General features: G+C 36.2%; 1 pseudogene; it reads left to right on the top strand.

The window, feature by feature from the left end:
• Nucleotides 1-2,074: 2,074 nt before the first annotated feature.
• LOC149238623 (ubiquitin-conjugating enzyme E2 22-like) lies at nt 2,075-29,350 on the top strand (annotated as a pseudogene).
• The last annotated feature ends 42,739 nt before the right edge of the window (nt 29,351-72,089 follow it).

A 72,089-nucleotide genomic window follows, 5' to 3' on the forward strand; every position in this document is an offset into this window, starting at 1 on the left:
TATGTTCATGTAGACACAGATTCTTGCGTATGAGGTGTATTGTCCCTTTTTTGTAGTTTCTGCTATTTTAACAAAGCTTCCTATAGTGTTTCATATTCCTTCTAGTATTTATGGATCCCAGAAGTACATTGGAATTCCGAATAGTCTTACCCATACTGGTGCTGCTAAGAATTTTTCCTTATATGGGTTATAACATTCTTCCCAATATCTCATAAATAATCCCACATTATAATGGAAATATGGACCATTTTCAAATACTTTTTCTTTATCTTGTAAGATCGAGAAAATTACTGTAAAGAATCCTTGTGCTCCCAGCTTCAGTTCAATGTGGCCTCGGGGTTGCCAATTTTCCTGGATCCATCTGGTGAGGTCCTTTTCTGTTAGCCATACTCCGATGAATTTGCATATTAGTCCATGATCTTTCATGTAGCTTCTGTAGTGCTCCAGTTTATTCATTTGGATGACAAATCTTGGTTTCTCTATTGCACAAGGTAAACACCTTCCTCTGTTGTCAGCTTGCCATCGTGCTCCTAGGACAGGTCCCGATTTTCTTGTTTCTTCTGTCTGGGTGTTGTTGTTCTGTCCTTCCCCTGTTGCTACATCTCAATAGGAGGGGATCTCTCCCCTCCTCCCTTCCTCTGTCATTGTTGTTGGATCTCGGTACCAGTGTCTGTCGTCGACTGTATCTCTTGTTGTTTTTCTACACCGCCTAGCTCATGGCCGCGTGACCATTAGGGTTGTAGAGCTCCTAGTAAACTTCATATAATCATGTTAAGATTATGAATTAAAAATAGTTTTACATTTTTTTTCCGAGTTCTAGTGCAACAATAAATAACCTCTCCAATTTGTTTTAGTAATCTGTTTTATTTTTGGTTTTAGTTCCATTTGAGGAATCCACCTGATGCAGGAGCATCTAGACTTAGCCAGCAATGTGATTGTTTTTTCACATGTTGTGTCCAAATGAGTTAAATTTCACTGACCTGAGTGGTCAAAAGTCAGTTTTGGATAGAGGGTTGGATCTCTCAAAAATGATCTTTACTTCATTATTGTAATAATTAGAAAATTGTATTATTTTAGACTAAGTGATAAGCTATTAGCATAGGTGTGTAATAGAGCTTAAGAATAGAGATTTGATTGTTAGATTGATTAAAATATAGATCGAGTTGTTAGGGTAGTTAGAATAGGATTTGACTCATAAAAGAGAAGAAAATGTAATGGAAAAGGATTAGCTAAGATGATTGATAATTGAGTGAGAAGCGAGAGTTTGAGTGATAGATAGAGTTTTGAGATTGAGACAGAGGTCAAATAAATTGCTGTAATTGAGCCAAGAGGGCTAAGACTCTGTAACTCCTATTATATTGAATAAATTGATTCAGTGTGCAACTGTGTGTTAATATTGGTGCAGAATCTCGTTTACATTTGTGTATCTGCGTTCTGAAATTTAACCAGGTATTTCTTTTGTTTTCATGCTTTAATTGTAAATCTCAAAGTTTATGTGTTTATCATTAATCGCGGTCATTTAGCGTTAACAGGTAATCTTGGAATTAAGTGCTAAACATTGATTAAACACTTTATTAAAGTTTAATTTAATGCACATGGGTTGTATTGGAAAAGCGGGAAGCAGTATATCGTGTGCCTTTTAAGTGGTAAGTGGTAATATTCTGATTCCACATGATTAGCTTTAGCGTTCGACACATTGCAACCAGAGGAGAGAGAAAAACCATTCTTTCGGGTGCCTCCGAAGTGATAAAGACCATGCTTAAATCCATGCGAAATCACAAAACGACTGTTGGATCAGATGGACAAATCGACGATAGAAAATCAGTGGGCTAGTTAGTGATCTGGGTGAGTGATGACCATTAGATCTGGAGAGAGGAGATCAATGGTGTAGAGTGAAACGCCTATTTAAAAAGGGAAAGTCAACGTGTGACCGACGTATAGAATCTTCTTGAACACATTTGATTGGTTATCAATTCACCAATAGTCTATTTTCTAGACGATCACCTTATTTTGATCAACCTCCTGCATCATTTTTGGTATCAGAACACATAGATTGAGTTTGACTGCAGTAAACATGCCGCCGAGGAGGGGAGCTGGCATAGGTCGAGGAAGACCTAAAGAAAATGCAGTTCTGCTGGAGGAGATCTGGAGTCTGCATACAAGGATGGACATAGTGGAGACAGCTCAAAGGAGAGCACCTGATGAAGGAGTTTCCAGTGCTGCAGAAGAATCTTCTGAAGAAGTACAAGAGGAGGAAAACGAAACTACCAAAGTTATTAAGATGTTGGCTAAAGTAGGTGGAAAACCAAAGGTGAAAATTCCTGTGTATGAAGGGAGTCTCAATACAGAAGAGCTGATGGATTGGATCAGTTGATTGGACAAATATTTTGATTATGAGGAGGTTGATGAAAAAAAGAAGGTGAAATTTGCAGTTACCAGATTGAAGGGTCATGCAGCTATTTGGTGGTATGAACTACAAACATCTAGAACAAGAAAAGGAAAGTCCAAGATCAAGCAATGGGACAAAATGGTGAGTAAAATGAAAGCTAAATTTATGCCAAAAGATCATCAATTAAATCTTTTCAAATAGTTACAGAATTTAAGGCAAAAAGGAATGTTTGTTAAAGAATATATAGAAGAGTTTTATAGATTGAGTATTAGAGCAGGACATGCAGAGGATGACATGGAGAAGGTAGTCAGATCTATCAATGGCTTAAGATATGACATAAAATATGAGATCAGCTTGCTGAGTCTAAAGACCATTGAAGATGCCTATCAAGTAGGTTTGAAGGTAGAAGAGAAGATGTTGAGGAAACAAAATCAAAGGAATAGAGGGAAAAGTTCAGTAAGAGGTAGAGGAACTACCAGACCAAGGTTTCAGCAACATCAAAGTGAAGCAAGAATTTCAAGTAGTAGACTACCACAGAGGGGAGATTTTAATAGAGGAAGATTTGCACCCAAAGGAAGAGGTCAAGGAAGAGATATTCAGTGTTACATGTGGAGAATGGGGACATGGATCATGGGACTGTCCTCATAATAGAAAAACCAGTCAAAGGAATGTGAATGTGGCCCAGGCAAAGAAAGAAACACCTCAAATTACAGAAAAGGAAAAACCCCCTGAAGTAGGAGAATCCATGTTGTTGAAAAGGGTATTGCTTAAGGGAGAGAAAGAGACCGGAGAACTAACTCAGAGGAAGAGTTTATTCAGAACTACATACAAATCCAAAGGTAAATGTTGTAAAGTGATAATTGACAGTGGAAGCACTGATAACCTTTTTTCTACAGAGATGGTGGACAAGCTAGGATTAGTGAAGACAGTACACCCTACTCCTTACAAAATGTCATGGTTGCAAAAAGGACATCAGATTATTGTGACAAAAAAATGAAAGGTATAGATACAGATTGGTACTTATAAAGAAGTGATATTGTGTGATGTAATGCCAATGGATGTATGCCATGTATTGTTGGGAAGACCTTGGCAGTTTGATCGGAAAGTTATTCATGCTGGGAGGAAAAATACTTAAACTATGGAGAAGGATGGAGATAAACATACATTTTTGTCATTGAAGGATGAAGCTGACAAAGGAGCACTTGGAAACAATGTTATGCTGATGAGTGGAAAGTAGCTATTGCAAGAGGTTAGAAAAGGTGAAGAAATGCATTTTTTTGTCATGGGGAGACCTAAGGTAATTTTGACTTCCACAAACTTAGATGATTTACCTGAAGAAATCAAAACTCTGTTGAATGATTTTGCTGATATTATTGTGGATGAGTTGCCAAATGCATTGCCACCAATTAGGAGTATTAGTCATCATATTGATCTAATATGAGGAGCAAGTTTGCCAAACAAAGCAGCATACAGATTAACTCCTCAAGAGAATGTAGAAGTTGGAAAACAAGTGCAAGAACTGGTCGATAAGGGACTAATCAGAGAGAGTCTTAGTCCATGTGTTGTACCTGTTATCACTCAGATTTTCCTTAGAAGTTATTGAAAGAAGGAAAGGATCCAAGGTAACCACAAACCAATCTTTTAGACTCGGGTGCTAGCCCACCTAAGTCCAGAGAGGGCTCTCTCTTTATGATTTAGCTATGTTTGAAAGGATTTTAGGCTAGTATTAATGTTCAGTAAGGTTGTTTTGTTTGAGAGTGGTGGAGTTCTGAAACAAATGGGAAACCTAGGCTTTTAGGCCATTGGGCTATGGAGTCAATCAGGGATTATTCACTGGATCAAGTCAAATTGCTAAGATAGGATTTCAACAGGCAGAATAACATAATAAAAACAAACTATGGGGCTTGAATGGATGATATTTCTTCTCAAAACTATAGGGAAATTAAGAATCCCCAAGTTAGGATTAGAAAGAGGAATGGAAGATAGGTCAACTAGTAGAGGGAAATTAAGAATCCTATACTAGGGACTTATTTAGAGAAAACTACAGGGATAGAGGAGAAATTAAGAATTCCTTTCTCGAGATAGTTTAGAAGAAAACATATAAATGGTAGACTGTTGATAGCAGAGAGCAATAAAGTTAATTCTGATATACTTTGACTATTTTACCATTTAGATTTCAGATGCATGAAACATTGAAACATATAGAAAACACATAAAATCACAAGGATAGAATACTTATTTGTGATCACACTGCACGAGAATCTGATGAAATGTCCTCAACTTTCATTCCTTTTCCAGAAAAAAATCCAAGTTTGATTACAAGAGCTTTATTAGCTTGATAGCATAGATATACAAAAATGTAATAGAATCCACACCTCAATACTTCGAATGGAGAAGTATTTATACAAAAATTACATCAAAAATATCTCATAGATATATGAAATTTATTCTAGGAAATACAAAATATCCTTTACAAAAATATAGAGACAGATGAAAAATTGATTACTACTATCCCTTTATTTATGCATGAGTTGGAGGTTGAAACTCGGATTTGCCTCTTATTGTTGCTGTGGTGATTATGTGCTAGATTTTTGTTTACTTTTTGCTACTGATACTCTTTATCTCTTTCTAATACTCTTTACCTGTTTACCAACCTTTACCTTAGAAAATATTTCTATTTACCTCTGAATTACCATAGTAAATTATAGGATATCAAGCATATTGGTCCACCATTCTTCATTTGGTATCTTCATCCTGGTCAATTTCCTATATATTTCGTCAGCCTCAGTGTGCTTTGCAAAATTGGGTTGGGCTGTGAACAAGTGTTTTACTTCATGCTCAATATAGAAGAGATTTTCTAAACCATCATACAACACTTTTCCAATTGGTAGTGCTTTCACTGTGGAAGAGCTGGCTTGACTTTTGGCTTGTTGGTGCAGTTTATCAATGTAGTCTACCTGAGTCATCAACTTGTCATTTATGACCAGTGGGTTTGGAAGTCCTTTATTCCTTAGAATGTCAAATTTTTCCATGAAATCATCTATGTCCTCTTGAATTCTTTGACATCTTCTTTCCAGGTTAAGCATCAAGTTCTTTTTAGTAAGGACTTTCTTCACTTCAAGGATAGTACTAGTTCAATCCTCAATCTCCCATTGTTCCAGTTGTTCCCTGCTTTTTCTATTCAAAAATTTGATCAATTGAGTTGCCTCTTCAGGCTTGTCTCCCAATTCTTCCCTAGTCTTTTGTATGGCCTTAGTAGCTAGTTTAACTAACTCAATCTGTTCAAAAATGATCTGAATAGAAGACCAAATATCATTGATGGAATCAATGATATTGGTCCATAAAATCTCTCTGATATCTCTTAAGGGATTTTCAAATGTTAAGTCCTTCTCTAATGTTTTTATTCTATCAGTCATCCTTCTGTTCTTTCTTTCTTCTTCAGTGTAGTTAATCTGTGATATCTCATAATTATGCTCCAAGCTAGTAACCATTTCTTTTAATTTTTGTATCTCAGTTGCTTGGATTTTCATTTCCTCCATGGACTTGATTAAGTCCTCTGTTTGCTTTGTTGAAGTTGTTGTTGTTTCAGAAGTACCTGTTGTTGCTGTTACTAGCAGAGCTGTTGCTGGAGGAATGTTGGGTGCCAAAGATGTTGCAATGGTAGATGGCACTGTTGTAGAAACCATGGGTACTACAGTCTGAGGCATGGTGGCTGACTCACCTTGTTTAGATTGCAAAGCTTTTTCCAACTCTTGTTCTGTTTCTTTTAGCTGTTCATTTAACTTAAGGACCAAGTCCATAAGTTCCTCCTCATTCTGTTTCTCAATGACTTCTGCAGTTTGTGGATGTATGAGGGGAGGGAGCTTGAGTTGTTTTCTGAGTGTAGAAATGTCTTCATTTTTCTTTTTTATCAAACTCTCAGCTGCCTTAACATCTTTGGGATTATGAACCAACTCAATCACTAGGTCTTCTAATGACTTTATTCTTGTGTCCTTAGCCTGAGAAGAGGCTTTTTCTAACTATAATTGTGCTGTAGTATTGCTCAAAGAATTTTGCAACTGATGTGCAATGATGTATTTACTAGTTAAAGTGGAATAGACCATCTCACCTGTTTGCTTGTGGAGCTCAATTTGATCAATTGGGTGGATATCTTTAGCAAGAACTTCAAAATTTGTTTTCAAATAATCAGCCATGGACTTTGGCTATTGTATTGTTGGCTTCAAAAAACTCATCTGCATCTTTCCCTCTTTGATATCAAATGCTTACATCAACCTTGTTTGATTTGTAGGAGCCATTTTCAGATATTTGGCATAGGTTTGAGCTTTGAGTTGCTCATTCCTAGCCTTAATATCTTTATACTTTTCTTTTAAATCATGGCTTGGCTCTGAAGCTACCTTTAGTGATGAAACTTCTACACTTTTTTGTCTACTTAGTGCCAATGTTTGAGAGGTAGTGGGTGTCTCCCCTACTAATGTTGTCTGCACTACAACATTCCTAGCCTTAATATCTTTATACTTTTCTTTTAAATCATGGCTTGGCTCTGAAGCTGTCTTTAGTGATGACACTTCTACACTTTGTTGTCTGCTTAGTGCCTGTGTTTGAGAGGTAGCGGGTGTCTCCCCTACTAATGTTGTCTTTAGTGATGACACTTCTACACTTTGTTTTCTGCTTAGTGCCTGTGTTTGAGAGGTAGCAGGTGTCTCCCCTACTTCTTGTTTCTTCATGTTCCTGCTCAGACAAGGGATTCAATCTTTGTATCTTTACATACACTTGGTCTAATGGCACTGAAGAAGGGCTAGCCTCATTCCTACTTCTTTTTTGAATTATCTCCTCATTAAGAGGGGTCTGCAATACTGGAGGGTTGCCCATATTTGTATCAGTTTGGGTCAACTCCTTAGAAATGCTTTGTGATCCTGAATCTTTCCCTTGTCCTGAAGTCTCTGGTTGGCCTAATGTCTCTAGATGTCTTGATGTCTCTAGATGTCGTGATGTCTGTGCACTATTCTCCTATGTTGATCTCTGTGAAGATTCTTCAAGCACCTGTACAAAGGAATCCAGATCAAGTTGTCTCTCCAAATCTTTCATAACATTTTCTATTTCAACTTGCTCACTATCTTGTTCTATAAGTGTTCCCTCCACCCATTCATTTTGATTTGCATACTATTCTATTTCTGGAATTCTATGATGGATATAGGGGGACAACTTATGCTTTTGTCTCCTGTCACTGATGAAGCTGTGAGGATCATAAGGCCAAATGAAACTCTTTTTCAGTCTCATTCTTTCAAGGATTTCCTCTGTTTTTTTCCCTGCTTTTCTGTTGTTACAAACAAATGGTCCTAAGTGATCCTTTGTCCTCAACTTAGCTTTCTTCTTAGCTTTCATAAAGTGGATTTCATCAGAGTTTATCATTTGCCTGTAGTACTCCAAGGAAAATCATCTCATGGGGACATATTTGGGCAATTTGTAGGGACGAAATTCACACCCATAAACTCTGATATCGGTATGGTTCTGGTAGAAGTACGAGTCACCAACCTTGTATTGCTTGGATAATTGAAAAATTATTTTGATATCATCACTGATTCTAGGAGGGGGACTTCCTATCAACATGGTAGTTACAGAATGGAAAAATTGATCAATAATAGCTATATAAGGGGAAGAAACTGAATAGTGAAAAATTGAAGTCCAGAAGACAACAGACCTGGGATTCCCTCTGGTGTCAAGTTTTTGGACAGAGAAAGGGAATTTATCAGACTGGTAGTAAAGAAAAAGATGATACAAGACTGTGGAATATTTAAAGACTCTCTCATTCTCTAATCTCATGAATTGGTCATGTATCTTGTTTGCAATGAATGAGGCATAGTCAAATTTAGCCACAGGAGGTTGACCAGGGGTAAAAATAGTTATGAAGGCTAAGGTCAATTCATCTACATACTCACTGGTGGTAAAACCTATAATGCAAGCAGTCATGGTAACAATATCTTTTCCCAAATCAGTGAAAAAGCATGACATGTAGGGAGGGGGGCCTTTTGGCATGTGCTTCTCATCAATGAAAGTATGACAAACTTTGATAATTTCAAAACTAGACATATTGGTAGATTTCTCAAGTAATTCTGTAATGGAAAGGGGAGTGAAGTTCTGGTTAGGCTGTAATTGCAACATCTCATTAATAGACTCGGTTGTAATGGTGAAAAGGATTTCTTGGTTAGGGGACATTACAACTCTCAGATTGGGGTTGTAATTTGCATGGAATTGGTGGACAATATCTGGGAAAATGTGAACAAAAGGGAATTAGTACTTCGGTAGATTTGATTCCCAAAGACCTATGTTATCAGAGTGGTTCAGATAGTTGTCTCAGTACCTGCAGTAGAATTTCAAGGGGATATCATCAAAAGTAAGGTATTTGATTTGAAAATCTTTATCGGCCAAGGGGAGGTAGTCCAAATCCCTGTGGGGAGTAGTGATTGGAGCAACGTTTAGGGAAATAGGAGCTTCCATCCTTGGTTCTTGTGTTTTCAAAGGGGAAAGTTGGGGGTTTTCAAGGAATTTCAGGAAAAACAGGTGCTTGGGGAAGTCTGGGGACTAAGAAGATAGCTTAATTGTACTGAATAATTTGGATTTATATCAATTTAGTGGAAGTTCAGCACAAAACAGGGTTTCTGAGAGGGAAATGTAGTAAATACCTATTTTTGGTCGATTGTCTAGACAAATGACTATAGTGAAGACTTTTCAGGATGCGCACAGTAGTCCGTAGTGGTATGGAGTTCAATAACTGATGGAGGCAGTTGGAAGTCAGTTGCTGGACTGGACGTACTCTGTGTGTGCATGGAAGGCAAAAGTTGCTTTCTCAGGAAAAAAGGGAAAACAATGAAAATTTTTGTTTTTATGCACAAAGTCAATGATTTTTGGCGGGTGAATGAAAATGACAGTTGGCAGCAACTGATTGATGGGACACTTTGTCATTTAGTGGAGGCAGCAAACGGAAGCGGTAATGGTTTTCATCGCACTACCTTTGGGAGGTTAGTGGTTTTAGCGGAGGGTCGCGCGATGCCATAGATCGAGTGACACGTAGCACCGGTGAAAATTCAAAACCACTCATATCACGTGGTTAACATTCAGCTCAAAGGTCTATGCGATATGGGCAAGAGCCATTGGATGTGGGGAGGTTAATCGGACGGTAGTCGACATCGCGAAATGGCGGGGAGCTAATGGAGGGGCCCGATTGTAATTAAAATGAATTTAATTACATCTGGGGTGATATAATTGGCGGAGAGGCTTTTAACTAATCCAGGTGATTAATTAATCCCTTTTTAACATGACAAGGGTTTAGTTCTTAACTAATCGTGGTTTTATTAATTAATTCAGCTCAATTAACTTTATTATGGTTTTATCTTCAAACCTCGGGGGCAGGATATTTATTTACTTTTGGGGTTTTTATTAATAATATATACGGGAAAGGGTAATTTCTTCAGGAGTTGAATAATAGAATTAAAAGTTAATATGAAATATGGAAAATAAATTGTGCTAAGTAAATGTTTCTAAAAATACATTCATCATCCAACATTATGACTTAGGCTAAAATTTGTTAGGGGGGTTTTATAAGGAACCATTTGTTTTTCCTAAATAAAATAGTGATTTTACTTAGGAAAAGCATTTGAAGGAGATGAGTGATTTATGGGAGTGAATTTAGATGAAGGGGCTTTAGCACTTAGGCCTTGCAAGTTATTGGGCTGAGGGTACTATCCCTCCAGAAGTAAAAGAAATGCTCTGAGCCCCTTTAACTTTCAGGTTGTTGGTGCCTTTAGTACTTATGGGGAAATTAGTAAAATTTGGGGGAAAATGAGTGAGGAAGTTAATTAGTATGACTTTTGTCCATGCTATAAATGTCTTCATTGTCATCCATATCTTTAAGTGCTTTTGATGATGAAAGTATATGACTTGATATCTGGATAATCATTCATCATGCATAATTCAACAACTAATCATCTACTTACCCTACCTACTTATCCTACCATTTTTCTTCTTTTATTAAGGTGCACTTAAACTGGCAAACCCTTATCAAAATTTTATTTTCTTTTACAATGGAAATCTGTCTAAGTTTATCCTTATTACATCCAAGGGCTCATATTGAACTGTTGAGCTCCTTTTATTCACTCTACCTATCTAATGATCTGCCAAGATTAAACAATTTGGTCAAATTTTATTCTCTATTTCTAAGCATGAAATTCAAAACATGGAATAACCAAGATTAAACTATTTGGTTACCATTTATTGTGGCATAAGTAACAAGTTGCACACAATCTTTATTATACAAAAAGTAAAATAGTAGTGGCATTTGGACTTGCACACCTTTATGGTCTTTACTTCTTTTTCTTTGGGGTTCATTTTCTTTCATTTTTTGACTTTTTTCCTTCTTTTTTACCTTTGATTTTTCTTTTAGGGAATACCCTCTTTACATTTTTTATTTTTATTTTTATTTTTTACAAATAGGGAAAACATTTGCAACAAGAAACGATATGTACATATTTCAGAGCTAAACCAAGTCAATCATGATATATGACACCTATTGGTATAGGAACATAACAGTACCAACAGTACTCAGTCCAAAGAAAGGAGGTGAATGACATATGTGTACAGATTCCAAAGCCATAAACAAGATCACTATCAGGTATAGGTTTCCTTTACCACGCATGGATGATTTGATATATTGTTTGAGTGGGTCAAATTATTTTACTAAAATAGATCTGAAGAGTGGATATAATCAAATAAGAATTAGAGAAGGAGATGAATGGAAGACTGCATTTAAAACAAACAATGGGTTGTATGAGTGGTTATTGATTCCTTTTGGACTCACTAATGCACCTAGCACATTCATGAGATTGATGAATGAAGTCTTGAAGGAATATGAAAGCAAGTTTGTTGTTGTTTATTTTGATGATATTCTAGTTTTTAGTAGAAGTAAAGAAGAACACCTAGAGCATCTTAAGTTGGTTTTAATAACTCTGCAGAAAGAGAAACTACTGATAAATCCAAAGAAATGTAGTTTCATGAAAGAAGAACTAATTTACTTGGGATTTGTAGTTTCTAAAGAAGGGTTGAAAATGGATCCAGAGAAAGTCCAAGCAATTTGGAACTGGCCTATTCCAAGGAATATATTTGAGGTAAGAAGTTTTCATGGTCTTGAAAGTTTTTATAGGAAACTTATCAAAGGTTTTAGTCAGATTTGTGCACAAATTCTTGAAACAATCAAGAATACTAATCAGCCATTTAAGTGGACAGAAGCAGCAGACAGGAATTTTAAGTTGTTGAAGAGGAAAATCACAGAGAAACCAGTTTTAGCTTTACCTAATTTTGAAAAAGTATTTCAAGTTGAAACATATGCTAGTGGAGTTGCAATTGGTGCAATTTTGAGTCAGGAACTGAGACCAACAACATACTTTAGTGAGAAATTAAATGAAGCTAAGAAGAAGTATTCTTCTTATGATAAATAATTTTATGCTATTGTACAAGCCTTAAAAAAATGGAGACATTATTTGCTACCAAAGGAGTTTATATTGTATTCTGACAATCATGCATTACATTTCATAAACAACCAACCAAAATTGAACCAGAAACATGCCAAGTAGGTAGAGTTTTTGCAGAGCTTTACTTTTATGATAAAACACACAAGTGGTAAGTCGAACAAAGTTGTTGATACTTTAAGTAGGGTAAATTTCATTATGCAAGAATTAAAAGTTGGTGTTGTAGGATTTGAAGAAAAGGTTGATATGTATAAAGATGATCCAAATTTCAAAGATATTTATACAACAATACAAAATCCAGTTGCTCATAACAAAAGTCAGTGGTTAGATTATCTTATCCAAGGAGTTTTATTGTTTAAAGGCAACAAGTTGTGCATTCCCAAATGTTCTATGAGGGAAAACATAATAAAGGAGAAACACAGTGGAGGATTATTTGGTCACTTTGGACAAGACAAAACCTTTGCTCAAGTAAATGCTTTTTACTATTGGCCAAAGATGCAGACTAATGTTAAGAGATTTGTTGAGAAGTGCAGGATATGTCTGCATGCAAAAGGGAGAAGCTAGAATACAGGATTGTACCATCCATTGCCAATACCTGACCGACCATGGGATGCAGTTAGCATGGATTTTGTTTTCGGGATACCTAAAACTCTAAGGGGAAATGATTCCATTTATGTTGTGGTAGATAGATTTTCCAAGATGGCACATTTCATTGCATGTAATAAGACTAGTGATGCAACACATATTGCTAATCTATTTTTTTCAGAAATTATAAGATTACATGGATTGCCTATAAGTATTGTGTCTGATAGAGATACAAAGTTTGTAGGGAATTTCTGGAGAACTCTTTGGAAGAAAATAGGTGCTAACCTTAGTTTCAGTTTAGCATACCATCCTCAAAAAAATGGACAGACTGAAGTGGTAAACAGAAGCTTGGGGAACATGTTGAGAAGTTTAGTGTATCAAAATGCTAAGCAGTGGGATTTAGCACTAGCTCAGGCTGAGTTTTCTTATAATGACACTCCAAACCGAAGTATTGGAATGAGTCCACTTCAGATTGATTTTGGGATGAATCCAAGAGGTGTGTATGAGCTCAAAAATTTGGGTAAGCAGGAGACAAGAAGTGCAAACGCTGAAGAGTTTGCAGAGCAGATGCAGAGACTACAAGAAGATGTCAAAGGCAGATTGCAGGAAAGCAATGGAAAATACAAACGGAGAGCTGATATGAAAAGAAGAGAGAAATAATTCCAAGTGGGAGATTTAGTGATGGTGTATTTGAGAAAATAAAGATTTCTTGCTAAGACTTACAACAAACTAAAAATGAAAAAGATAGGACCATGTAGAATTGTAAGAAAGTTTTCAACTAATGCTTATGAAATTGAATTGGCAGAGGGAATTGGAATATCACCTATCTTCAATGTTTCAGATTTGTATCCATACAAAGAGACAGAGACAAAGCTACAGAAGGAAACTACAGAAGATGAAGTTCAAACTTTGAACTGGGAAGAACAAATGCCAAAGACAGTTAAGAAGGAGGTGGAAGTTGTTTTGGAGAAAAGAGTATCCAAAAGAACCAGAGAAAATGTTTGTTTTCAATATCTAATCAAATGGAAAGGACAACTAGTAGAGGATGCTAGTTGGTTGACAACAACAGAGTTGCAGAAGTATGGGGTAAACCCTGAAAGTCTGAGGGATGATTATTTTCTTCCCCGGGAGTCTAATGCAGGAGCATCTGGACTTTGTGGCTAAATGAGTTAAATTTCACTGACCTGAGTGGTCAAAAGTCAGTTTTGGTAGAGAGGGTTGGATCTCTTGAAAATGATCATTACTTCATTATTGTAATAATTAGAAAATTATATTATTTTAGACTAAGGGATAAGTTGTTAGCATAGGTGTGTAATAGAGCTTAAGAATAGATATTTGATTGTTAGATTGATTAAAATAGAGATCGAATTGTTAGGGCAGTTATAATAGGATTTGACTCATAAAAGAGAATAAAATGTAATGGAAAAGGATTAGCTAAGATGATTGAGAATTGCGTGACAAGCGAGAGTTTGAGTGATAGATAGGGTTTTGAGATTGAGACAGAGTTCAAATAAATTGTTGTAATTGAGCTGAGAGGGCCAAGACTCTGTAACATCTATTATATTGAATAAATTGATTAAGTGTGCAAATGTGTGTTAATCCTAGTGCAGAATCTCGTTTACATTTGTGTATCTACGTTTTGAAATTTAACCAGGTATTTCCTTTGTTTTCATGCTTTAATTGTACATCTCATCGTTTATGTGTTTATCGTTAATCGCAGTCATTTAGCGTTAACAGGTAATCTTGGAATTAAGCTCTAAACATTGATTAAGCACTTTATTAAAGTTTAATTTAATGCACATGGGTTGTATTGGAAAAGCGGGAAGTGGTATATCGCGTGCCTTTCAAGTGGTAAGTGGTAATATTCCGAGTCCATGCGATTAGCTTGAGCGTTCAACACGTCGCAACCGGAGGAGAGGGAAAAACCACTTTTTCGGGTGCCTCCGAAGTGATAAAGACTGTGCTTAAATCCATGCAAAATCACACGACGACCGTTGGATCGGACGGACAGATCAACGGTAGAAAATCAACGGGCTAGTTAGTGATCAGGGTGAGTGATGACCGTTAGATCTGGAGAGAGGAGATCAACGGTGTAAAGTGAAGTGCCTATTTAAAAAGGGAAAGTCAACGCGGGAATGACGTATAGAATCTGCTTGAACACATCTGATTGGTTATCAATTCACCAATATTCTATTTTCTAGATGACCACCTTAGTTTGATCAACCTCCTACATCACCACCGATAGTACATTTTGAATCAAGGTGTTGCATCCAAATAGTAATATTTCTTCATGTTTTTTGGAGTTTTGAATTGAAAGTTCATACCTTGCTTCCCAACTCTTTGTTTTATAATAAACCAATATGCTTGTCAAATTTTACTTTTCGTTTTCATTTATTTATGTGCAAAAACAGATGGAGTTGTTTTATAAAATTGCTACCAGTGAAGAGAATTCTATCACTGGCTTGGTCAAGTGTCGAGAAGGTTGTACATTTGCTGAAATCCATGATGAAATTGTGGATGATGAAATCATTGGATACCCTTTTGATTTTATCCAGGATGGAATAACTTTAAATCCAAAGCAAGAGAAAAAATGGAAAGTTTATACAACACTTTTAGGCATCAAGAGGAAACTAGGCACATTTTATGTGGAAACAAAGTGTTCAAATGTAGTGGAAACAATACCAATCTTTGAAAACATTGAAGTGAATGTCGAGGGACCTATGCATAAAAAACCAAGAGTTGAAAATATGTCTTTGTGAGTGGAACAAACCATAGTTGTTGATCCTAGTGTATTGGTATATTGGGAAGAAAAAGTTAAAAGTTTAATGAAAGAGTTTGTTAATGAGAAAATTACTCTCAAACTATATTCAGAAAAGGGAGAATCTAAAATAAATATCCATTGTGAAATGTGTGCCATTGATTATGGAACAAGTGATGTATCCTTGGTAGCACGAACAACATACAACTTCAAAAACCATCATAGGAAAATAGGGTCCCATCAACAACACCTTTCAATGCCAAGTGGTAGTGAAATTCCTTTATGTAACGAAGTACAATAGACAGTGATGGTTGGAGATCAAGTTCATATTGATCAAGAAATCAAACTTCTAAATGATTTCAACAAGACACAAGAGACTAATTTGTTCAAGGTGGTGGAAGAAACACTTGCAAATAATAAGGACATGAAAAAAGTGAGAGTGGAATGTACATGATGCGATAAATGGTTTTGTTAAGTGCCGAAAGTGGTAATATTGTCTGTTCTCTAAATGAACATGTGAAATCAAAGAAGCACACTACTACTATTACTACAAATGAGGGTTCACGTGAGGAGATTGGACTAAGGAGTGGCACGGCTGGGAGACCCAAGAAGCCTACCAATGATAAGTCCCAACAAAGTTTGACTAGGTTCTTGATCCCGTTATCACCATCAGTATTACATATGGGTTCTACAAGTGAAAATCCCTCTACTTTAGGTGTGTTAATTAACAGTTTAGACCAAACTTGAATATGAATTTGTGTATTATTTTATTTATCATACTTCAAATTTATTTGTTTTTTATTGTGTTGTCATCTTATTATAGCTCAATTATCTCCCTTGTTACTACAATGTTGGGGGTATTGGTATCCTTATATTGATATAAATGGAGAGAGATTTCAAACAAAGGTCCCAATGGATGATCAAAGGGGTGGAAAATTATCGGCCATAGAGAAGCATACCAAGATCATGCTATGTTATGAGGGTATTGAATGTCATATTGATGGTACATATAGGCATATTCATTTCCAGAGAGCTTCTGAAACAGGGATCCCATTTGATTCATTAACATGCAGATTTTGTAAGTTGGTTACAAAATGTGATGACTTCAGGATGAAACTATATCGTGAATCATTGTGCACCAATAAAAGAAGTGAATGAGACACTGGAAAAGCTAGAAGACTAGACTATTTAACTCAAAATGAACTTAAGAATGCTGCAAGGGTTACAAATGCTAACCATAGATCAACAATGCGAGCTCTTTGGTGGGAGAGGACAAAAGTTACTACATTCTCTATTAGAATGAGATCCCTAAAGGAAAAGTTATTTGAATTGACAAAAAGGAAGGATGTATTTAGGTTTTGCAAGGATATGTGTGAGGCACATAAGCAAGGAAACTTACAAGGTAAAGATACAGTTTGGGAATTTGTCAAGGATATCTTTCATAACTTGATGCATGCAAAACCAGGGAGAAGGTATAGTACATCCACAAAATCCATTTATGAGACGATCAAGTTATGGGGAGGTCCTAGAATACATAGCTTTATTAGCTTAAATCTGGATGGTCCTTCAATATCTACGACTTTAAGGCAAGTTAGAAAGTCATTAGCATATATCCCAGGGGAGCACGAGTAAATTTTTGAGGCATTTGGAAAAGTCTATGCTTCTTATAAAGCCAAGCATGGTATAGATGGCCCAATTCTTGTATTGCTTGTTGAAGATGAAACATTTGTGAAAAAATATGTTAGGTGGGTAGCAAAAATCGATATAGTGGTGGGGTTTTATGGTATGAAAGAAGAACATCAATTCCAATCACATTTATTGGTGAGAGTTGGTGAGGGAACTGTAGGATAGATTCTTTTAAGAACAATTTTATTGGCCATTATGCATGTGTTATTATTGCAAACCCTTTACATGAAAAGCTTCCTCATTTGGTTGTGGTTGTTCATCCAATATGCAATAGGTTCAATGCAAATTTTGTTTATCAACAATGGGAAAAGGTAGAATCTATGTGGAAGAAACACTTGGAAAATAATCTGGGACCTATTGTTGGTCAATTCTTGGATGGGGATAGCATAAGAAGGAAACTTATGTTGAAAGATTATTATTCAACTTTAGGTCTTTGATATCAAATTCATTGAAGGGTGGAGGCTAACCGAATTGTACAATGGTTGCAATGTAACAGGATTTCATGACCAATATTACATCCACAACGACAAAAAACTAGTGAATCCTTTGTTTAGCGGTCAACGAGAATTGGTTTTAGGAAATGAGTACATAAGTTTTGGTCATGTTAGAATGGTTTATCACACTTTTAAATTGGATTATCAAAAGCTTAAGGGTTAATATATAGAGAGGATGGATCGACAAAATTGGGGATCCGCACAATGCATTGCTTCAAGGCATATTCATAGGTGTTTGAAAGAGTTGATAAGTAAACCAAGTGGAAAGTTAGAGAGGACACTAGCTACAGAGACTTATCTAATGATTGTTGTTGACTACATTGACATATTTATGTCTCATAGTTTGACCCTTTGGGAAAGGGTGTGAAATGCTTCACGAGTTCATCATTTCTTCACATTATGGTTATGTTGGGTACATAAACAATCTCATACTAATGTCAACATAAATTTGATCAGCAGAGAGGCATATCAATATGTGAAAATTTCTTACCATTTTGCAATTTTGTTGATGAGATTGTTCCAACATCATTACTCTAACTTGCCATGTGTTTTGCACTTTACTGGATCAGATGTATGTAATAACTCCTTTAGTAAATTTAGTGGGATGGTTGGAGTGGAGAGGGACTATGATTTCACTAACTTGCTTCATGTTGATGGAACCCTTAATAGAGTTGTTGAAGAAGAATCAAATCCCCAAGGGATTCATTTTAATAAATATCATGAGAAGAAAGAAAGCATTTGGAATATATTGCACCAAGAAACAATATAAAACATTGACATATTGTCGCAATATGATTCAATATCCATAGACACTAAAATTGTAGAAGCCCTTAAGATTGGATTGAATGATGCACAAGACATTTTAACAACTCTTGGAATGCAACCAAAAAATTACACTCAATCTTCTTGGTGGGTTAAACCATGGACAAAGGATCAAAATTATCCAACATTCCAAAGTGTGGATGAAGTAGTTGATGATTCTCCAACGAGTTGTTCCAACTCTATATTCCAATCTTCATAATCATTGGTACACAATGAAAGTGAACTGCAAATAATGCAAAGTGAGTGGATACATGAGTTGGATGAAATTTTAGATTCCATTGATGAAAATGTAAGAAAAATGATAAAGATAGTGGTGGATCTTGATGGTAAGGATATGTTTAAAGCATGTTTGGTTAGTCAGTTGAATGGAAATCTGACATTATCCAAAGATAGGTTGACAAAAATGAGAAATGGGGTCTACTTTAGGCGAGATGGAAAGGCTCCAAAAAAGGGTGTTTCAATTGCCTTTGGAATTGGATCAGATTGTGGCGTGTTGTTTGAAAGAAACTCAATTACCCACACTAGATGTACTACAAGAAAAGGTGTTCCTCGAAGTACAAAAAAAGGTGTTTCTTGTGGAGCGTGGTACATTGGAAGGATTCAATGAATAAGGAAGAAGGATGGTAATAGGGTGTTTGATTACCATAATGGCATTGACCTTTTGGATAGATTAGAAGGCATTGAGCTTCAATTATGTTGGTATAGTAGAATAAAGGGGCATCGCTTGTATAAGTATGATTTGACATATCATTCTTTTGTACAACTTGAATATGTTATAGCAATCACAAACTTATCATACAATGCTAGGAATGATACATACAAATTAGAAGAAAGTGATTACAAAGTTTTTTCAGATTTTGTGAAGAATTTGAACAAGGTAGATTTTCAAAACATTCTACTTTATCTTTCCTTATGTATTTCCACATGTTGGATCATTTATAAATCATTTTGGTTGTATTTTTGTTGATTTGTTTGTATGAATCTGATTTTGATTTTGTACTTGTTTATTTTAGGTCTAGTGGATGGTTCAAATGCGAATGTTCGAGATAACTTAGCCTTTTTTTGCTACCTACTTTCTGGTGTGAGTTTCTTTCACTAGTCATTCATATTTTTGTAGTTGTGTTTAATTCAAACATTAATTTGGTATTTCCTCCATAAAAACAATAAAATTACATACCTATATAGCTATATGTACCCCTTACCTCAACACATATATAAAATTTGGAGATAAGGGTACCCCTTACCTCAACACTTATGTTGGATGCCATCTATTGTGGTTCCTCTAAAGTTGGTCCATTTAATCATGAAAAGAAAGAAGAGGTGGTTCCTTTTTCATGAATATGTTTTACGGATAAGTATGTGGTTCTTCTCACTGATGTTAATGTTTTCCTTGAATTTTTAGATTAATGGTTCACTTGCTAGAAAGGATATCAAGGATCTAATGGTACGAGCTTCAATCAGGATGGTTTTTGCTCACTCAAGTCAATAGATTTACACAGAACAACATCTAACACATGAAATGAATTTTATTTTGAATGTTTATGTGTTAGTTGGCTTTCCTGTTTTTTAAATTGGACATATAAATCAGAGTCTGTAGTTCAAATTTTCCATCAAAGTCTTTTTGGAAGTATTTATATTTTGGTCATATGCATGGGGTCTACAATTGTTAAATTGCACTTGGTTATTATTGACAATTGAGTCCTTAATCATCTTTTCGGCATTTCCTTTCAGTGCTTTCACTAAACGACATTAACATTAATTAGTATCTATAAAGGCTTTTGGACATGTGATGTAGTTTGTTTTTAAATTGTTTGCAACTTTATTGAGATATGTGCTTCTGGTAGATTGGAAGGGTGATGGCACTTTTATTTCTTATTTTTGCCTACATTGATATATATGTGTTTGATGGGCCTTGCAACATGTGTGTTTGATCCGAGGGGTATTTTACAGCGAATGGTATATGATTTTTTGCAACTTTTGGATTGACAAGAATTTGATAGGGTGAATGGTATGCAAATTTTGATTGATTTTATTTTTCCAAAGAAAGAATGCATAAGTTTCTATTTCATGGTTTGGAAACAGAAAATACATAGAAAAGTGCTTATAGCATGACATATCACCTCCAAAAAGGAAAAGAAGGCCACTTGGTGGCCACTTTTCACAAACTTTCATACAGAATATACCTGTGATCTCTCCTGAGAACACAACTAGAAGAAAAAAATATGCATTGATGAGCGAAGCAGGTTGTCAATGGGAGGTGATGCAAAGCTAGTTCCTAGTGTTATGTTTCTTATTGGTCTCTCCATTATCCCAAAATCTCCAATATGACTGGTAAGCTTTTAGAAATTTTTAATTCTTACATTAAATGATATGAACTACATAAGCACTTTGAAAGGGCACTTCTGAATCAATTTGAATATCACACTTTGAATATCATGTAGTTCGGACCCTTGTTACAGGGAACTTATAAATCAATTTGAAAGGGTCTTGGGTCATTATGAAATGATTTATTTTATGAGGTTAATTTGTATCTATCTTGCATTTCCTTTTGGCTCATTTAAGGCATAGACTAGCCCTTTCCCGAGGCCCTTCTTGACCTTTTTGAGAATCCCCCCCCCCCCTGTCTGAGGCATATTTGTATTACTTTCAAGCCTTTTCTGGGACCTATTTGGGACCTCTTCTTGGGAGACCTCTGTAGTATTTGAACTAAGTCTTTTTAGTGGCATTTCTATGGAAAAAAATTGGGACTCTTCTAAGTGAAGTTGGAGGACATTATTGTGTTATCTCTCTATGGTTTCTAGACTAATATGATGCTTATTTAAGCCTATGTTTTGGACTCTTCTGAAAGTAATATATATCTATTAAAAAGACCTCCAAGGGAGATTGTTTGTAGCCTTATCCTCACCCTTTGTAAGATTTATAATTTTTGCCAAATTTGAAGGGTTTGTTGAGCTATATCTAGATCTCTCTGGAGTTTCATCTAGGACTGATCAAGGGCTTATTCAAAGAAATAATAGAATCCTGTAAGGAAATGATGGCTATAATCAAATCATGTCTTTCTTCTGAAACCGTTACAAGAAGTCTCTTATTGGCAATCTCAAGAGAAGATCTCTCTTCACTACTGGTATTGGTGTATTTTCTTAAATTTCAATTTGATTTTATGTTTTTCAATAATTATTATTATATCAAAAAGTGTATTATGTACAGTTTTAATTACTTTCTATTGCCTTCCATGAATTGAATATTTTTGTTATCCACAATGTTTGACTATTTCAAGGTCATCTTGTAGTCATGTCCTAATATTTACGTATTTCTTAGCTATTTTTACACAGTAAATGTTGGTGCAATAGAGAGCATGGGACTTCCATCCCAGCAACATGTTATCTATAGGTGGATGTGGCAACAGAAGGTAGATGTGTATTACTAACCATATTTTGGTTAGTTATTTGGAGTATTACTAAGAATAACTTGCTATTGAATATAATAACTATACCTATTTTCTTTTGCCTTTATGGCACCTTGTTGACTCTCTATGCATTGTATCTATGGAAACTTCTTTTCTCTTGAAAATGGTAGGAAGAATCCATAATTATCCTTTTACAAGTGTTGGTGGGGAGGTGAACAAATTACAAGTATTTGTTGATAAATTTATCCCTTCGTTGAACAATTCCAAGGTATGTAAAAGTGTTGTTGGGACATTGTAATTTTATTTAAGGTTTTAAATTTAAATTTATTATTGGTTTGAACTTTGTACTAATAGACATATGTTCTTGGAAGGCTTCTTTAGATAAGTTTCTTCTTGGAGGTGATTTTATCACTGTTGACTTCCACAAAGAATTATGCACATTTATCATTTCAAAACAAATGGAGGAAGTGGTGTATCAAATCTTTTTGGTGAAAAAGGAAATGCAAGAAGATGTTTCAGCATTAGTTGAAGAGTGCACTGGAGAAGATAGTTTAATGCCCACCTTGAGTCAGATACCAGACCTCCTTTTTCTGGGATTTTCAACAAGTGATATTTTTGTGCTTACTACAAGACAATTTCCCTAATATTTTTGTGCTTCCACCATCACTTATATGTGACATTAACTATAGAATGAAATTGTTAATAGTTTATTCTACCATATAAACTGATTTTTTTCTCAGTAGTGTATATTCTTCTACCTATCTCCTTTGCTTATGTGTCAATCATATCCATCCATGATGAGTATTCCTGCTAACCCTGCACACTTCTCTTGTACAATGATTGGTGGCATTGGCAAAAGTGTTCACATAAATGCCATAAGTTGGCAATGCAAGTGAAAACTTAAAGGAGAATGTGGGGGCCTAATACAAAGGGTCTGGGTGCTTAATATACATGAAGTGAGGTTTTGAGCCCCGTGTTTCACTTCATCAAATTTGAGAAATTCATATCATCTACTGGTCAACCTTTTTATAATGACTCTGCAACCATTGACTAATAATGAGCTATAATTTAATTAAATAGGAATACCCAAGTCAACAGTCCACCCATGTTAAGTACTCATAATGCCTTACATTATCAAATCAAAATTGTCATTACGTCACCTTGACCTCTTTCTCTTTAGGTAAAATCTAGGGGAGAGAGACCGGTGTGTATGTTTATGCTAACCCAAAATATTTGTTTATCACAAATTTGAATCTTGGGTCTCACCAACACAGAGAGAATTTGAAACCTGATTTTCACTGCCATGAGATTAAAATAAAATACAAGAGATTCTTTACAAATACAATATTATTCAACGCATAGATAAATTTTTGCATGATTACATGAATGGTTTCTCGAAAAATGGTCCAACCAAAACATCATAGGCATGCATTATAATTTATATGAACTTTGCAATGTTAAAAGTGACATAGACCCAACTCAGTGGCACAAAGAACAAGTGAAACCAAATAATTTCCAGAGCATGTAGTTGTATAAGTGCATTATCTACATCATCACACATATAATGTAGAATTTTGTGTATCTTATTGATACGCTAGCAGAGGTCTTGATCGAGGTTAAAACTCAAGGGAAAAAGATGAAAGGATTTATCATCTCTAATCAATGTATAAAGCCATAATACAATGGCTATTGGCTCTAATCCTCATTCATGAATGCAAATATTTCATGCTCATATGTTCCAAAGACTCATATGCTCCACCCAAAACCATTCATATCAATCCCCCATTCCTTGGAGGATATAGTGGTATAACCATTGGAATTCAAGTCCAACTCCGCAACCAGTTTGACAATTTATTATTCTCATTGTAATGTGTTTTATTTTAATTCATATAAATTTGGTTGCCTCAGGAATTTGGCTATTTTCATGCGTAGATAGAGCATTAGAAAAGTCTGACCATTTTTATGCAAAGATAGAGTACTAGAAAAGGCTAAAGTTGTTGGCATAAGTTGAAGAACAAGCACTCCGTTCATTCACATGCTTCCTTTTCTTCCCAAAGAAACGATTGTCATTTTCTTATGCTTGTACTATTTCACTAGTAGCCTTCTCATTCAAAATGGTTGAAGAGTCCTTGGTCCTTAAAAAAGGAGAAGAAATACTTTACTTTCTTCTCTTGATAATTCTTGCAACCTCGTATCTTTTTTCATTTCTTCCTACAAAAACTACACTATTGTATACCATATGCATATCTTGACTGTTTTTTGTAGAAATATTCATTGAACTCGCATTCGAAGTGAGGGAACTATATCCAGACTAGTCTGCAACCTTGAATTATTCACCGAAAATTTCAGATTCCAGAAATAGACCTGATATTTTAGTCAAAGTAGGGAAAGTCAAATTAGAAAATGTAGATTTAAAAACATTCACTTTTCAGTCTTGAGGCCTTCTCAAAAAAATTTGAACAAGTAACTTCCAATCCAATTGACCCCAAGTTGTAACTTGCGAGAGTTTCCCCACTTTCTCTAGAACTAACTGCAAAAACTTTCTCTATGCTTTGATACGAAGTTGCAAGTGTCTATGGACATGCTTAAAAGAGAGGCACACAATCAACGTGACATTTTAAGTTCATGATTCTCTATAGCATAGCAGAGTCATGTGCAATGAATGAAAGCCAAGATGGGAATTATAGCCCTTAACTCTAGTGGTTTGCATGACCTTCTTTGTACCTCCATCTGCATCCACAAGGACTATATGGTCTACAATGTGTTGAGATACAAAAAATAATTTTAGCTAGATATTCCTTCTCTTATTGCATCGTTAGTATTAGAAATAAAAGATCATTTGGAGAGGCTAAAATGGTATAGGAACCATAAACCCGAGGCATGGTCTCTAACAGAAATAAACTAAAGCATAGTTGTGACTCCCCTCAATCCTGACAAAATTGAAAACCCTTTTTTATAAAAACACCTTAGAGACTTTGTCAAATCCAAACGGTGTTGTTTAAACTAATTTTCTTCTGTAACCTGGGCATTTCAAGGCCTTATCCTTGCATCTTTGGAATCTCTCCTCGCTAAAAGCCATTGGAAATGCAATTGGGAAATTTTACTACAGGTGCCCAGAAACAGAGGAATATGCCAAAACCACCTATGCACGCATCTGTGTGGAAATGGAATTCAGCGCCCGATTCCCAGCTAAAATAAACCTAACAAGTAAATACTATGTGTGGAACCAGAAACTTGATTATGAAAGTGTCCTCTTCAGATGTCGATCCTGCTTTGAGATAGGCCATCTAGCCAAAAATTGCCCAAAAGCCTCCTAGAAAAATTCTGCTAGGAAAAACCACCACAGATCTACATGGTGGGAAGGAGCACAAAAAGAACACTACACTGTCATCAAAGAAAAATACTCTATAGAAGATTCTGAATCACAAGAAATCGAGCAAGAAAGAAACAACTCTAAAGACAAGCAGGGAGAAAGCCCCACCCAACAAATCAACAGTTATGAGGATTTGAATACTGCACAAAATAAATCTTCATTTAACAGCAAAGCAGATCTCCTAGACCAAAGTTCCAAACTTCTTCTCTGACTATCTTCAAAAGGACAAACACAATAGATCGCGAAGCTAAGACACCAATCTCCCAAGAACCATAAGAGATGAAGGAGATGCAAGATAAAGGAAGTTGGAAGACCGTAGAGAAAAAAAAGAAAGCTACAACACCAATCTCGCCAAGAAAGACGAGGAGCCAGATAATTAAAAACTAAGAAAATTATAGGTCCGATAGACCAATTTGGTCTCAGTGGACGTTAACCACCATCATCATCATCATCATCATCATCATGTTTATCAAACTAGTTTTGTCAAATATAACAATATGTATCTCAAAATTGATTGATGACAATACCTAGGTAGATTTGACATGACACAATGCAAACATTATTGCTAAAAGGAAGGACACTTTACCAAAGAAAAAATATATGAAGACAATTTGCAGAAACCTTTTGGTGAAATTCCACCGTCGCTTATATGGAATTGGAAGTACATAATCCATTTGTTAATAGCTTTTTTCACCCTATAAAGTGACGTTTTCTTAGTTTGGAAATTCTTCTATCTCCTTTGTGCTTACATGTCAATAATATATGTTTGTGATGAATATTTATGTTAACCTTGAAAACTTCTATCATACCGTGATCGTTGACATTGACAACAGTGTTCCTATAAATGTCCTAATTTGCCAATGCATACTTAAAGGAGAATGTGGGTGCATAATAACCATTGAGTGAGTGTCTAATAAGCATGAAGTAAATTTTTAAACCCTTAGATTCACAGACTCAAACTTGAGAACTTTTTGTTATGATTAAATAGGAAACAACTTGCCCACGTTAAGTACTCACAATGATTTTCATTATCGAATCAATATTTTTGTTATCTTACTTTAGCCTTTTTATGTTTGGGTAAAGGCTAGGGAGCGAGACCTATGTGTATGCCCATGCTAAACCAGAATATTTGTTTAAGGGGAATTTGAATATTGAGTTTCACCAACACAAGATTAAAAAAAAATACAAGAGATTCTTTACAAAGGCAATGTTAGTTGGTGGATACATAAATTCTATCATGCTAACATGAATGTTTTTTTTGGAAGATATAGAAAACCAAACTTCTCAGGCATGTAGTGTAATTTATATCAATTTTTCAATGTTAAGAGTAGCCTTGACCCAACCTAGTCATACAAAGAACAATCGAACACAAGTAATTTCAAGAGAATATAGTTGTATATATTTGTGTTATTTACATCATCATACATCTATAGAATGGTTCCTATCCTGTTGGTATGCTAGAAAAGGACTTGATCAAGGTTGAAACTTAAGGGGAAAAGTATATAGCATCTCTCATCTCCCAGTAATGTACAAAGCCATAATGCAATTGTCATTGGGTTTGAATCTCATTCACGAATGAAATTACAACTTTCTCATATGTACCAAATTCTAAGCTATGTTGATATACAATGCTCATCTAATTCACCCAAACCCACTCACATCAAGCCCCCTTTCCATGGAGGATATAGTGGTATAACCATTGGAATTCAAGTTCAATTCCACTGCCATTTTGAGAATTTATTATTCTCGTTTGAGCATTTTTAAACTTGATTCGTATAAAATTTGCATGCATAGATAGAGCACTAGAAAAGCTTGATTATATTCATGTAGAGATAGAGCACTAGAGAAGGCTGATTATTTTTACGTAGAGATAGAGCACTAGAAAAGGTTGATTATTTGTATGGAGAGATAGAGCACTAGAAAATGCTAATGTCGTTTCCATGGGTTGAACAAAAAGCATGTCATTCATTCACAAGCTTCCTTTTTCTTCAGATAAAGGATTGCCATTTTCTTCTGTGTGTACTATGTCACTAGTAGACTTCTCATGCAAAATAATTGAAGAGTCCTTGGTCCCAAAGAAACAAGAAGAAATATTTTCTTCTCATGCTAATTCTTGCAGCATCATATCTTTTATTATTTCTTCTTTCTAAAACTACACCATTGCATCATATGCATACCTTGATTGTTTTCTACCACCAACCTACAAATTTTTTGTAGGGATCTTCTTTGAACTCTCATTCTTTGAATTATGTTACTATTGTACACATTTTGCACCCTGATACAATTGGTCAATATGGATAGGAATGAACATGTGGCCCCTTTATCTTGTCATGGCCAGTGGTCTTTATTCCTTAACTATGTTATCTGTTCTTTTTTCTTTCCACATTCCTTACTAAAGTTTTCATTCTCAAGTCTTCATGGTAAATGACAGTTGTGAAATTCCATCTTCCCTGTGAGATAGGGAGGTTCCATCTACCAAATTAGCAAGTGGATGTTTTAAGCCATTACTACAAGTTGAATTTTAGGTAATTGTATTAGTGGGACATGGTAAAAATCCTGACCCTGCTGATGGATGATGGGGCCTTTTAGCTTATTATAGATACTCAATTATCTCTAGTAGAGGTTTTACTACAACTAATTGGCATATTATGAATGTTTCCATCCCTTTTTCTCCTCATGCATAGATTTTTAGCATAAATTTGTTTATTTTTTAGTGCAAGGAAGTCCCTCTTCCTTTCAAAAGTAAAAACCTTACATCAGTAAATAGTTGGGGCCTTTCATCTCTTACTCGACCTTGATGTGCTTTCTATTACCATTTTCCTATACATAAATAGCTATTATTAATTGCTATATTGTGAATGTTTATGTTTTGTCTTTACCAATACATAGATTTTTGGCATATTTTGGTTTCTTCCGCACTGCAAGAAAATCCCTTTTCCTTTCATCTCCTCAATGCTAGAATTAAAGGTGCAGAGTTCTGATTAGTCTTCAATTTACACAAGGTAAAACCCCAACATCCTGGACAACGGTGAAAATTGCATGTATATTGTTATATTTCAAGTTGCTCACGATCAGTTAATATGGATTTTTTCAAGCATAAATTTTTGTGATGCTTTCCATTTTGAAGTGGATCTTCATACATAAATACATATACATCTTGTGTTATAGGCTGAAAACGAGAACCTCCCACCCGTGGTGATAAATGAAATTGCAAAGGAGCAGAAGAGTCTTGATGAATCACCACATGGAGGTATAAAAGTGGTGGTGAATGATGACAGCTCTTTCAATCACGGTTGTGAATATTGAAGGACCAGGTACATTCTAAAAGAATAATCCAGAACCATGTAACATATTTTGGATGTTCTATGCTTGAAAAAGGGATCATTGTTTCATATTACATTTACTTAAGCATCTGAATTCATTTTTTTTGCACGGTTATTACTAGATTTTTGGAACATGAGCTATATTTACATTTATTGATTTTTTTTTTTACAGCTATCACTCCATATGAATTTTGTGTTTTTCGAATGAAACTGGTTCTAACACGTGATTTTCCAAACTCTCCTCCCAGAGGTAATTGTTGATCCTTATAATCATGCTTCATCCAATTTACATTCTCTTAAATGGATATTATGTTTTCTTTAGATGTTGAGTTGCCTATAGGACATTCTTTTTGTTTTTCTACTTACTGCTTATCTAAATCATCAAGTATATAAGGGGGATGCATGACTTGTAAAAACTGAGAAATAAACTTTGGTGTATTTCAATAGTAATGATTGGCTTGGAATGCATGGTATTTTTTCACAAAAATCTTCCACCCTAATATTGCAAGAAATGGAGAGATATGCGTCAATACTCTGAAGAAGGATTGGAATCCAACCCTTGGACTGTGACACATTCTTCTTGTATGTGTTCATCCACTTAACAATTTAGCTTATTTATGGGTATGATGTGCTTATGTTACAAGAGGTACTGTGTGCTTATGTTACAAACAAAATATATTGATATGGGTTTATTTTTCAAGCTCTATACAAGCAATCATGCTTTGAAACCCAAATTGAAGAGTAAAGTGGCAATTTCAGAGTCTACTGCTTTAAATGAAGGGCCAAAAGATACCCTTGTGACCTCTCCTACCCACTTCTACCATGCACAACAAATAGGAGAATAATATTCAAGATCCAAGAATAAATGTCGCTTCAACAGAAGCTATAGGAGTTGGTGCATTAACAGTTCATAAGAAGAAGGATCTAGCTTTTACAAGAGTGCACATTGATAAGAAAAAACTCAATGCAAGGAAGAAAAGTCTTAAAATATCATAGAACTTTAGCCCTTCTTATTAGTTATTTGAGTCTTTTAACTGGTTATGTTACAAAGGTGAGCTAATTTATTCTATGAAATTAAAATGCATTGATGCTTTGAGGTCAGATTGAGTATAATGTATTTAGAACCTGAAAAGGTTTGGTCTCAGAATTTTTGGGAGCCAAAAATAGGGTACGTGAGATATAGTTAATAGAAACTACTGCAAGTTTATCGATTGGTATCTATATTTTTATTTTTGGCACCCCTTAAATAATTTTTTATTTTTGTGTTCTTTTATAAGATTTCTTCCATGTAAATCTAGTTTGGTATGTAATTTTGAATGATTGTATGCAGTTTTTGAAACAGTAGTTTTGTTGGTGCTAAGTTGTGAAAAGTAGAGTGAAATTCATTTATTATTGGAAATTGTATATCATTTTCTAAGGGTCCATACCACCAATAAGATTGGCTTGAAATATACTATGCGTTGGTTGTGCTAGTCTTTAAAAAAAATGTGGACTGTGTTTAAAAAAAAATGTGGATTGTGTTTGTATATGAGCCTGTATAATACACAAGTGTTTGTTAATTTTTTTAAAAATATGTTTTCAAATGTATACACATATATTTTATGGTCTCTGTTTTATGGATTCATTCTCAAGTATGTTACAGAAGATACCCATTGCATAAAATATGCATGTAATTTTTGTACTTCCGGACAATCATCCAAGAGAAACACTTCAAAGTTTCGTTTCACTACTAACAGAATCATTAGCCGCTTTTCAATTCCAAAAAATAATTTGGCTATGGATATATATTTTAACATATGTCATGGCTTTTGATTTTTATATCAGTTTTCATTCAAATATCTTCCAGTCATAAGTTTCTTTTATTCCAACTTCACAAAAAGGTTAAACCTTTTTCCATTAAATTAATACATTTATGACTAAGAGTCTCCAGTCTCTAACAATTTTATATTTCCATTGTTAATTTATTTATGATCATCACCTTTTCTCTACACTTTTGCATTTATGAAATACGACTCTCTCCTTAACTATCTCGATAACCTTCTTTAATATAGCTAATCAGCTATCTACCTACATTAGGAGTGGTTGGGATGCTGGTCATAGTTGGCTAGGCTACTTCACCACAGTTGTACAAATTTATACTTATTATTCCAACTAAGTTTTTAAACTTATAATATTTCTTCTTTGATTAAAAACTTTCATCCATTAAAATAAATCTGAATCTCCTATTGATAATAAGTTTTAACATAGCTTTTATATTATATCACTAAAATTTTGATTACCGGTGTTTATTTCATCACTTTCAATCACCAAAACCATGTTTGATGGAAAAAGAATGGAAACTTTTGGACAATGCTTAAACGGTATAATAATGCCTCAAGCCATTAGGGAGTGGACTATCTTTGGGAGATTAGTAGATAGACTTACTAATTTCCTTTTTTGTAGTTATCAAGATTATGGGAACCATATATAGATATCAAGACTTTTCACATTAGCCTGCTTGTCTTTAAAGACACTAGGGATATAAATATAAAAAATATAAAAAATGTTAATAAAAAATGGATACATACAATATCAAGTGAAAATAGGGGTTTCTTAAATTGGGAAAGTGTATTGGATTTATATTGGTAGGGGTTAAAGTGATTTTTAAAGGTATTTTCTAATATGTAGTCAAATTAAGGGTATTGTTTAGTATGCCACGAACGCATGTGTTATGTCAGAGGTTCATTGAGTGAAGCCACCGTGGCATAAACATACTATAATATTGAATTATAAAACATGGTACAATTTGCATGATGCATGGATTGATGCTTAAAGGTTTTACATATTTAAGTTCACAAATATGTAGCAATGAAAGTAAATTTGCATTTAGTTGGTACATTTTGCATAATCATTGTTATAATGTTAATACATGATTCTTAGGTTTTGTTTAAAATTGTAGATGTCTAAAACAATCATAACTTAAAATTGCATTATAAAATATGGTACATGTACATTTTGCATTCATGTATAGAAAGGCTAATATGGATGTCAGTTGATAGTTAACTTTTAATATAAAGTTGGTTGAATTCACAAACATACTATAAAATTGCATTATAAAACATGGTACAATTTTCATGATGCATGGTTTGATGCTTAAAGGTTTTACATATTTACGTTCATGAATATGTAGCAATGAAAGTAAATTTTCTTTTAGTTGGTACATTTGGCATTCAAGCATTCTTATTGATCCGGATTTAAACAGGAACGCAACAAATTACAGAGATAACCATATACACAAAGATGCAGCGGAAATAATACTTCATTTCATTAATGGAAAAATACTGAAATATGCTTACAATCAGAAATGGAAATAAATCAGCTAGGGCGATGGTAGCTTATCTCTGAGAAGAGATGTGATAGCTACATGCCTCTCAACTGTGTTACAATGAGGCTCGAAGGCCTATTTATTGTTGAGAAACAATGGAAAACCCTTCACATTCCAAAACCTAACCCTAGGAGACGAAACGCCAAAATGTGGGCCCCGTTTGGGGTAAATTGGTACATCAACTTCCTGGGGTCGTAACTTTGGCATATGATCTCCGTTTGACGCGTACAATAGCTTGTTAGAAAGATCTATCCGGGCACTATCATTGTTGGAACGGGCAACATCGATCCATTCCATGGACCCATGTTGCCCCCGGATTCCCCAAAAAACGTCGTTTAGGGCCTCAAAACGGTTCTGGAAGTTCAGGACCCGAAAAACTGCTAGAAATAGTAAGTTGTGCTACAATTAAGGAAACTGAAAATGCTGAGAAAGACAATGGTGGGGGTCCAGGTGGACTTGGCGGGTGGCCACCAATATCCACCTGGATCATTCCTCCCCCCTTAGGAAGCAATGGTCCCCATTGCGTTGAGCTCCTCCATGAGATGAGGAAACTTCTACTGAACTTGTTCCCTGGTGAGCCACTTGCCCTGCTGAAGGAGTTGGCCTGCTTTGACAACTCGATACAGTTGGATATTCTGTTGGCGAGTGTTCTTGATCTGTGTGTCCATGATCCGATCAGTTGCAGCTTGTTCCATGCAATCTGGATTTAATTCTGTGGGTTTGAGCTATTCTGCAATGTCGGATGTGTCTAGCAATGGTGGAAAGTATGGCCGAAGGCGGTCCACATTGAACACTGGGTGCAGGCCAAGGAATGGGGGAACGCTGAGCTCAAATGCATTGTCTCCCATAGCCTTAGTAATGGTGTAAGGACCATATCGGAGTGGTCTCAATTTCTGATAGGCTCCAGTAAGGCGTTCCTTTTGCAAATGCAACCATACTTTGTCGCCCACCTGAAACTTGTGTGGCACCCGATGTTGATCATGTCGCTGCTTGTACTTGGCATTTGATTTCTCAAGAATGTCATGGACCTGTTGGCGAATATGTTGGATGTGCTCAATGAAGCTGGTGGCCTTATCTGTTTCGAACTGGACATGAGCTGAATTCATGTGAGTAGCTGCAAGTGGCATGGCCACATCAATGGGGCATAGTGGTTGGAATCCCAAACCCACCTAAAAAGGGCTATGGCCAGTGGAGCTGTGAAGAGCTCGGCTGTAGCTGTGCTGAACATAGGGGAGGCTCTCGTCCCATGTGCGTGGATGCTTTGAGTTATACATGCGCAGAATGTGCACAATCATCCTATTGACAACCTCTGTCTGGCCATCAGTTTGAGGATGGAAGGCTGTGGACTTTGTGAGTTTGGTGTCCAGCATTGACCAGAGACTGGACCAAAATGTGCTGAGAAACCGACTGTCTCGATCTGAGATGATAGACTGTGGGATCCCAAAGTGCACCCACACTCATTCAAAGAAGAGTTTAGCAGTGGCTTCTGCTGTGATATTCTTCTTTCAGGCCATCATAATGGCCATCTTCGAGAACCTGTCGACGACCACAAAAACACAGTCATTTCCATGCTTAGTGGAAGGAAGGCCTGACATGTAATCCATGGAGATGGATTCCCACGGTCGACTAGGGGTAGGCAACGGGGTATAGAGGCCGTGCTTCTTAATGGCCGGTTTGGCAATGGCACAGGCAGTACATGATCGGATGTACTTCCCAACATCCTGTCGAAGATTCGGCCAATAGAAATAATTTTGCAGTACTGCCACTGTTTTCTCGACCCCGAAATTCCCAGCAGCCCGACTGTAGTGTGCTTCCCAAATCATCTTGGCACGCTCGCTTGAAGGAACAGAAAGGTGACCGAGGTGGCATAATAAGGCATCCTGGAGGTGAAAATCTGCAACATGCCGACCCACCAAGAGTGTCTGGTATGTGTGGCCGAATTTTGGGTCGCTTTTGTAGAGAAGTGGCCAATCAGAAGTCTCGTGCCCACAAGAGTTGAGCACGGTGGTTAGCGCCATGATCGATGGTCGACTGAGGCAATCTGCAACATTATTGGTGCTACCCTTTTTATACTTGATATTCAAGTGAAACTGTTGCAGGTATGTAGACCACTTCTGATGGCGATCATTCTGCAATTTCCCTTGGGTCTGTATGAACTGCAGAGGTCGATGGTCTGTGTGTATGACCGTTTCCTTCCCCAAAATGTAATGCTTCCATTGTCGGAAGGCCTGTACAATGGAATACATCTCTTTATCATAAGTGGGGTACTTCCGGACTGTGTCTGAAAGTGTTTCAATGTGATATGCCACTGGATGTCCATGTTGAGTAAGGACTGCCCCAATAGCATAGTCAGAGGCATCTGTCTCGACCTCAAATGGTTGTTGTAAATCTGGTAACGTGAGCACTGGTGCCGTGCAGAGGCGATCCTTCAACTCCCTGAATGCCTTCTGTTGAGATTCAGACCAAAAGAATTTTGCTTTCGCCCCGCCCTTGGTGACTTGACTCAAGGGCCAAGAAATATGAGAAAACCCCAACACAAACCTGCGGTAGAAGTTGGCAAGACCTAGAAAGCTGCGGAGCTCTGTTAGAGTGGTTGGAGAGGGCCAATCCCGAATGACTTGGGTCTTGGCTGGATCGACATGCACCCCCTGTTCATCAATGATGTATCCCAGATACTGAACCTGGGTCATGCCAAAAGTGCATTTCTCCAAATTGGCACATAGCTTGTGTTGCCGCAGTGTTTGGAGAACCTGTCGGATGTGGTGGAGGTGCTCTTCCCAACTCTGGCTGAAGATCAGAATGTCATCCAAGTATACTACTACAAAGGAGTTGGTGAATGGCCGCAAGATGTCATCCATTAGCCTCATAAAGGTTGCAGGAGCATTCGTCAATCCGAACGGCATAACCAACCATTCGAAGAGGCCCTCCTTGGATTTGAAGGTAGTCTTCCACACATCGGAGGGTTCGATTGGTACCTGGTGATATCCTGACTTCAGATCGATCTTGCTGAAATATTTTGCCCCCTTTAGTTGGTCTAGGAGGTCGTCAATCCGCAGGATCGGGTACCTATTATGGACAGTGATCTTGTTCAGCGCCCGATAGTCAATACAGAGTCTCCACGTCCCATCCTTCTTCTGTACCAACACGATCGGGCTCCCACAGGGCAATGAACTCGGACGGATGTGACCTTTCTGCAGGAGCTCCTGAATCTGCCTCTTGATTTCATCGTTCTCCAGAACGGAGCGCTGATAAATTGGTCCATTGGGTAGCGGCGCACCTGGGGTCAGATCGATGGAGTGCTTGACTTGACAGTGCAGAGGAACCCCTACCGGGGAGGTGAAGATGTCCTCGTACTCCTCCACAACCTTGTCCATCTGTAGTTGTCGTGCAGAGGGACCCCGTTTGGAGGCCGCGGCCATTGTCTTCTTCTTTCCTTGAGGGCGTATCATCAGGAAAACAAATTTCCTGGTTTTGGAAATGATCTTACTGCATTGTTTCGCAGTAATCAAAGAGATGGCGGCAGGTGGTGCTACCTCTGGTATCCTGAACAACTTATTTCCCAATGTAATAATAACAGCACGGGGCCTTGATTCATACACAGCATGTCGCTTCCACAAGTATGGTTGTCCTAGTAATACATCACAAACTTCAAGGGGTGCAATGTCACACAATACCTCATCCGTGAAGGGCTTGATGTTGTATGGAAGGCGACACTGCTGGCTCACGCGAAGATCTCGTCCTTGGTGAAGCCACCCAATGGTGTATGGTTGTGGATGTGCTGTGGTCGGTAAGCCCAACCGCTTCACGACCTCTGCCGAAATGAGGTTCTTTTGACTCCCGCTATCAACAATGAACTGTATCGGGGAGCCCTTTACCCACATCTGGGAGTGGAAGAGACGCTCCTCCTCCTCTGGATCTTCGGGTTCATTTTTCTGGATCTTTGCGGTAGCAACAGTGGCGTTGGGATCCGCATCAATGATCTGCTTCCCTTTTTCATACCCCTTATCGGGTTCTGACTCAGAGTCGGAACATGCATCTGATTCTGAAACCTTTAGCTCAGCCACCAGTGACTGCTTGGCCCGACACTCACTTGTGTTGTGAGTGGAGCTCTTATGGAACTCGCACCATCTTCCAGTGTCCTTTCTCGGCTTCGCGGCACTGTTCTTTGCTTGCAGCTTCGGCTGATTGTCTTGGGCTGTCCCGCCTTGGCTTTGTCCTTTGTTCTGTGGTTTAGGGGCACCTTTCCCCTGCTTTGGATTCGCAGATCCAAAGTCTCGCTTCTTTTGTTTCAACTTCTGCTCGACCTTGACGGCATATCGGTATGCTGCGCCGAGCAAGGGGATGTTTAGGAATTGTATTTCTTCCTGGATGTACTTGTGCAGGCAGCCACGGTATTTGAGTATCAAATGTTGCTCCGAATCCTTGATACCCAACTTTGTGCGAAGGGTATGGAAAAGATTTGTGAACTCCGGCACATCTTGGTCCCTTCCCTGCCGCAACGTGGTCCACTTTATGTATTCATCCTCATAGCTTCCGACAGGGTAGTATTGCTCCTTGATGGCATCCCGGAACGAATCCCAGGTGGGTGCGGCTGAAAATAGTGAGCCAGTACTTTCATCCTTCTGCTCGCAGTAGGTTTCCCACCAGTCCTTGACGTGGGGGGCTGCTTTGAGAAGAGCAAAAACAATCTTTTCCCGACTCGAAAATTCATGAACAGAAAAATAACCCTCTAGCAGATTTAACCACTTATCTACGGCATCTGCGTCTATCTGACCCTCGAATATGGGGATTTCAAAATTAACTTGTACCTTAAAGGGTGTGGCATTTCCAGAGTAGCTGCTGGAAGCCGATGCGCCGCTTCTAGGTAGCCGCTGAAGGATCTGGGCAAAGCTGTCCATCATCGCATTCCGTTGTCGCTCGAGGGCTTCTTCGAGCAAGATTTTGATGGGATCTCCTGCCCCCTCGTCTTTCTTCTCGTCCGCCATGGGAGGCCGTCGGGATTTGCGAGGCTGGTCTTGCAAAGGTTCAACCAGTTCAAGCCCTAACTCCTTATATCCCGACCTTGTTGGGGACATGCAAAGAAAAACAGAGAAAAAGCAGACCGCTCTGATACCACTGATCCGGATTTAAACAGGAACGCAACAAATTACAAAGATAACCATATACACAAAGATGCAGCGGAAATAATACTTCATTTCATTAATGGAAAAATACTGAAATATGCTTACAATCAGAAATGGAAACAAATCAGCTAGGGCGATGGTAGCTTATCTCTGAGAAGAGATGTGATGGCTACATGCCTCTCAACTGTGTTACAATGAGGCTCGAAGGCCTATTTATTGTTGAGAAACAATGGAAAACCCTTCACATTCCAAAACCTAACCCTAGGAGACGAAACGCCAAAATGTGGGCCCCGTTTGGGGTAAATTGGTACATCAACTTCCCGGGGTCGTAACTTTGGCATATGATCTCCGTTTGACGCGTACAATAGCTCGTTAGAAAGATCTATCCGGGCACTATCATTGTTGGAATGCGCAACATCGGTCCATTCCATGGACCCATGTTGCCCTCGGATTCCCCAAAAAACGTCGTTTAGGGCCTCAAAATGGCTCCAGAAGTTCAGGACCCGAAAAACTGCTAGAAATAGTAAGTTGTGCTACAATTAAGGAAACTGAAAATGCTGAGAAAGACAATGGTGGGGGTCCAGGTGGACTTGGCGGGTGGCCACCAATATCCACCTGGATCACTTATAATGTTAGTACATAATTCTTAGGTTTTGCTTAAATTCGTTTTTTCAAGTTATTTAAAATGAATCTATTAAAATTGCAGATTGCAAAACATGGTACATTTTGCATTTGAATGAATCTTTTAATTCGGTGTAGATGTCTAAAACAATTATAAAAATTGCATTATAAAATATGTTATGTAAATTTTTCATTAATGTATAGAAAGGATACTATGGATGTTGGTTGATAGTTAACTTTTAATATAAATTCGTTCATGCACAAACATACTATAATATTTCATTATAAAACATGGTACAATTTCCATGATGCATGGTTTGATGGTTAAAGGTTTTACATATTTAAGTTCATGAATATGTAGCATTGAAAATAAATTTTCATTTAGTTGGTACATTTTGCATGATCATTCGTATAATGTCAGTAGATGATTCTTAGGTTTTGTTTAAAGTTGTTTTGTAAATTTATTTAAAATGAATCTAGTAAAATTGCAAATTACAAAACATGGTACATTTTGCATTTGAATGAATCTTATAATTTGGTGTAGATGTCTAAAACAATCATAAATTAAAATTCCATTATAAAATATGGTATGTACATTTTGCATTCATGTATAGAAATGCTACTATGGATTTCGGTTGATAATTAACTTTAAATATAAAGTTGTTTGAATGGATAAACATACTAGATAAAGTTGCATTATAAAACATGGCCCACAATTTACATGATGCATGGTTTGATGCTTTTAAAGGTTTTACATATTCAATTTCATGAATATGTAGCAATGAAAGTAAAATTTTCATTTAGTTGGTACATTTTGCATGATCATTCTTATAATGTTAGTAAATGATTCTTAGGTTTTGTTTAAAGTTGTTTTGTCAATTTATTTAAAATGAATCTAGTAAAATTCAAAATTACAAAACATGGTACATTTTGCATTTGAATTAATCTTATAATTTGGTGTAGATGTTTAAAACAATCATAAATTAAAATTCCATTATAAAATATGGTATGTCCATTTTGCATTCATGTATAGAAAGGCTACTATGGATGCTGGTTGATAGTTAACTTTTAATATAAAGTTGTTTGAATGCACAAACATACTAGATAAAATTGCATTATAAAACATGGCCCACAATTTACATGATGCATGGTTTGATGCTTTTAAAGGTTTTATATATTTAAGTTCATGAATATGTAGCAATGAAAGTAAATTTGCATGTAGTTGGTACATTTTGCTTTCAATCATTCTTATAATGTTAGTAGATGATTATTCGGTTTTGTTTAAAGTTGTTTTGTCAATTTATTTAAAATGAACCTAGTAAAATTGAAAATTACAAAACATGGTACATTTGGCATTTGAATGAATCTTATAATTTTCTATAGATGTCTAAAACAATCATAACTTAAAATTGCATTATAAAATATGGTATGTGCATTTTGCATTCATGTATAGAAAGGCTAATACATTTTGTATTCATGTATGAAATCGTTTAAGACTAGAGAATGTCTAAATATAAATTACTTGTCATACATGAAAACATAATATCAGTAGCATCAAATCCTCAATACACCTACATAAAAAGGAGTATACATATAACTTTGTAACTCAATACAAGACCAAATGAGCATCACTTTCACATCATCACATTCTAAATAATTTACAACTTAAGAGTGCACAAAAAGAAAGGCTAACAATGTACTTGAACTCTATGTTCTCAAAGATGAATCTAAGGAGAAGAAATTGTTGGGCAGTTCAATTAAAAAAATTGTAATGGAATGCCATCCTCAATGATCCATTCATGGTCAGCTTTTGACGTTCTCCATTTTTTAACTTTCAAATCTTTTTTTTATTGAAATTATATCGACTTTATGTGTGTTGCACACACCAAATGGCTATATTAACAACTTATGACATCGGGTTGATAGTCTTGAAAGTAAACATTACTCTCAAGAGTTCCTTGGAAAAAATAACCTTTCAGTATAATAGGCCCTCTTTCATATATCAAACAATTATCATCATAGTCTTCCAATAACTTCATCATTCGTTCAGTGCACCGCATTAAATAATAGTTGAAATTTTCTATGTTGTTAATGGGTGCAACTACAACAAAAACATCTCTTGCGCAATAAAACTAGTGTAAATTCAAATTATAATTAACATGAAATTAAATTTATCAACATGGACTTGATTTTATTATATATTTCTAGATATCTATATTTTAACTATTATCTAGATACTTATACGCAATGATTTTAAAAACATAAAACATATATATATAGATAGATATATCCTTTGAAATCAATTGAAATGTTACCTTCTCTAACAATATCAGAAACTCGATCACCTTCATATGATACTACTCCTTTGATTCCATCTCTTCGAAGCTTGCACTAAAATTTTCCTCTTTGTATTTAGTTTTGTAAGTTGCCAAGCTTTTACATACATATTGTTTTCACAAACATCATTAGATTGTGTGTACTCTATCCAAATAGGAAAAAAACGAGAATTTTTTTTTTATCAAATACAAATGCATTTAGGTAATCCTTTGTCTTAATTGAATGCAATTTTTGATTCCCTTTTACTATTTCAACTTCATATGTAATCGATATATCTACAACTTGGACTCCAATATGCCAAAAAAACCTATAGTAAATTCAAACAAGAATTTAAATATGTTATTTAAAATACAATTTATATATCAAATATAGTCATCATGATATTGTTTAAACTGTATAATTAAAATTAATAAAAATTATCATATATTAAAATTATGTACAAGTTAATTTGTGTATATATATACATACCTCCATACCTCTCTTGATGAGCTAGTCTCATGGCTTAGTGCAACAACGCACCAATGAACAACTTGTTTAGCTAAGACAAGTTGGTTTGCAGAGTGGTCCATTTGATATCTTCGAAGTTCTCATTTTATACATGACCTTGCACCATCATGTTCTCCTTTTCCATGACGAGAATCTAAGAAATTCCAACAATGTTTAATGTGGATTCTCTTATAAAGACGACACAACCAAAAGAATGATCGTGAAGATTTGAATTGACTTGCGCATCCATCTAACCATATCCAATGTTTATTGAATTTTATTCCATGACCTTTCAATGAGTCATAAATCTTATCAAAACTATGTTGTACAAAATGTGTATCATGTGTATGATCATCACTGATATAAAAGTGATATTATTTAATACTGTGTTGATTCTCACTGGTACTTTATATATGATCAAAATTTTGTTCCACATGTCTATATAGAATATGGAAAAGCATAGAGACTTGGTCAGAATGATAATATTCACTCTATATTTCATTTTGTGCATTAAATGTGTAATTCTTTCCAAAATCAACCATTGACAAAATGGCCCCTAGTGGAAAAATTTCACAGGATTTTTTGAATTTCAAGTCCTGGCATCGAGCTCTATGTGAATGCTTGGTGTACTTATAAATTTATGTCTCAAATTTCTTCAAAAACTCTATCACTGAAATTTCTTCTTCTTGTAAATCAATGCTTTTAGCACTTGTACTACTATTTGAACTAATCGATGTATGGATATATTCATATCTCTACCATTTCAATTTTATGTTAGACAATGATTGATCATTTATATCAATAAAATATTTGTTGTGAAATAAAGTCAAATTTCCACAATGATCACATTTTATACCACCAACACATTTCTTTTGGTAAAATAATTCATGAATTTTTCTTGCACATAGAATTTCGAATATGAAATCATGGATAGTGGAAGGACGAGGTGAATTTTTCCAAAATGTTTTACAAAATTAAACAAGGTGTCATAATATAATTGAAATTCCACATGATAATGACAACAACAAGTGTCGCGTACAGTGATAACTTTGGCATACCATGGTTTCGTTGCACAAACGTACTGATTGAGACATTAATTCCACAATTCTCTTCTATGAACTTATTGAACTTCTCTATCTGAGTGGTGTCCAAGATATGTTTTGCATGTTCTTCATACCGATTTCGTGTTATTCTTTGCCGCATCGCATCCCTTTCTTTTGGTGAAACACGTGAATTTTTCATCCAATATTCATATATTATTTTTTAAACATCTTCTCCAAGTTTATATTTTTATGGTTTCCTACAAATAACTGTCCAACAATCAAGCTCATCATTTACATCTATTTCCAATTGAAATTTCCTGTGTTTGTGCAATATTTTTCGTGAGGTCCTTAATGCTTTTGCCATACGTTTTACAAAACAATTTTCTTCAGTACTTGATGAAACCACTGCCATTTGTATTTCTCTACGTGCATCTATATTACTTTTCTTTCTAGATCTTCCAATTGATTTTAAAGCACTATTTATATTTTGAATCACATTTTCCTTCACCTTTTTATCTTTCATTGATTTTCGAATACCCAATAGAGTTGTAGCTTCTTTTAATTTATTTGATGTTAAGAGACCTCTCAAAATTTGAGCTTGAACTGTCACATTTTCATCTTTGAAGAACTTATCAATAATGAGCTTAACACGATATCGTATAACATGGTCAACTTTTTTATCTCCATATGTGTCAGTGTCAACATTTTCTAACATCTCATCATCGATATTGATTTCATCTGTACATATGAGAATTAAATGTAAATGGATATAAATATTCATTAAATAATTAAATTAAAAAATAGAGTTTGAATGAAATTGAAATTAATAAATATGTATAATTTCAATAATACACGTGACATATATATATATATATATATATATATATATATATATATATATATATATAATGGTGATTCAACTTATTCACTTGAATCTCTTTCAACATCTTCAACAACATCATCAATCATTGGTTCATTATCTTTTTCACTTTGTCTTTCAACATTTTCAATCTCATGATCAATGTTATGAGGAATATCTCTCTCCGTTTACATTACAAAATATTTTTCAATTAGTTCATCAAATAAAAATTAAATTTCACAATACACTAGTTAAATTTTAAATATCATTTATAATATTTACATTTACATACTTGTTTTAAATTCTAGTTGAGATTGATTTTCTCTTTCAATATTTAAATGTTCTTCCTTATTTATTTTGTAATAGTTTTTCGAGTATTCTCTACGAGCTTCAATATCTCTTATTCGATCATATTTTCTCTTGCAATTTCTTGGATTTCCTATCACAATTCAATCTATGTAGATTTTTTAAATCCAACCCAAAAAAGTCAATTTTAAAATCTTATAAAAAACTCACTTTCAAAATCTAGACAAAAAAACTCACTTTAAATATTCAGCACAAAATACTTACTTTCAAAAAAACTTACTTTAAAAATTTAGCCAAAAAGATTTACTTTAAAAAAAACTCACTTTAAACATCAACCCAAAAAACCCACTTTAAAAATTTAGCCCAAAAGACTTACTTTAAATAATAAGCCCAAAAAACTCACTTAAAAATTCAGCCCAAAAAATTTCCTTTAAAAATTCAACCCAAAGTACTTAGTTTAAAAGTTTAGTCTAAATGAGGAAAGAGTGTGAAAATAATGTTTCAGCTCCGTTTATTTATATCATTCGGGGAAAACATTTTTTTTTAGGGTCGTATTGTTTTATTTTTGCGGCTGACAAAATATATAAACACATTTTCAGCCAAAATTTAAAAAAAAGGACCGAACTTTTAAATTAATTCATCCGAATTAATTTTCCGTTCATTTTAACGAGCATCGATAACAAACACAATTTCAGTCGAATGTGTTTTTAGTTCGGACGAATTAATTTAACTGCAACTCTGTAACAACTTGGCTCTAGTCACCTTTCTCCAACTTTGGAATGGTTAAACCCCATCACACAATTTCAGTCGAATGTGTTTTTAGTTCGGACGAATTAATTTAACTGCAACTCTGTAACAACTTGGCTCTAGTCACCTTTCTCCAACTTTGGAATGGTTAAACCCCATCAAATTTGGTGAATTAACTTTCGGAACCAATACGAGCATTTGTAGAATTGAATCTAATTTCACTATATATAAATTTTATGGAATTTCATCGATATTTTCTAATTTTAATTATTTTTTTAATAAAATGTGTGCAAAAAAATTCTGAAGGTCTTTATGATTCAGTGAAATCAAAATTTTGTATCTTCCAAAATACACTGTAAAAAAACATGAAAAATTTATGGTTCATTACATTGGTCCGTATTTTGTAACGGGTAGTTTTTAGATTTTTATTTTTTAACTAATATGTTGAGTAACTTGATGCTATGTTAAATATCTTCAAAATCTACAACTTTTTCATATTGGTTCAATTCCAAAAATTCTAGTAATTATGATGTGCATCAATTGGTTTCGTAAATATAACTATATCGAAGTAGAGTCTGTCTGGATTGTTGCAAAACATTTTTTTCCTTTCAAAAATGACAAGTTAACAAAGAACACACTAGTGCCAAAAAACATGACTTTTTATGAATCCCTTGATTTTTAAAGAACACACAGATAAACAATTACTAAGTTGACCTATCAAATGTGAATAAAAAAATTCCAAAAAATAAGTGATAGAAAACTAATAAAATTTCTGACAAGTTTTCATTTTATTGTAAAATGAAATTATAAACAAAAAAATTGTTTTAGCTTGCTGAAAGTTGAATAACTTCTAAAAATGATATTTTTTTCTCAAAAAAGGGTAAAAAGTGTGTCAAACCAGGAGGTAACTCCTCAAATGTAATTGTATTATTCATTTAGGTTGTTCATTATTATATACAAGAGGGAGTGACTGTTCAATTCATCTCCTAATGACTCTCCATTCCTCTATTATTTATTTACATTAATTACAGTTGTTCACCAAATCCCTATGATTAGGTGTCAACATTCCCCCCTTAATCTGAAGGGATGTTGGTGATTCCAAGCATCGTTCTGAATCTTTCAAGATTTTCTCTTCCAAGCGCTTTGGTGAAGATGTTTGCAATCTGTTCATTATTGGAAAAATGGCGAAGATTGATTGTTTTGGCCTCAACATGATGTCTAATCAGATGATATTTTGTATTGATGTGCTTCGTTCGATCATGGAACTTTGGGTTCTTGGCCAAATTTATTACCAAGGTATTGTCAATCATGAGTGGAGTTGATTGTACTTGTTTTACCTGCAAATCTTCAAGAATTTTCCTGAGCCACACAATTTCTTTTGTTGCCTCAGCTGCTGCCACATATTCTGCCTCTGTTGTGGAATCTGCTGGAACTGATTGTTTGCGTGATCTCCAGGAGACAGCTCCTGACCCAAGACTCATAGCATAACCTGAAGTAGATACCCTAGTTTCTTTATCTCTATCGAAGTCCGAATCAGAGTATCCAATCAAGTTGAAGTTGCCGACCTGTGTATATTTGATTCCAAAGTCTTGAGTTCCCTTCAAGTACTTTAGAACTCTTTTTGCCGCATACCAATGTCCCTCACAAGGCTTTTTCATAAACCTAGAGAGGATTCCAACAGCAAACGAAATGTCTGGTCTGGTAGTAGTTAGGTAATTCAGACTTCCTAGAAGCTGTCTATTTGTTGCATCCTCAAATTCTTTTCCTTGAATGGATGTGAGCTTTAAGTTTTGTTACATTAGAGTAGTCAGAGGATTGCATTCAGTCATGCCAAACCTGTTCAATAGATCTCCAATGTACTTCTTTTGATAAAGGAATATGGACTTTGGATGTTGAGTTACTTCAATATCAAGATAGTAATGAACATAGACCAAATCAGTCATTTCAAAACCTTTCGTCAATTCCTTCTTTATGGATGCAATGTAGCTCTCATTCTTCCCTATCATCAAAAAATCATCTACATATACCATAAGATATACAACTATTTTTCCAACCTTCTTGACAAACAAAGTTACATCATCAAGATCATAATGTTTGAAATTGAGTTTGAAAATATGCTCAGTTAGTTTTTCATACCAGGCTCACGGTGCTTGTTTGAGGCCATACAAGGATTTCGCAAGTATGCATACTTTATGTTCATGTCCTTTCACAGCAAATCCTTCAGGCAGGGACATAAAAACATTCTCTTTTAGATCTCCATTCAAGAACGTAGTTTTTACATCCATTTGATGGAATTTCCAACCGTTCTGAGCTGCTAGGGAAAAGAGTGTCTGGATGGTAGCCCATTTTGCTGTCGGGGCAAAAGTCTCCTCATAATCGACCCCTTCCTTTTGTGCAAAACCTTTTGCCACAAGCTTAGCTTTGTGCTTGTCAAGTGAGCCATCAACTTTATACTTATTCTTGTAGACCCACTTGCATCCAATTGGTTTGGTTCCCAATGGAGGATCAACCAGCTTCCAAGTGCCATTCTTTATCAGGGCATCATACTCCTTTTACATTGCTTCTTTCCATTCATCATGAGAAGCAGCTTCTTTGAAGGAAGTTGTTCAAAATCTGTAGACAAATTCAATTCACAATCATAAGAAACACCCATATCAACAGGTTAATCAGATTCATCTACATCACCTCTATTTTGTCAGGTTGAATTTCTAGTTCATGTCTTTCCAACCTCATCAGGATGAACACTTTCAAGTTTCTTTGTCAGCCACTTTGGGGGACCTTTCTAATATGGTCCAGGCTACTCCGTTGATTGAGTTGGGACTGAATCAATATTGTCTCCCAATTCTGTCAATCATATTACTCAAAGTATCATCCATTGTTGGAATTTCATGCGGGGGAGAGAATGCTTTAGAAGAAAATTCCATAGGTTGATCTAGTATAGGAATCCCCCTCCACGATGTGGAATCTAATTATCAAATTCTTGAAATGATTTTGCATTTGCAAATCTATCCAAGCAATCAAGTTGTCGCTCAACAACATTGTCAGTTTTGGATGATTCAAGAAAGATTACATCTCTAGATACAACAAACTTTTTATTGAATTCATCATAGAGACGGTATGCTTTAGAGGTGTTTGAATACCCTAGGAAGATACACTTACGACTTCTTGCACCAAGTTTGTTTCTATGTACCTTCGGTATCAAGGCATAACATGTGGAACCAAAGACCCTGAGATGCTTTACCAACACATTTGGTGTAGTCATCAATAAATATCATCATATATTTATTTCCATTTGCAGAAGGAACAGGCATTGGACCACATAAATTTAAATGAATGAGTTCAAGTTTTTTATGTTCTCTGGAATGTGAATCATGAAAAGATTGTTTGCTATGCTTTCCTAGAATGCAAGCATCACATTTCTTAAGTTTCCTAGGAATTGTAGGCAAACCAGTAACACCATTTTTCTTCAACAAGCAGAGGCTGTCATAGTTCAAGTGTCCAAATCTAGCATGCCATAATAAACTTAATGGAAATGAACCTTCTTCATAATGAGAATTGTATGATAAATTTTGTGCACGAGCTGAGGTACCCTGTAGCTTGAGAAGCCTTTCTTTTTCTATCCCCATCATGACAAGTGAGTGGTCTGATGCTTTTCTAACCTCAAGATTGCCATCAAACATATGAATGGAGTGTCCGTGCTAGTGGATGTGGACCAAGGACAACAAGTTTCTCCTCAGTTGTGGGAGATATAGAACATGATGCAGAAGAAAGTCTAGAAGACCAGGAAATTTAAGCCTGATTGTGCCAAGCCCTGATGGCTTGAGTTTTGATTTGTTTGCAAGTATACTGCTCCATCAACATTGTCAGTAAATTCTTCAAAAAATATCTTCTAAAGCTCATGTGGAAAGCTTCCCCTGAATCAAGAAACCAATCATTTTTCCACGAAGCAAGTGAAGCATTAAATAAGTCTTCATTTACTCCAATATTATAGTGTGCCACAACATAGTGAGCAGATTCAGGTGCTTTACCTTTCTCTTTATCATTAGTTTTACCGTTGGGTTGGTTTCTTTCCTACTCAATTCTGTCACAAGGCAACTTTCATGTGGTTGCATCATGTGATCCATCTCTTTTGCAGCATATGCAGTGAAAATCTAACTTTTCTCCTTGAGAGTGTCTGCCCCCACTGCCTCTGAAATTTCTTCCTCTTCCTCTTTGACCACCTCTTCCTCTGGAAGAATCTTGAGCAAGATTCTTTTCTCTATGTGCAAGGCACACAGTCTCTTCAGAAGACTGAGGAGTTGTCTTCTTCCCAAAATCTCTCTCTTTCAACAAATGTTTTCACAAGGGAGTCAAAGGTAATATCTTTGAGGTTTCCATTTGCTTGCAATGACTCAAGATAATTTGAGTAAGCAGGATAAAGTGCCTTGAGAAAAGCTATCAGAGGAATATCCAGTTCAACATTAGTGACTTTGATATCATGCATAATAGATTTTACTTCTGATGCAAGAGCAAGAGGATCATCATTTTGTAATTCAAGGGTGAACAATTTAATCATGAGTTGAACAACTTCAAGTGCAGAGTGTGAGTCATAGAGTTCCTTCATAAGGAGTCTTGTTTCTAATAGCATTAGATGGACATCTATTCTTTACATATACAGCACATAGAACTGCATCAGCCCAAAACATCAATTTTACATTTTTGAAAAACATCATGGAGCGTACCATATTTAAGATTGTCCTACTCATTCTTTCAGCTACTCCATTATGTTGGGGATTATAAGGCACAGTTGTTTAATGTTTAATCCCATGTTGGTGAAGATAGTTTTCAAATTCATTTGAAGTGTATTCTTTTCCATTATCAGTGTGAATAGAGCCAATATGAGATTGTTCATCATTTTCAATCCATGTATGAAAGTTCTTGAATGTTTGAAAAGCATCAGATTTGTTCTTCAATAAATAAACCCAACACATTTGGTGTAGTCATCAATAAATGTCATCATATATTTATTTCCATTTGCAGAAGGAACAGGCATTGGACCACATAAATTTAAATGAATGAGTTCAAGTTTTTTATGTTCTCTGGAATGTGAATCATGAAAAGGTTGTTTGCTATGCTTTCCTAGAATGCAAGCATCACATTGCTTAAGTTTCCTAGGAATTGTAGGCAAACCAGTAACACCATTTTTCTTCAACAAGTAGAGGTTGTCATAGTTCAAGTGTCCAAATCTAGCATGCCATAATAAACTTGATGGAAATGAACCTTCTTCATAGTGAGAATTGTATGATAAATTTTGTGCATGAGTTGAGGTACCCTGTAGCTTGAGAAGCCTTTCTTCTTCTATCCCCATCATGACAAGTGAGTGGTCTGATGCTTTTCTAACCTCAAGATTGCCATCAAACATATGAATGGAGTGTCCGTGCTAGTGGATGTGGACTAAGGACAACAAGTTTCTCCTCAATTGTGGGAGATATAGAACATGATGCAGAAGAAAGTCTAGAAGACCAAGAAATTTAAGCCTGATTGTGCCAAGCCCTGATGGCTTGAGTTTTGATTTGTTTGCAAGTATACTGCTCCATCAAAATTGTCAGTAAATTCTTCAAAAAATCTCTTCTAAAAATCATGTGGCAAGTTTCTCTTGAATCAAGCAACCAATCATTTTTCCACGAAGCAAGTGAAGCATTAAATAAGTCTTCATTTACTCCAATATTACAGTGTACCACAACATAGTGAGAAGATTCAGGTGCTTTACCTTTCTCTTTATCATTAGTTTTACCTTTGGGTTGGTTTCTTTCCTGCTCAATTCTGTCACAAGGCAACTTGCATGTGGATGCATGATGTGATCCATCTCTTTTGCAGCATATGCAGTGCAAATCTAACTTTTCTCCTTGAGAGTGTCTGCCCCCACTGCCTCTGAAATTTCTTCCTCTTCCTCTTTGACCACCTCTTCCTCTAGAAGAATCTTGAGCAAGATTCTTTTCTCTATGTGCAAGGCACACAGCCTCTTCAGAAGACTGAGGAGTTGTCTTCTTCCCAAAATCTCTCTCTTTCAACAATTTTTTTCACAAGGGAGTCAAAGGTAATATCTTTGAGGTTTCCATTTGCTTGATATGACTCAAGATAATTTGAGTAAGCGGGATAAAGTGCCTTGAGAAAAGCTATCAGAGAAATATCCAGTTCAACATTAGTGACTTTGATATCATGCATAATAGATTTTACTTCTGATGCAAGAGCAAGAGGATCATCATTTTGTAATTCAAGGGTGAACAATTTAATCATGAGTTGAACAACTTCAAGTGCAGAGTGTGAGTCATAGAGTTCCTCCATAAGGAGTCTTGTTTCTAATAGCATTAGATATACATCTATTCTTTACATATATAGCACATAGAACTGCATCAGCCCAAAACATCAATTTTACATTTTTGAAAAACATCATGGAGCGTACCATATTTAAGATTGTCCTATTCATTCTTTCAGCTACTCTATTATGTTGGGGATTATAAGGCACAGTTGTTTGATGTTTGATCCCATGTTGGCGAAGATAGTTTTCAAATTCATTTGAAGTATATTCTTTTCCATTATCAGTGTGAATAGAGCCAATATGAGATTGTTCATCATTTTCAATCCATGTATGAAAGTTCTTGAATGTTTGAAAAGCATCAGATTTGTTCTTCAATGAATAAACCCAACGCATTTTGGTGTAGTCATCAATAAATGTCATCATATATTTATTTCCATTTGTAGAAGGAACAAGCATTGGACCACATAAATTTAAATGAATGAGTTCAAGTTTTTTATGTTCTCTGGAATGTGAACCATGAAAAGATTGTTTGCTATGCTTTCCTAGAATGCAAGCATCACATTGCTTAAGTTTCCTAGGAATTGTAGGCAAACCAGTAACACCATTTTTCTTCAACAAGCAGAGGTTGTCATAGTTCAAGTGTCCAAATCTAGCATGCCATAATAAAATTAATGGAAATGAACCTTCTTCATAATGAGAATTGTATGATAAATTTTGTGCACGAGCTGAGGTACCCTGTAGCTTGAGAAGCCTTTCTTCTTCTATCCCCATCATGACAAGTGAGTGGTCTGATGCTTTTCTAACCTCAAGATTTCCATCAAACATATGAATGGAGTGTTTGTGCTAGCGGATGTGGACTAAGGACAACAAGTTTCTCCTCAGCTGTGGGAACTATAGAACATGATGCAGAAGAAAATCTAGAAGACTAGGAAATTTAAGCCTAATTGTGCCAAGCCCTGATGGCTTGAGTTTTGATTTGTTTGCAAGTATACTGCTCCATCAACATTGTCAGTAAATTCTTCAAAAAATATCTTCTAAAACTCATGTGGCAAGTTTCTCCTGAATCAAGAAACCAATCATTTTTCCACGAAGCAAGTGAAGCATTAAATAAGTCTTCATTTACTCCAATATTACAGTGTGCCACAACATAGTGAGTAGATTCAGGTGCTTTACCTTTCTCTTTATCATTAGTTTTACCTTTGGGTTGGTTTCTTTCCTGCTCAATTCTATCACAAGGAAACTTGCATGTGGATGCATCATGTGATCCATCTCTTTTGCAGCATATGCAGTGCAAATCTAACTTTTCTCCTTGAGAGTGTCTGCCCCCACTACCTCTGAAATTTCTTCCTCTTCCTCTTTGACCACCTCTTCCTCTGGAAGAATCTTGAGCAAGATTCTTTTCTCTATGTGCAAGGCACATAGCCTCTTCAGAAGACTGAGGAGTTGTCTTCTTCCCAAAATCTCTCTCTTTCAACAAATTTTTTCACAAGGGAGTCAAAGGTAATATCTTTGAGGTTTCCATTTGCTTGCAATGTCTCAAGAAAATTTGAGTAAGCGGGATAAGGTGCCTTGAGAAAAGCTATCAGAGGAATATCCAGTTCAACATTAGTGACTTTGATATCATGCATAATAGATTTTACTTCTGATGCAAGAGCAAGAGGATCATCATTTTGTAATTCAAGGGTGAACAATTTAATCATGAGTTGAACAACTTCAAGTGCAGAGTGTGAGTCATAGAGTTCCTTCAGTTTTTGTAAGGCTTCAAAAGCATTTGAAAATGGAAAAATATGGCGACTCACCTCTTCATTTACTAATGTTGCAATCAATGCATAAGCCTTGCTGTTCTTATTTTCCCAAATGGCGAATTCCTTGTCTGAGGTAGGTTGTTCTGGCTCTTTGTCTTCGTTTCCAACACACACTCCTTTCAACAGCTCATTAAAAATGAAAGTGTGTTTGATTTTCCGCGACCATTCTAGATAGTTATCCTTCCCGGTGAGAACCACTCCAACTACAAAGATCAATGAATGCATTTAAATGTGTACAGTGTAAAAAAAATGCTCCTCTACTAGCAAAAATTTGCACTTGCTATGTAAACAAAAATGTAAAAATATTATTCTGATATGTAAATATCATAGGTATATATGGGAGAGGTATATATGGCGGAGGAATTTTAACGGGGAGGTATATATGGTATGGAAACACAGTATTAAAATGCAGTTATATATAATAATAAAAAACACATGTATTAAAAACCGAGAGTGGGAGAGGAGTGGATTCGGACTGCGTTAATGGGAAGCGTTACAAGTATTATTGAACACAGTGATAAACAGTAAAACGGAGTGTGGCATGTGGACCTGCAATTAAAAACATTATGCAATGGTGGTATCTAGATCAGTGTGGTATACCATCTCTGAGCACGAAGCCAATGCCCGCACTGCGAGATTTGACATCCAAGGCTCCATCAAAAAACAGTGTGGTTGGAGCAACAAGAGGAGTTACCATTGCTCCCATCTCATCCATGCTTCCCCCTTTGTCGACACATTTAGCAAAAATTTGTATGGACGAGAATGCACATATGGAGGGAGCGTGAATGGAGGGTTCCACTGCACAATATTCAGCAATAAGAAGGAAACTGCAACAAATAATAATGGCAGTTGATGCCTCCTAGAAGGCGTGTGAAACATCCAGGTAGTCAATTTCAAAATCTTCTTTCAAGGACCGAGCTTTGGGTGGTTGACCCTGGTCAGATGGAATTGGTTTTTCAAAACCATTAAAAGATTCTGAAGAAACTGTTCTATTTATATGTAACATAAATAGTCACCCAACTAATGAAAATAAACTAGAGGGAAGAAGCAGAAATAATCGACAGAAGAGTTGCATGCCTAAAAGAGCACCGTCAGACTTGCTTGGGGAGAAGACTCAACAGAATGGGCAGAATAGGAGTTACAAAGTGGAGAATTCAAAAATGGCACTAGCTCTGATACCATGTCAGACCAAGAGGTAACTTTTCAAATGTAATTGTATTATTCATTTAGGTTGTTCATTATTATATACAAGAGGGAGTGACTGTTCAGTTCATCTCCCAATGACTCTCCATTTCCTCTATTATTTATTTACATTAATTACAGCTGTTCACCCAATCCCTATGACTAGGTGTCAACAAAGTGTAACCCAACTTCACATTTTTGTTGGCATTATGAGACAAGTGTTGTCCTTGATGGCAAATCACGCAGATGACAGATCATAGTGTAGCAGGTCAGTAGCAAAGAATTGATGATCAGACTACAAAGAATGAAGAAGAAGAGTATATATGTAGGCTCAGAGTATATACGCAGGTTCACTATATACGAAGTGGGGTATACACACAGGTTATACGCAGGTTCACTATGTACCAAGTTGTGTATATACGCAGGTTCACTATATACCAAGTAGGGTATACACGCAGGTTATACACGCAGGTTCATATATACAAAGGAGCGTATACACGCGGGATTTCTGATCAAAAGTCACGTATGCGTATGCACGCACTTTCATGCACGGAAAAGTGCGTACATGTGGGAAAGCTTATTTTTGGGTCCGTGGTATTTAGACCTATGGTTTTGGTCCTTGGTATTGCGTCCGAAGTGTTGAACCCAGGTATTGGGTCCCTAGTATTGGTTCTCAATGGTTTTGGACCATGGTATTGAGTAAGGCCTAAGACTATAAAAGGAGAGGAAGATCATTAGGCAAAGGCATTCAGAAAGTCTTGAATATCTGATGAAGCATGAGATCCAATATGCAGGTTATGGGTTGATGATGCATTGCTTGATCTGAGCTAAGGAGGAATCTCATCGGTTGATGGAGAACAAGATCTAAGGATAGATCGGGATCAAATGGTTTGAAATGAACTATCTCTATATGGTTGATTATGTTATTCTAGATCTGCATACTGACGCATGTAATGTTCTAAACTGAGTATAATTTAAGTTTGAAATAGCTGCAAGTCATGATTGAATATTTATAGATCTGTACGCGGGTTGGCTTTGGTGAAAGCGCGTATGTACGTGGGTTTGATTCATCGTAGTAGCGTACACATTATGAAGTATGATGTTTGAAGTTACAGTTGGGTCTGATTGTTATTGCAAAGTTTTGTTGTCTACTCTGTGTTCTGGTGATTGTGTTGTTGACAAGGTTTCAGTGTTTCAGTGATTCAGAAATTGATGATGCTAGTATTGATTGTTTTGTGCTTCAATGATATTGATGGGTCCAGTATGAAAATTGGATGAAACATGGCCTTCAGATTATAGTGTTGTGCTTCAGGAGTATCCAGTCTGAAAATGTATGAAATTTGGTCCCTGGAGGATGAAAGGAGATTGTAGGCCGGCGCCTACGTACTAGTACATCAGCTAGTACAAGAGAAAAGGGGATGGTAGCTCCCTTCCAGTAGCAGCTAGAGAACGAGTGAATATTGGAGCATTCAGTAGGCAGGCACCTACGTACTAGTAAATGGATCAGTTAGTACAAGAGCTAAGGGGGTTGTAGCTCCCATCCAGGAGAGTTTGGAAAATGAGAGAGGGTTGTAGCCCTCTGCGGGTAGAAGCCTGCGTACTGGTATAAGATTGCACCAGTACAGAACTAATGTAAAATGAAGTTTCTTATTAAAAGAATATACAGACGACTTGTAGCAGGTGGTTTTCACCCACATTGGGTTTCCACCTTATATCATGGTGTTCATGTGTGCTTCTTGTGTGTGATGATCTGTTCTGTTTTACTGCACCTACTTACTGTACATATGGTTAATAAAGTTCTGATGCACTAACTAAAGATCAACATTTAATGGATTAACTGAATCATAAGTATTCTGGATATACGCTAGTTGCATTAGACACAGTTGCATATACACGCGGGTTCCCTTAATTGAAGTAGCGTATATGTATCTAAGTATGGAGATGAAAAAGTTTTATTGATTTGATAATACTGATTCACCCCCCCCCCCCCCCCCAAGTATTATTTCCAACACTTTTCACCTACTTCAACAACTCAGTCTACTCTACTACTCAATCAAATAGTGAGTCTAATCCTACAATTGATTCCTGATCAAGGCCTAGAAAGATTAAAAGTTTGAAAGACATTTATGAATACTTAATTTTGAATAAGCTCAAAAATTAGTATGAAGGGGATATGAATGTAAAAGAAGCCAAGATACAATCTCTCATGGCCCAATTCAAAAGTTTAAAGATGCAAGAAGATGAGGATATTGCTTTATGTTTTCTTTGAGTAGAAAATATTGTTAACTCCATTGTAGGTCTCAGTGAAGAAGTCAAATATGGTATTGTTGTTCAAAAAGTATTGAGATCTCTTACATCAAGATTCAATCACAAAGTATCAATCCTTGAATAACTCATGAATGTAGACAAAATGACTATGGATGTACTCCATGGAACGCTCTCATCATATGAGCTAAGGATAAAGGAGGACAAATCGAGAATCAAGGAAGCAACATTTCGAGTAGCCAAAGAAGAGAAAAGACATGAAAATCAAGTAGACTCTAACTCTAGTGAAGAAGAATTTGAGTTTCTATGGAAGTTGTTGGGTAATTTAATTGTGCTTTAAATTGCTTTACAGTACATTGTCAATCCGATATCCTAAACTTGTGCATTATACGACACAATATATGTTAGGAGTTTAGTTTTCAATTCTGAAAAAAATATTGCAATGAAAGAAATTTCTACTAATCCGAAATTGAAAAAGGTATTACAGACTATGTGTGAAGTTTCCTGTGTTACTTAGTGCAATGGATCGATAAGATTGCAAATAACATAAACACTTAAACAATTATAAAAACACAATCAAACACATCAACACAACCAAAATTGATAAAGGAGCTCACCAGACTTCCTGGCTACGTCTCCTGGCCCTTTAGCTTCCAATGCTGACCTCTTTATTATGTCTTCAAATAGTTGTTACAGGTGTGAGCTCAAAAACAGAGTCTCAAACATGAAAAATGGATCTCACTGCTATGTTCAGCTCGAATCCTCAAGTCAAAACGAGTATACACTCGACCGTACTTGGTCACCCTGACCCTAGACCCCCTGGAATGGTTCACAACACACTCTCCTCTCAACTTTTCTATGTAATGGTGTTTATATGGTGTTTATATAACACGTACATTTACAAATTGCAATAAACGTGGAACAATACGTTTATAATAGAAACTGAATATAAACAAAAGGACCAGCGGGCGTGGGGTGGACCCCGACCGTCCGGCCTTTCCCCGATGCTGAACTCAAGAACAGACCATCTGACGGCTATCGCATCCCGCTCATTAACTGATTTGGATGTTCCGCACCGTTGATCTGTCCTGTGAGATCCAACAGTTATCGCGCAATCTCGCGCTCCAACTAGCATGTTTACTAATTCTCCGAAGGCACATGAGAAAGTGGTTTTCGGGAGGCTACGTGTCAAGCACTGAGTGGAATCACGTGCTCTTGGTCGAAAACTGCTTCCTACCTTGAAGGCACGCGATAAACCATTTACCACTCTCCTGTCAGAACTCAAAGGGTTTAGCTTCTTTTTCATAACTTTATTGCATCCATTTTCTAGGATAACATGCCTGCATGTTTCGACGCGATATGCGTTGATCTCCTTTGATCGGACGATCTCTGCTCTTGATCGTTGATCCCCACTACCTATGGTATGACCCAAATGCAGACTACCACATCACCTTTTGTGCTGACATCATCAAGAACCTGTGACTCTTTCCCGAGTTGCCACATGTCCTACTGACATAGGCATTGACTTTTAACCTGAATCTTTAATTGGCTCTATTTTCCTTATCTGAACTCAGATTTGCATGCTGTTTGCACCATTGGCTTTATGTTCACGAGCACTTCAACATTATTCCACTTTCACCTATATTTGAAGACTTTTGATCTGGAGGCTTTACTGAATCTATTTTGGATCACTCCTCCCCACTGGAATCTTTTGGTCCACCAAAATTTGGTTTTAGCTATCGAGTAAGTTAGGATAAAGTTCCTTCACTTTTCCAATCTCTATACATCGTGCTTTACCTCGATTTGTACCTTTGAGTCCAACTCATAGATACTCAACATTCCCTCGTCACGAAGTTCTTATCCTCCTATCAAGAATTGTGTCCTCATGTAACTCATTGAGATACTCAGGCAACAAATCCTCAATGGAAGGTAGCTGACCTTGCTCTTTGGGATCTTCAATCAATGAAGGTTCATACAACCTCAAGTTTTCAACATTAACAGCTAAACAAATTTTCATATAAGCTTGTAGATATAGGCGAAAAGCATTTTCACCAATTTTATCAAGTATTTTGAAAGGACCATATCTAATTTGTTTCAACTTTTTACCTTCCACTTGCAGTCTTTCTTTGTTGATTTACAACCAAACTTGATCACCAACTTGAAAACTATGATCAACTCGATGCTTGTCATGTCACGCCTTATACTTTGCTTGGCTTCTTTCCAGCTGTTCCTGTACTGCCTGGTGAATTTCTTGGATTTGTTCAATGAATTTGGTTGTTTTGTCCACATCACTGTGTCCATCAACTGTTATGTCTTTACCAAAGACAAAATCCAAGGGAGACTTTGGTATAAAACCAAAACAAGTCTCAAAAGGAGATCTCTGAGTAGAAGAATGTTTTGCACAGTTGTAAGCATGTTGCACATAACACAAATGCTCATCCCAAAGTTTGGGATGCTTGCTGCAATATCCTCAGAGCAACTGTATCACTATCCTGTTGACCACTTCTATTTGACCATCTGTTTGTGGATGAAATGTCGTGATCTTCTTTAATCTTGTGTCCATTAACTCCCATAGACTTGACCAAAATTTCCTAACAAATCGAGAATCTCGATCAGATACAATAGAAGTGGGTAACCCAAAATGAACCCATAAATTTTGAAAGAACATCTTTGCAGTTTGTTCAATTGTGACCTGTTTATTACATGGTATCAAAATACACATCTTACTGAACCTATCCACAACTACATACAAATAATGATGACCCTTTCTAGACTTTGGCAATCCCCCAACAAAATCCATGGAAACACTTTCCCAAGGACGAGAAGGAATTGGAAGTGAAGTATACAAGCCTAATTTTATATTACTTGGCTTGGTTGTAGCACACATAGTACATACTTTGATATTTCTAGAAATTGTCTTATTCATTCGTGGCCAATAACAGAAAATTTGTAGTTGTGCAATTGTTTTACTTACACCAAAATGACCTGATATGAGAGAAGTGTGTACTTCTCGAATTATGTTAACTCTTTCAGTGTGTGGAATGCATAACTTTCCCCAATGATATAAGAGTTTGTTCTTTATATAATAATCCAATTCTTCTACCCGCTTTCCATGACTTAAAGTTGCATATACATCCTTAAAATCTGTGCCTTGACCATATTGTTCAATGTAACTTTCATGAATTACCGAATTATGCTTAAGTATTGTGGATGCATTTATAATTGGTCTTGATAACATGTCTACAACCTTATTATGTATGCCCTTCTTATATCTTATAACAAGATGAAATTGTTGTAGAAAACCCATCCACCTGTAATGTCTTGATTGTTGCAATTTAGTTTGTGAGTGTAAATATTGAAGTGGTTGATGATTTATGTGTATGATTGTTTCTTTACCCATTATGTCATGTTTCCACTTTTTAACACTCTGGACTAACGCATACAATTCTTTATCATATGTAGGATAGTTAACTACTGTTGATGTAAATGTCTCAAAATGAAAGCATATAGGCTTTCTGTGTTGCATCAACACTGCCCCCATGGCATATTCATTTGCATCTGTCTCGATCTCAAATGGATGTTGAAGATCTGGCAAAGTTAGTACTAGCGTTGTACTGATCCTTTATTTCAAGGTGTTGAAGGCTTTCTGTTGTTTTTCTCCCCACTGAAACACCTATTTCACACTTCTCAAAGCATGTAAAGGAGCTGTAATCAACGAAAAGTTAGCAATAAACTTTCTCCAATATTGCGCTACCCCTAAGAAACTTCTAACTTCTGTAGCAATATTGGGTTTAGGCCAGTTTACAATGACTTCAACCTTAGAGGGATCTATCTTTAATTCACCACCCCCTACAATATAACCCAAATAATTCAAAGATGTCCTACCAAACATTTTGATAGTTTCACATAGATATTTTCTCTTTTTAAAACATCTAAAATCTGCTTTACATGTTTTCCATGTTCATCCCATGTCCTACTAAAAACAAGAATATCATCTAAATAGACTATTACAAAATCATCAATAAATGGTCTAAATACATCATTCATGACTCACATAAATGTAGCAAGAGCATTAGTTAAGCCAAAAGGCATAACCAACCATTCATAGGGTCCTTGCTTCATCTTGAAAGCAGTTTTCCATACATCCTGTTCTGCAACTTTGATCTAATGGTAACACTTCGCAAGTCTAATTTAGAGAAGTAAATTGCATCTTTTAATTGATTTAATAAATCATCAATACAAGGAAGAGGATAATGATTCTTTATTGTAATTTTATTTAGTTCTCTAAAATCAATGCACATTCTCCACGAACCATCTTTCTTTTGCACCAACACAATAGGTGACCCGCACAGTGATGTGCTTGGTCGAATAAACCCTTTATCGAGAAACTCCTATACCTGCTTCTTTATCTTTGCATTCTCTAGAGCTGATAACCTGTACATTCCAATGTTAGGTAGTGGAGCATCTTGCTACAAATAAATTTCATGTGCTATCTCGTGCTTGGGTGGAAGCCCTTTAGGCTCTTGAAACAGAATATCATAATCGGAAACAACTTTGACTAGATTTGCTTTCTGTTTAGGATTACAGCCTTGGAATGCATCAGATTTATCAAGATCCTTTTCTTTTACGATCATTAGTAAAAATTGCTTACTTGAATTTACAATTCTTTTCATCTGTCCTGAATTTATGAGAGCGAAGTTATCTTTGAGTGTTACACTAAAAAATGTCACCTTGACTACTTACAGTTAGTATGGCTCAAATCAACAGTCATGCTACCCTCTTAGGCAAGTCTCATGCCTCTGTTATCCATCTCAAACTCAAAGAAGAGAGAAAGTCTTGTAAAAACTATGTTTATCTCTGGGGTCGCAGGTTCTCTCTAGCCTTACATGCGGGGACGCTGACCTTGTTCACAAAATATGCGTCCATGGACGCTCTGTATGTTAAGGGACAGGTGCGTCCCTCTGTAAAAGGCAAAATGCGCGAGTTTTATCTTGAAAAAGTTACTTGTGGTTACTTCTAGAACATTCTAGAGGTCGGTTTGATGAAATGGGTGCGCCTCGAGTTGGTTCATGTATCTCTATTAAGGGGGAACTTATCCCATCAATAAGGGAGCTATCCCACCCAAAGAGGGGGATGATCCCATTGATAGTGGACCTGAATAACCTCTTTACAGCACTATAAATAAAGGCATTGAGCCAGAAGGAGAAGAGGTTGGAGCTATACATTTTCTTTGGGTAAATGCTGCAGGATTTAGGTCTTCCATTAGAGCCTTTGTAAGGAGAGATTGTCTTTACTTGATTCTACTTGGAAGAGGGTGAGCTTTGTCAAAGTAGAGGAAAACCCTTGATGGACCCTGGGAGGAACTTGCACAACACCAAGGCCAGGTTGTAAGAGTTTCTTTGTTTCGTTATTAATACAAACTGGTTTATTTTTCTCAATAGCTTGTGTTAATGAGTTATTTCATGTGTTCCTTGGTCTGCATGTTGAATATATGTTTTATTATATGAAATGCAAGTGCTTGGTAATTGTTTGATTGTTTGTGGTTGCAGGAATTGACTTGAAGGAGGAGCTCATCCGGATCGTCAAGAACGGACTTCAACAACAGCGTTTTGGAATAAGGTAAGCCTAAACACTTGTAGTTTTCATGTTGTAAAAGGTGTATTTAGAGAAAGATCACTCCATTTTGTCTTGTTTGTCATTAGAACGTCTTAGACTTCTAGGAAGGTCAGTCGTGTCCGCACCCTTGACAAATTCCGTGTGACAAATTGGCGACTCCACTGGGGAATCCATTAATGTGAAAGTCTTTTCCTTTGTGTGAACTTTGCTCTGAGAAAATCATTTTTATTTTCTGGTTTTTGACTGTGAGAATTAGTATTTGGGTGGCTTAGCTTTAGATTTAGTTAGATTTGGTTTTTCTTAACTTTTCCAGAAGGACGCACCCTCTGAGTACTGCACAGTGCGTCTTTGGACGCGCTGTTGCCGTTTGCACAGAGCGGGCCCGCGCCTGTTCTAACGGGTTGCCTGCGTCTTCCTGTAAAAATTTAGGAAAACTCCATTTTTGCTTTAATTGCTTTTAGATTTTGGTTTTTCTTAATGTTTTCTGCCCAGATCCTTTAGTACCCTGTCAAAAATTTTCACCTAAGCTTGTTCCTGCTCTTAGCTTTCATCAATTGGGTGTTTTGAGTCTCTTTCTTGAGAAATTCTTGATTTGATTTCCTTTGATCATTACTTGGAGGTTTGTCTCAGTCTTTTCACAATTTTGCATCTTTTTGCTTTTGTTTTTGCAAAAAAAATTTCCCCCTCATTCGCCGGGGGGGGCTAAATTGTGTATGAGTGTTAATCGCCTTTGAGTGTTTTTATTTTATGATCTTTGGAACTCTCACCCAATTTTCTCGACTTGCACTTGATTGGTTCTTAGATTACATTAGAATCGTCTTGTGTTTGAGAATTCTCTTGCATAGATCACATTTGCATAATTAGAATTCTCATTTTCATAATATTATTGAAAAATGTGCATAGATTACATTTGCATACTTTTCGAGTGAATTGTGCTTAGATTACAATTGCATAGTTTACATTCTGAAAAATCTATTGTAGATTTAGATCAGCTTTCTTTGATTTGAATTTACACAAAAAATAAAAATAAAAAAATGGTTTGGAATTGATTTGCATTAGTTTTTCTTGATAAAATTAGTGCATCAATTTTTTGCATTGTCGGAAGTGAATGGAAACTCTCTCCTTACTCTAGTTAGGATTCATCGAATTGAAAGGATTGCATTATCATATTCGATTGCATTCAGTTGAGTCGGGTCATAACACCATTGGTTTCATCTCCATTTACCCATTTGAGTAATAACAGCCTTAATAACACAGCGCTTAATTAAAATTCATCTAGTAATTTTTACATTTCTAGGGCTCTGAAACACCAACATAGCTTAGGCTAGGGTCTTGGAGTAGGTGAGTACTTAACTCTCCAAGACTACAAAACCAAACAGATAGTTTATCTTGAGTAGAATAAATCCAATTGTTTCAATTGCACTCTGGGAAAGCTCCTCTTAAAGGAGAAGCACGAGCTCGTGTCCGAACCAGTGAGGGGATCATTCCCCCCTCGTTGGGAACGACGCCAGACAGTACGTATTACAAACGGTAAACCTCGGATTAACCATTGTCGAGGAGCCAGGGGTCACTTATCGGTAAACCTTGGATTGTTGTCAAGGAGCCGGTAAGGGGATTGAGCTTGCTACTCTGCCCTTGCGTGCTGTCGGAGTTTAGACTGTTCCCCCAGGTGTATTTGTTACTGTTGGTGACCTTAGTGACCATAATCTTTAGGGTTCTACCGAGGTGACGGTGGAGGGAAGGTCCCACTGTACCTGGAGCAGACGTCGGTTATACTCACTTGGATTTTCCGGGGGGTTCACTTCACTTCGAGACGGTTAAAGTGGAGGAACTTGTGCCGGTCTATTCATTAAGCAGGTTGGCGGGGTAACTGTTCCACCCGCCATTTCTGTACTGAATTCTGCGAGGTTGGGCTTCATCACCAACTAGTGTTTTCGGTCCGGAGAGCTTACTGTTTGTGTGTGGTTTGACTCCTAGATTTGATAGCGCGTGTTAATTTGTTTGTTTTTACTTTTAGAGACCAAAGGTGTGAATTGTGAATTTTAGTTGTTAAGTGTGAATTGTGAATTGTTAATTTTAGTTTTAAATTGTTAATAAAATTCACTGAAGTTGAATATAATGGCAAATGTTCCGGAATTTATCAACCTAGGAACCCCTCCTAATGAGAATCCTAGTACTTTTCCTTACTTTGGAAATGTTGGTCCTCCTTATATGGCTACTTTGTCATTACCTGGATTTACAATAGGTTTACCGATATGGTTATTTTCAACTTCGTTGGCCCAAAATACTCCAATTGTTCCATCTCAACCGGATGCTTCACCTCAACAGAGTTCACCATCTCAACATCACCAACCTTCTGTTGACCCTTTACCTTCTTCGCCTAATTTTTCTTCCTCCATTTCTTCCTCTTCGCCTGGTAAAAGCCTTGATGCTAGTAACCAGGAGGCTAAGAAGAAGAAGAAAGGGAAGAAGAAGAAGAAGAAGAAGAAGCAAGATAAGAAAGAAGTCAACCAACCAACCATGGCTGTAAGTGTTAGTTGTGTTAAGGAAAATTCCGACATGCATCGTAAACCCAAATACCCTTGCAGGCTTTGTAAGGGTGACCACTTCCTTGTCAATTGTCCTGGTATTCCAAAGGTCTTGGAAGTATGGTCAGAAAAATCTCATCAACTTTCCATTGATCCATCAACCAGTGATACTCAGGTTCCTGGGAAAAAGGGTAAAGTTAGGTTTCCTTGTAAGTTATGCAAAGGGAGTCATCAAACTCATATTCATGAGCATAGTTCCTTGTCTTGTGTCAAGCTCATTAAAAAATGAATCAAGGATTTATGAGCATAGTTCCTTGTCTTGTGTCAAGCTCGTTAAAAAATGAATCAAGGTTTTTAGAGCATAGTTCCTTGTCTTGTGTCAAGCTCATTAAAAAATGAATCAAGGATTTTAGAGCATAGTTCCTTGTCTTGTGTCAAGCTCGTTAAAAAATGAATCAAGGTTTTTAGAGCATAGTTCCTTGTCTTGTGTCAAGCTCGTTAAAAAATGAATCAAGGTTTTTAGAGCATAGTTCCTTGTCTTGTGTCAAGCTTGTTAAAAAATGAATCAAGGTTTTTAGAGTAGAGTTTTTGTTAGGTAGATTGTAGAGAATAGTTACGAGCATAGTTCCTTATCTTGTGTCAAGCTCGTTTAAAAAATGAAACAACTCCCACAAGTCTTTCCAAGATCTTGAAAGTAAAGCTTCATTCCATCCACCTCATTGAATGCAATGAAGCTTGGGGGGCATGTACCTCATTTTGCGTCTTTATGCTGGGGGCATGTGAACTTATAACAAGCATAGTTTTTCATTTCAAGCTTGCATAAACATGAAACCAAATCCGAGCATAGTTCTTTTCCTGTGTCAAGCTCGTTAAAAAATGAAACAAATCCTCCTCTACTTGAGTCGAGAGATTGACTAGATCTCATAAATGTTAAGTTTTTAGGTTAAGTTATTTCAGTTTTTGCATAATTTTCTTATAGTTTTAGGTCGAGTCTTTCAAATGATCTCGTAACTCAACCTTCATTTCATCCAGCTGGTTGAATGAAATGAAGCTGGGGGGCATGCGCTCTAGCAATTATGCTTAGGGGGCATCAAGCACAGTTTTCTCTCTGTTTCAAGCTTGTGTAAAAATGAAACTACTTTGAAGCATAGTTTTTATCTGTTTCAAGCTTTTGTAAAAATGAAACCTATCTCGAGTCAATTTTAGTTATTTTCAAGACTCGTTAAACTCATGAAAATACCGAGATTATTTTGCTATCTTTCATTCTCGTAAAACAAATGAAAATGCCGAGTTCTTTCCGTCTTTTCCTACTCGTAAATTAAATTGAAAGTCGGCCATATGAGTACATTTTTATCCCTTTTTCGAACTCGTTAAAACTTACGAAAAAGTGAAACCTTGGAGTTCTCTTTTAAGCCCTTTTCAGACTCCTAAAACATGAAAAGATTGCCGAGCGTTTCTTTTACACTCGTTAAAACGGAATTAAAAGACGGTCCCCTTTTAGCTCTTTTCTGACCGCAAAATCAGGAAAAGATTGCCGGGTTTTTGTCGTTTCAAACTCGATAAGGAAATAAAACGACGTGTCCTTGATCGCTTTTTACTTTTCAGGTCAACGACACTATTATGAAAGTACTCCTTGGTCGCAAGATCAAGCGGTTCCCCCAGGTATTATTTTATACTTTTTCGGGCTTGAGGGACACAAATATACGAAAAAGTTCAACGTGGAGTCTCCTTTTGTTTTTTCAGACTCTCTAAAAATGAAAAACGCCGAGTTTCTCCTATACTGGGCTCGTTAAACTTTTACAGTAGAGGACCTGTTCAATTACAAACAGGAACGAACCACTCCTTCCTAGGGTTCGAATTTAAACTAGGTTGGACTCGTCCGAAGGATGAGCTTATAATCAAGCATATGTTATCCTCCTCAAGCTTGTTAAAAATAAAGAGGTACTTGCCAGAAATGGTGGGGGAAAAGAGAGAAGAATGAACCTGTTTGTTACCTTTTGTCTCAAAAGAAACTTTATTACCACTCTTGAACACGACACTTTTCATTCACCTGGGTTGGGAAATCTTTTACCTCACAGTTGACCAAACCACTTTGAAAGTCTTTAACCGGGTTCCGGGGATTAACTTTGAGTTATTCGTCACCAAGCCATCTGTCGTGTCGTTATGTGTTCAAGAGGTCTGCAAGCAAAACTTTCATCTGCAAAATACTTGTCATCCATTTGACCATCCCTGAGTCAGTCCTTACAGCAACATTTCTTCAACTTGAATAATGATTTCGTGTTGCGGGCTTGCCTGCAACGGGTCGCTTTCTATTGACATCGACACATTATCTAGAAAGATGACTTAGGAATCGACAGTACCTTGAAGTCTGCATGCATCAATGGCAGGTTTCTCGCCTTTGACGTCAGTTTACATCATTGACTCTCGATCAAAGGATTCCGTGAAGTGTTCGACATCAAAACATCTATTCACATTTCACGGGTTGTGCTTGGTACTTTGAGAACCATTGACATTACTGGTGGTCTCTCTCACGCTTGTTAACAGTTTACATCATCGACTGGTAATCAAGTGGTTTCTAACATGTTCGACATCAAATCATTTAAATCACATGGATAGAATCGTACCAATTCGGGAAGTAGAAGTGAAGACCCTGGATCTAGTTTCTACCATCCAGACTGCAAGGAGTTTTGTATTCATTATCCACGTAGACTAATCATAAACAGATGGCTGCGTCCATACTGTGTCTACAAAAGTTTATAAAAATGATGTACTACAAGATCATTCCTGTATCAGAGTAGTTAGTCCATTAGTTAAAGTTTTGAATCTGAGTATGGGAATGCCTACCTCAGTGATGATATAATCTTATACATGTATTTTGTGTTGAAAATTGCAGGTTCCAACCAGGTCATCCACAAGACAATCCTTGAAATGATAAAGCGCTTCACCCTTCCTAGAATTACAAAACCCTATTCTATTCCAGGCTTCGCACTTTAGGGGGCAATCTGTTACACTAAAAAATGTCACCTTGACTACTTACAGTTAGTATGGCTCAAATCAATAGTCATGCTACCCTCTTAGGCAAGTCTCATGCCTCTGTTATCCATCTCAAACTCAAAGAAGAGAGAAAGTCTTGTAAAAACTATGTTTATCTCTGGGGTCGCAGGTTCTCTCTAGCCTTACATGCGGGGACGCTGACCTTGTTCACAAAATATGCGTCCATGGACGCTCTGTATGTTAAGGGACAGGTGCGTCCCTCTGTAAAAGGTAAAATGCGCGAGTTTTATCTTGAAAAAGTTACTTGTGGTTACTTCTAGAACATTCTAGAGGTCGGTTTGATGAAATGGGTGCGCCTCCAGTTGGTTCATGTATCTCTATTAAGGGGGAACTTATCCCATCAATAAGGGAGCTATCCCACCCAAAGAGGGGGATGATCCCATTGATAGTGGACCTGAATAACCTCTTTACAGCACTATAAATAAAGGCATTGAGCCAGAAGGAGAAGAGGTTGGAGCTATACATTTTCTTTGGGTAAATGCTGCAGGATTTAGGTCTTCCATTAGAGCCTTTGTAAGGAGAGATTGTCTTTACTTGATTCTACTTGGAAGAGGGTGAGCTTTGTCAAAGTAGAGGAAAACCCTTGATGGACCCTGGGAGGAACTTGCACAACACCAAGGCCAGGTTGTAAGAGTTTCTTTGTTTCGTTATTAATACAAACTGGTTTATTTTTCTCAATAGCTTGTGTTAATGAGTTATTTCATGTGTTCCTTGGTCTGCATGTTGAATATATGTTTTATTATATGAAATGCAAGTGCTTGGTAATTGTTTGATTGTTTGTGGTTGCAGGAATTGACTTGAAGGAGGAGCTCATCCGGATCGTCAAGAACGGACTTCAACAACAACGTTTTGGAATAAGGTAAGCCTAAACACTTGTAGTTTTCATGTTGTAAAAGGTGTATTTAGAGAAAGATCACTCCATTTTGTCTTGTTTGTCATTAGAACGTCTTAGACTTCTAGGAAGGTCAGTCGTGTCCGCACCCTTGACAAATTCCGTGTGACATTGAGTTTATGATCCCTTACAATATATTCAATTCCATCCTTAGTGAGTTGATACTTATTTTTAGCTCGATAGAAGATAGCTTTTCTATCATACAAGTATGGACTTCCTAATACAATTCCACATATGTCCAATGGGACTATACCTAACTCACCCTCATCTACAAATGTTGACCCAATAGAAAAATGAAGTTTACGTTGTTTCGTAACTTGTAGCTTTGTTTTATCACACACCGAACCTAATGGATATGGCTTTTTATGAGGTTTTGATTCCAGACCCAACTTCTTTACAAATGTTTTAGAAATCAAATTAACTTGTGACCCATTATCAAATAAAGTATCAATTTCTAGTGTGCTTGGAAATGACTCTAATATGAAATAGCTCATTTATTTTCCTCTCATAACTTTCATTATCAACAGAATGTGAAGAATTACTTGTAGATGCTTCAAAATCTTTACCTTTTATACCTGTAGTTGTAACCATTGTTTCGTCACCTAAGTCTGATCCCAAGTCCTTTTGAATAGCAGTAGAATTCCTTCTCTCTTTACTCCCAAACTTTTTAGGCTTCAATTATGGATGCAAAGACCAATAGTATGCCTCATCATGTCCTTCCTTCTTACAATGAGTGCATGAAGGTTTATCCTTCTTCACAGTGTTTGTTTTCCTCTCCTTCCATTTCAGTTTCTTCTTGCCTTTATTATTGTTCTCAATAGATTTGGATGATTTCCCAACACCTGGGATTACAATTTTACCTCTAGCCTCTATATGAGTTGCTTGGACTGATACATCATCTAAGCTAGTGGGATTAAACATAAGTTTATTATGCTTCAAATAACTATGAAGACCACCTATATATTTTAGCAATGTCTCTAGTGAGTCCAATGATATGCCTAATGTTAAAGCTCTCTTACGAAATTCCTGAGTATAACTCTGAACACTTTGACCCTTCAATTGACGTAGTGTTTGCCAACTCATCATTGCTTGCTGCATATAAGCCAAAGGATAAAATTACTTTTTAATGGAAAAAACAAATTCATTCCAAGTTGAAATTATTTTACCATGCTTTTGGAGATCTGCTTGTGTCTTGCCTTCCCACCACACAAGTGTGGTTCCTCCAAGTTGAAGGCTAGCCAATTGGATCTTCTTCCTTTCTAAATCAACTTTCTGCACCCTACAATATACATCAATTTTCCTTATCCAATTATCAAACTTTTCAGCATTAAGTTCTCCATCACAAATTGGCAAATCAAATTTTACATCTAATTTGATCAGAGAGGCTTTCCTTTTCTTCTTCTTAGAAGAACTAGTTTTATAAGAAGAAGCCGATGATGATGACGATGATGGTGATGATGGAGGAGATAGAGGAGGCTTTCCTCCTTTTCCTTTATCTTCTTTCTCTGGAGGGCCAAAAAGAAAAGGTTCTTCTGCTTCTTTGTCTGGTCTAGGTGATGAGGTACCTTCACCTTTTCCCTTTTTAAACTCATGATACATTTCTTCCACCATGGCACGTATCGTCATGAAACTATCCAAGAACTGGGATTCTAACCCAAGTGGAGTTTCATCTACCATCCTTCTTCGTGAAAAGACCCTTCCAATCTCTGGATTCGCCTCAACAAGTTCACCTTCACCTCATCCGAGCTTCAACCTAGTAAGCATTCAAATCTCCACACAAACTTGTCAAACCTTAAAAACCTTAAGCTCTGATACCACTTGATCTGAAATTGAAAAAGGTATTATAGACTATGTGTGAAGTTTCCTATGTTACTTAGTGCAATGGATCAATAATATTGCAAATAACACAAACACTTAAACAATTATAAAAACACAATCAAACACATCAACAAAACCAAAATTGATAAAGGAGTTCACCGGAATTCCTGGCTACGTCTCCTGGTCGTTTAGCTTCCAGTGTTGACCTCTTTATTATGTCTTCAAATAGTTATTACAGATGTGAGCTCAAAAACAAAGTCTCAAAGATGAAAACGGATCTCACCGTTGTGTTCAGCTCGAATCCTTGAGTCGAAACGAGTATACACTCAATCGTACTTGGTCACCCTGACCTCCAGACCCCCTGGAATGGTTCACAACACACTCTCCTATCAACTTTTGTGTGTTATGGTGTTTATATAACACGTATAGTTACAAATTGCAATAAACGTAGAACAATATGTTTATAATAGAAACAGACAATAAACGAAAGGACCGGTGGGTGCAGGGTGGACCCTGACAGTCCGACCTTTCCCTGGCGCTGAACTCAAGAACAGACCATCTGTCGGCTATCGCGTCCCGCTCATCAGCTGATCTGGACATTCTGCACCATTGATCTGTCCTGCAGGATCCGACGGCTGTTGCACGGTCTCGCGCTCCAACTAGCACATTTACTAATTCTCCGAAGGCACGTGAGAAAGTGGTTTTCGGGAGGCTATGTGTCAAGCACTGAGTGGAATCGCGTGCTCTTGGTCGAAAACCGCTTCCTACCTTAAAGGCACACGATAAACCATTTACTGCTCTCCTGTCGGAACTCAAAGAGTTTAGCTTCTTTTTCATAAATTTATCGCATCTGTTTTCCAGGATAACTTGCCTACATGTTTCAATGCGATATGCATCGATCTCCTTTGGTTGGACGATCTTTTCTCTTGATCTCTGATCCCCATCACCTGTGGTATGAACCAATCGCAGACTGCCACATCACCTTCTGCGCTGACATCATCAAGAACCTGTGACTCTTTCTCGAGTTGCCACATGTCCTGCTAACGTAGGCATTGACTTTCGACCTGAATTTTTAATTGGCTCTATTTTCCTTATCCGAACTCGGATTTGCATGATGTTTGCACCATTGGCTTCGTATTCATGAGCACTTCAACATTATTCCACTTTCACCTATATTCGAAGTCTTTTGATCTGGAGGCTTTACTGAATCCATTTTGGATCATCTACTCTATAAAAACAAATTAAATTACATGAAATGAAATATTAATCTAGAAAAGCATTGAAGAATTAATCTAGGAAAAAATTGAAAAACTAATCTAGGAAAGCATGTAAACTTAATCTATGAAAGAATGAAAATCTATAATATATAAAAGTGAGTAAATTTAATCTAGAAAACATTTGAAATATATTTTTATGAAAGAAAGAAACTCTAATCACAAATGAGAATGTTTTAGAATTTAAATCTTTTTTTTTTGTATTTTTATATTTCTCAAGCGCTTGATTGCAATATGGAAAATAATGAAGTGAAAATTAGAAACTTGAAAATAAAACATCTAAAACAAATAAATAAATCAAATCTTAAGTGATCATTGAAATGTAAATTATTTCTTAATTAAAAAGATTAGAGAATTGTGATGACTTAAAAAACTAGATTGATTTAGGTTCAAAATGAATGATCTCTTTCTTAATTTGATGGACAATTCAAATTTTTTTTCTATTGATATATTTGTTGGTCGCAACATGAAATCTGAAAATTTACATTTGAAAAATCTTCTAATATCACCAAAATCGTGCACTATTTTGAAGAAGTTTCCTTAATGCAACTAAATTGGCTCATTCTTCACAAAACCCATGTTTTAGTTTTTAAAGATATGTCTTAGTTTGACCAAAAACAGCGTCTGAAGTTGGATGCTCGAAAATTGTTGTTAATCTAAATCACCATCTTTTATCAAATGTTGAAAGCTCATAATTGCAACTTTAAACAAAGTGCTACTACTGATCTGCAAAAGAAATTAAATTAAAACATAAGAAAACTAATATAAAAAACATATATTATGAAACTACATGAATTATAAAACTACATCTTACAACAAAATAAGAATATAAAACTCTAAAATAAATAACACAAGAACTTATCAAATGTATTTTACTCCATCATAGTTTGGAATTATTCTCCAAGAGTTCCTCCTTTTGAATGGGTAAGGCACTCCTATTTATGCAAAAACTAATATAACTAATTAATAAAAGTAGATCCACAAATCTCTCCTAGATCCACAAATATCTCATGTGGTTACAACCATGTGTTAACATCTAGAAAGTAACATCTCTACATATCCTCTCACAAATCTCTAAAATATTTGATAAGAAATCTTATCAAAACTTTCATGATTTTTCTCCATCAAATGTGCTTCAATGATTATCTCAAATATTCCTCAAATCTTCAAGAGTTTGAAGAGGAAATTCGAATTTGAGACTTAGAGTCCAAATATGACTTTGTTGGAATCTTCAAATATTCCTACACACATCACAAAACTCATCCAACTTTTATATATAAGTGAATACATGTTATTTTTCTAATATTTAACCATAAATTCACTCATAACACTAAAATAATGTTTTAGAAAATAATAATTATAAACCATATATGATAATGAAAATGGTCTTAGTGGAAGGTTATAATATAGTGGAATATGGTTAAAAGTGAATGAAAAGATGATGACAAAGATGACATTTTGGAGACCCAGAAGCTAAAAACAGGAACTGACAAGTTCAAAGGTAAGATCCCTTTTAAGTGGTTTGAATGTGGAAGGATAATACATTATGCATCTAAATGTCCTTATGCTAAAGTGAATGATAGTGATGATGAGCCAAGATTAATTTTTAATAATAAAAAGAAGAATCAAGCCAACATGAAGAATAATTTCTATTCAAAGGAATAAAGAGATGATGACAGCAATGAAAGTGTAATCGATGATGAAAGAGGTGAAATATTGTTCATCATTGAAACAAAAGAATATAAAGCATAAATAGATTATGAAGGAAAACTTAGAAGTGCATTGAAGGAAATAAAGACCCTTAGAAAGAGGGAAGGACAATTAATGCAGCAACTCCAAGACAAAGAGTTGAATGAGGATTCCATTCTTGCTCTCAAGATTGAGCTAGAAGAAGATAAATGGATAAAGGACATTTTTTCAAAACAACTACATGAGAAAGAAAAACGTTGTGAAAGATTAGAAGAAGAAATTATACTTTTCAAAGAAGAATTGGAGCATCTCAAACACAACTTAAAGATTTATAGATGGAATGAATCTTTAGATCACATTCTCAACATGCAAAAGACTCCCCTCATTAGAATAGGTATTGGTTATGGGAAGTTGCAAGACATCCAAGA

The sequence above is a fragment of the Pinus tabuliformis genome, chromosome 8 (assembly GCF_031772625.1).
Source record: "Pinus tabuliformis cultivar Carrire ecotype Pingquan chromosome 8, CPIR1, whole genome shotgun sequence".
NCBI classification, from domain to species: domain Eukaryota; kingdom Viridiplantae; phylum Streptophyta; class Pinopsida; order Pinales; family Pinaceae; genus Pinus; species Pinus tabuliformis.